Source organism: Heteronotia binoei, chromosome 3, assembly GCF_032191835.1.
Source record: "Heteronotia binoei isolate CCM8104 ecotype False Entrance Well chromosome 3, APGP_CSIRO_Hbin_v1, whole genome shotgun sequence".
In the NCBI taxonomy this organism is placed as follows: Eukaryota; Metazoa; Chordata; class Lepidosauria; order Squamata; family Gekkonidae; genus Heteronotia; species Heteronotia binoei.
The window spans coordinates 164,344,783-164,404,535 of NC_083225.1; the positions used below are offsets into that span (position 1 = coordinate 164,344,783).

At 41.1% G+C, this 59,753-nt stretch overlaps 1 protein-coding gene across 2 annotated transcripts; it reads left to right on the forward strand.

Annotated features, from left to right (window-relative positions):
- The first annotated feature begins 5,267 nt into the window (after positions 1–5,267).
- On the forward strand, positions 5,268–55,412 carry ZDHHC20 (zinc finger DHHC-type palmitoyltransferase 20). 2 transcript variants are annotated; one of them, XM_060234801.1, is made up of 13 exons: positions 5,296–5,570; positions 20,242–20,268; positions 30,177–30,271; positions 36,958–37,078; positions 37,635–37,704; positions 41,242–41,274; positions 43,752–43,872; positions 46,821–46,856; positions 49,072–49,204; positions 51,335–51,461; positions 52,979–53,068; positions 54,694–54,809; positions 55,336–55,412. In XM_060234801.1, the coding sequence occupies exons 1-13, from the start codon at positions 5,414–5,416 to the stop codon at positions 55,371–55,373; spliced, it is 1,164 nt and encodes a 387-aa protein (XP_060090784.1). In that variant the 5' UTR covers positions 5,296–5,413; the 3' UTR covers positions 55,374–55,412. The 2 variants fall into 2 exon arrangements, with proteins under 2 accessions (XP_060090786.1, XP_060090784.1); XM_060234803.1 differs by lacking the exon at positions 46,821–46,856 and having other exon boundaries at positions 5,268–5,570.
- Positions 55,413–59,753: the final 4,341 nt, after the last annotated feature.

The following is a 59,753-nucleotide window of genomic DNA, read 5'->3' on the forward strand; positions in this document are numbered from 1 at the left end:
GTAGCTTCCACTAACTGATCTGACTTTCAAACAATTGGTATTCACTTGTAAGTACTTGAAATATAACAAGCCATGAGAATCACTGCAAAAAAATCTAAGCTTGACCCAGAAAAGGACATATGTTGTTTTTTATGTGCTGGATTGAGCCAGATTGAAGATTGTATGCAAAATTCAAATTTTAATTTTATCAGCCAATTTTTTAGCTAGCTTGAGTGTTTTCCATGTGTTTGTGTGCGTCGTCCTGTTATTCCTATTTCAATAAAACCCTTTTCTGCTAAACATCTGATTGGGTTATTTCAAGAGTTCTCTAAGAGAAAAATCCCGATATACAGGGCTTTTTTTGTAGCAGGAACTCCTTTGCATATTAGGTCACACCCTCCAGATGTAGCCAATCCTCCAAGAGTTTACAGTAGGACCTGTAATAAGAACCCTGTAAGCTCCAGGAGGACTGGCTACATAAAAAGGGTGTGGCCTAATATGTAAAGGAGTTCCTGCTATTTGAGAGAGAGAAAGAATCCCAGTTACCCCCTCTCACTTTGTCTCCTTAAAGCTAATTCCCCCAACTAATTAGGAGACTGCCTATTTTGTTAACTCCACAGCACAAAATTCATGGACTTTTAATTTTAGATTAAACAGGACCAACGTTTATTTTAACCATCAGGTAAATCTGTTTAGATAAATACACCCATATATTTAATTTTATTTCCAGCCCAATTATTATGTATTATTATTTCCAGCCCAATTTCTTTTCAGCACAATAATTACTTCTTGACCACTTGATTGGGATCTAATAACACTGATTTTTGATCCAGTTGATTATGCTGTGTAAAACAGTTTCCCAAATTTTATAACTAATGTGACATAACGAAGTACAAACAAGGTGGGCTTAGCATGAGTAAACATCATTGGCTTGAAATAGCATCTTACATTTCTTATCTACTAATTCAGTGTTATGCATACAATTGTGCTACTTAATTGAACACACCATTGGCTCTAATGTCAAATCAAGAAGAGTAACAGAGCAAGTGCCTCATTCTCTTATGCAACAAATACATGAGCACTGATTGAAACTGTGGAGAATGAGGGTTTGTACAAAAATTCAATCAAATTATGAAGAGAAAAGCAAGTTAATCCAGAGCAACAAAGATGCAAACAGCATCTAGCTCTAATGCTAACATACTGGATTATCAAAACTTTCCATCAGAAATAAACATGACCTGCTCCCTATACTCCATAATAATCCCAGCTGAGCAGGATGGTAAAACTGATTGAAGTTGAATACAGCATTTGGACGTCCTTTGCGCCCAACCTGTCTACCAGTGGTGAAATTCGATGGACATTTTTCAAGTCTGGATAATGGCATGCTACCTGTTGCATGCCATGTGAAGAAGTAGGTTTGCCACTTTGGGGTGCTGTTAAGAGTCAGCTTTCACCATGGATGCTCAAACAGCACTTGTGGTATGGTACACAGCACCTCCTGACAGGAAAAAAATGATCTAGTCACAGTCATTCATGCCCTAGATCAAGGGTGTCAAACATGCAGCCTGTGGGCCGGATCAGGCCCGCAGAGGGCTCCAATCAGGCCCTTCAGCAACTGGCTGTTGTCTGCTTAATTTTCCCTTGCCTGCTTTTTTCAGTGGCCATTTTGTGTTTCTTCCCGGATAAGCCAGAGCAGCAAAGCAGCCCTCTCCCCCCTCCCTTTTCCCAAAGGGAGGAGGAGGGAGGAGCAGCCTCAGCCAATGAGGGAGCTTGGCTCTATAGCTCTGCTGGGTGATTAAGTTTGCCAGGCTCAATTAATCACCCTGTAGACCTACTGAGACAAGCCTCTTCTTCTTCTAATTAATGGCTGAGGCTCCTCCCCCTCCTCGTGTCCCAGGGAAGTAAAGAAAGAGCCAGAGCTTCCTTTGCATAGTCCCCACCATCAGGAGAGCTACAAAAAGTGCTTTTAAGACTAGCAATGTTTTAGTGAAGGTATGAGCTTTTTGCCTTGCTACAGAGAGAGAGAGAGATTTGTTGGGCTTGTTATGGGTGTAACTGGGTTCCCCTCCTCTTTTTCACTGTACTCATGCCCTCCAGTCTTTCTCAATAGAAAGCATGTGAACTATTTAGAAGACAAATATCAGCATTAGACTGAGAGTGTGCTCCACCTCAGGTTTACCCAGCAAATTGCTGGGTGACCTTGGACCAGTCACGCACCCTAAGCCTAACCAACTTTACAGGGCTGTTGTGAGGATAATATGGAGGAGGGAAGGATATAAACTGCTTTGAATCCCCACTGGGGAAAAATGCAGACTATAAATGAAGTCAATCAAAGTACATCAGGACTAGAAATAGTCCCTGTTATTAAATTTGGCTGGTACAATCTGTTATCTTTTAGGCATCAAGTATAGACATTTTTACTTCAGTTGACTTTTATTTAGTATGCTGGTCCTTTGTGCTAGAACTCCTTACTGGTGGTGAAATTTGATGAAATTGTTGATGTAAAGCAGCTGGTGATGAAACTGTCATTAGGATCTGCAGCTAAATGTAATTGGGGAGACTACAGTAATTTAAAGGAAGTAGTCAACTGACTCCTGATGCTAATGAAATTTGTTAAATGTATTTGTTACAGAATGTTGGACTTTATCAGATACAGCTGCTGAGGTTTTGCTTTATTATGTTGTTTTATATTATATTGCACTTTTGAAGATGAGATGTTTTATAAAATGAATCATCTCGTCATAGTTGTGGGAGAGATGGTATTTATATTGATAGTGGCCTTGAACATGTTTTATAGAAAGGCAGAACAGAAATCTTTTACTTAAAAATAGTCTAATAGTTAAGATGGTAGAAAGAATTTTAAAAACCATGTTTAATAAAGATGCAGGTCACCAGGACCACAACTACACTGGATCAACAATTACAGAGGCAGATAACCATTCTGTTTCTATAGCTGCTTCATAAATTTTTATAGACCTGACAATACTTTTCTTAAACATTTTATATCACTCAACATTAAAGCCATCTGGTCTTGCAGTTTTATTACTTTTCAAAGTTTATACTGCATTTTCTAAATCCTATGCCATGATTCATCAAGGTCCAAAAACATTTTTTTGAAGAAATATCTTTGCATAGGACAGATTCTTATCATCTAAGCTAAGGAATTAATAAACAGCATATAGATACTTTTTGGTGTCACACAAATCGGTTCTTTGGCATGGTATTCTGTGTCCCAGCTTTGAGTCCCACCTGAAGAAAAAAGCAGGATATAAGTAAATAAATGCATGTGTTGTGAATGGTCACTGTACTTATCTTGTATATATACCTACATTTCATAATCTTTTAGCCAGTCTTCTCAATACTTCCCCCTACATGTGACGTATATTTCTGCTGACTGAGATCACACTGCATGTATCAGAAGAAGGGGGCTCTTACCCACGAAAGCTTATCCTTCAGTAACAGTGCAACCCTCTGCACAGGATTGCATTGCAAATCTATTAGTAGTTGCTGAAAGACTCCTTTGGGGGTTTTGCTGTAATGGATGAATGCAACTATTTAACACAAATGTATAGAGTAAGTAGGTTCGCATTCTATTTATTACATTTTGTGCACAACATACGTAATGATTCATTACCCTAAGAAAAGTGACATTTGTAACCCACATAATTTCTTGTGACTGAGACACAGAGGAGTTCAGTTTCAAGAAGGTCTTTATCTCTATCCACAGTTATGATAAATATCTCGTTTTAAAAATAAGACTGTTAAAAATTCAGGGAGATTTCACTTCTCAACACCTTCAAGATGACAGGCATATGATCTTTAAGAATGAAGTGACTCACTGAAACAGTTACTGTAGACTGTAAACACTGGTTAGATCCTCAAAGTAACTCCACAGAAAACAACTCTGGTGTACCAAAGAAATAAACATTTGGTCACATTCCATTGGAATATGCAGCAAACATAAATCTGGGTTTGGGTTGTTTGTGTTTTAATATTAGAGGCACGTTTCTAATTCTCTGTACTGGAAGGTGTGTCCATTTTTATGATTGCACGAAAGTTCTCATTCTTTGAAGCATACAAGCTGAGAGTGTGCAAAGAATCACAAAGCAAGATAAACGTTTTGAGAAATACCCCCTGTCGACGTATAAATCCCTAGGTGCTTGAGCAGAGCAACCTCCCCACTCAGCTTTGCCCCACATTTCAGGGCAATGACTATGTCCACTCATCAGCATGTGAGGAAGGGGGGGGGGATCTTTTAATTTGCAAACTAATATTTTTCTAAATATTTAAGAATTCTCAAGAAACAATGTAACCGGTACGTGCAGAATATCTAAGAGCATGGTTCGCGAATAGTCAGCCACCACACACACTTCCTCGGGGTGGGGAGGAATGGTTCTTCCGCATACATTACACCCATTACCCTTTCCCTCCATCCTACCGTGCTATCAAGCAAAATACACAGAGGTGGATCTTCCCCACATTTTCTACGCTACCTGAAAACCCGCAACGGAGTGGGAACCCAAGACAATCCAGTGACCTTGTGTGGGGCACACAATGCGGAAGTCTGGTAATCCGGAGAGGTTTGGGGAGGGACGGTGGCTCAGTGGTAGAGCATCTGCTTGGGAAGCAGAAGGTCCCAGGTTCAATCCCCGGCATCTCCAAAAAAAGGGTCCAGGCAAATAGGTGTGAAAAACCTCAGCTTGAGACCCTGGAGAGCCGCTGCCAGTCTGAGAAGACAATACTGACTTTGATGGACCAAGGGTCTGATTCGGTATAAGGCAGCTTCATATGTTCATATGAGGAGGAGAAGCAGGTAGGGCAGGCCTGGAAGGGGAAGAAGCTCAGGCTGAGGAGAGGGCAGGACCGGCATGCTTAATAATGGCCGGGACAGATTTAAGGCAAACCACCGCTGAACGCCTCTTGCCTCGAAAGCCCTACGGGGGTCGCTAGAAGTCTGTGACTTGACGGCACTTTCTACCACCACACGTCGACTATCGTTTGGGGTTTCGCGTTATAAGGGGCTTCTAAATACCAAAATACCACTTGGGGGGGGGGGGGGAATAAACCTATGGGGTCTCTTAAACTTGACGTAGCGTCGACCTAAGAACAATTCCGAGCAACTCTTACTCAAGGGGGACCGACGCCTGTTTACTCTTCTCCTCAGCCCGCTTTCCTCTTCCGTCCCCGCAGCCGCCGCGGCTTCCCCCCTCAGCGAGCTCGAGCCCCGACTCTCTTAATCGAGGGCTCCCCTAGCAGCCTCCTCTTCCCGCCCTCCGGAGTGGCTGCGCAGGCCGCGCGGCAGGCCCGGCCCCCTTGGCGTGAGAGCGAGGGCGGGGGCTGGCTGGCTGGCGGAGGAGGCTTAGCCGCAGCGGCGGGCTGAGGAGGCAGCAGCAGTAGTAATAGGCGGCAGCAGCCCCAGCAAGCGGCGGCACGGATGGCTCCTGCGGGCGGTGGCGGCTCTACGGCGAGGAAGATGGCGCCGTCGCACGTCCTCAAGTGCTGCCAGAGGGTGCTCGCATGGGTGCCCGTGGCCTTCATCGCCCTGGTCGTGGCCTGGTCTTATTACGCCTACGTGGTGGAGCTGTGTGTGTGTGAGTAAGCCTCGCCTTGGGGGACTGGCATGGCAGGGACAGGGCGCTTCCCGCGGTGCCCCCTGCGTCGCCGAGGCACAGAGCAGCCGCTCCGGCAGGGGCGGGAGATTCCCCGCCAACCCCCCCCCCCGCTCCCGTTTCTTCATCTTTTCTTTGAACTGTAATGGCGATAAGAGAGCAAGAAATTCGCCTTTCCTCAGATCGCCTCTGCCGGTAACCTGGCCAACGCTTCCCGTGCCTCCTCCTTTCTAGTAGCATGGAGAATGAGCCGAGTCACCGCAAAAAATAATTTGGAGAAGACTTGTTGCCCGACTTCTGGTTCATCCTTGCCGCAGCCATGCACAGGATCACACCTGGACAATTTTGTCTTTCTGATCCTGGAGGAAAGATCCCCCCCCCCCCCAATTAGTCCGTACTTTTAGTTAGGGATGTGGATTAGAATCTTTCCCGTAGGTGAATCGAACCCCTTTTGCAAATCTGCCTTGTGGGTGCAACAGGGAGTTCAGAAGAGTGAGCCAGTGGTTGAGATCCTGCCCAAGTAACCCTCTGTAGATTCCTCCTTTTGCCTTTGTAGTGCTGACTGAGACAACTGATGTGGCTTACTGAGTCAGATGTTCCTGGGAGCCCAGATCCTGAGACTGGTCACTTTTTTCTGGTGGCTTGCTGCTTGGCCCCTTGTATGCATGGCCATGAAGAGTGAGAATTACAAGTCTCTTTTGCTCTGTAGCGTTTCCAGAGATGCAGGCGGCAGCACCAGCTCTGTAGCACTTTTGCAGCACTTCGCTGGTCACTGCTGCTTAAATGAATGAACTGAACAGCTTGCTGATGTGGTGGCCCAAGAAGAATCTGAACCCTCTTTTTTTGAAATGTTAGGGAAGTTTAGCATTTAGTCCTCAAAAACAAAAAGTATTAAAATGCAAAAATATTGACCAGCAAGCAAGAGACTGAAAAGAGAGATGAGTACAATGTGAATGTAGTCCTAAGCACATGAACTCATAACAGTTGTTTGTCCAGGATTACTTAATGCAAGTTAAAATAAATAGGATCTTGGGGTGGCTTTTTTTATTTGCAGGGGACGCCACACTTAATGCAACCCCCACACACATACACTTTTTATTGTATGACTTTGTGATTTATTTGGCCTTCCTACAATAAATTAGTAAAGTACACTTTGTTTTGACTGCTCAATAAGCCCAAGTCAATCCTGTCATTTTGTTCCAGTACAGGTGTTTTGTGGACTAGAGCCCACCGGCAGATACAACGAGTGAATCCTCACTATGCTTATGTCTTATGTAGGAGGTATGGGGAAGGAAAAGTAGTGCCGAGGGCCATGATATACAGGATGTACAGGGTGAAATATAATCTCATTTCACCCTGTACTTCCTGCTCAGTTTCTAAGGTGCTTTAAGACTGCTGTGTACTTTTGTTGCAGCAGAACAAGTCTTTTTCTTACAATTAAAACATGAAACGGTAGATTTTTAATTAATAGTGAGTCTGCCTATAGAACTGATAGCTGTCCAGATTAACCCAGAGTAATTGAGTTACCGCATTACTTTGAGTATCTACCCTAAAAATGTAGTGATTGTTTTCATCCTTCTGCTTAAAAAATGTTTGAGTTAATTTTTTTCACTGTATTGTCTTTTTAGTCCTGTAAATCATAACATTGTTTCATCAGAGTTATTTGAAGAAGGGAGTATTTTCGTTAGAATTGCTTCTCTCTTTTTTAATGAAAAGGGTTTAAGTTTATTGTTTTACAAAATAAAAACAAATTTAAAAAGTTAATAAGTATTGTTAGGCATGCAGCTCACTCCTATTCAGGCTGAAGTGGAAATAAGTCCTGTTAAACTCTATGAAGGACTGAGTTGATGGAATGTTTCAAGTGACAGCATAGCTGTATATTGTTTGAAGTGTGTTTATATATTGTTTTGATCTCTATATATTTGGCAAAGCTGGTGTTTTTCAGTGGACATAGTGTGCAGTTGTGACCTGTAAAAATAATGTTGCATACCTGCAGCAGGTGTAAATTCTCATCCTGTTTCTCATCAGGCCACCATCTCCCGGCCCTGGTATTCTGTCTGTACACAAAGGAATAATAATGAGCCACTTTTATATTATACATGAAAGAAGGGTTGTACTTCATATGCAGTAGCAAGGGGTAGTTGGGTTAAGGTTGTACCTTCTGGTCCCACCCCAACTTTCATCTGCTGATTAGCAGTTTTGCAGGATCTAGGTTAACCACCTGGGTTCTGAATGACTGTGGATTCTGCACCTGACCTCCTCACTGGCTATCCCTTGATTTGAATGAACAGGCTAGTGTGTTGTACACAAGATACAGTCATCTAAATGGAAGCCCTCTGTGATGTAGGCTAGCTTCATGGTGAATTTATGACATCATTGGTAAAGCACTTACATAGCCTCATTTAGAAATCCAAAGTGTTTTAACAGATGCATTATTTAGAGGGAAATGTGTGTTAACCAGGCTTTCAACAGAATCCAGACTTCTTGATTCTGTCCTATGAAGTAGAATGTTTGAAGGATTGACTTGGGGTTACAGTGCAGTCAATAAAAATTTACTTTACTGATTTATTGTAGGAAGGTCAAGTAAATCAGTCATGCAAATAAAAGGGGGGTGTTGCATTGAGTGTGGCAACCATTGCAAATAAAAAAGCTATCCTTTATTAAGTATTTTCCTTTGACACAACAGAAATAAAAAACAGAAAAAAGAAAAGAAAGTTAAGAAAAATATAGCATTCTGTAAAGTTTCCCCTAAGGTTGTTTCCTTCTACTTTTGTGGGTCACTTTGATCCCCACAATTTATTTAATTTTACTTCATGTATAGCTCACCTTTCTTCCTAATGAGGAGCCACAGCAACTGTCTTCTCATCTCCTCCATTTTGTCTTCACCACAACCCTGTGAGGTAGATTAGGCTGAGTGTGTGTACCTGGTCCAGGGTCACCCAGCATGCTTCCATGGGCAGAGTGGGGAGTCAAACCTGGGTCTGCCAGGTCTTAGTCTGACATACTGATCACTACATCGTGCTGGCTATACAGGCAGGTGTTCAAAAACTGTTAGCATTGCAGGTAACATAACTGAAATACACAAAGCTAGTTACTTAAAACCGTGGTTCACAGCCTTTCACATCCTACATCCCACCTTCCCTCGGTTGGAGAACTTGGGTCCCACCATGATAAAAACAAAAGACCTGCTTTTTCCAGGCATTCTGTTATACTGCTAGCCTGCTAAAAAAGTCACAGATGGATAATCTGTGACAGGAAGGATTGGTAGGAGACAGCATGCCACTCTTGCGTGTGGACACAGGGATTGAGGGGGAAAGCAAATTCTTAGTAACTGTTATGAAAACCCTACGTCCTGTAGACTCCTTTTGTGTCCCACCAGTGGTACATGTAAAACCGGTTGAAAACCACAGTCTTAGGATGGTGCTCATGATCTTCTTGATCTTATGAATGTGCATTGTCTCTCATCATATGGAGGCTCTGTGGCAAGTTTGGAACCTGCTATAACTTTTTCTGTTCTAACATAACTACGCATTAAAATTATACATTGTTAGGGTGGAGCATGTCCCTGATTTTTCTTTGCTTATTTTTCCTTTAAAAGGTTTTGAGTGGTAAATAACTTGTAGATAGGAATTTCTGAAAGATAAAACTGGTGGGTTAGTCAAGTGCCTGAAGGTCCCCTCCTGAAACCATTTACTTTCAAGGAAGACTCTTTAGCAAGGATATTAGTCAAGAGTAGGAACATGTCAATAAACTCTGCTATACCTACAAATCTGTGGGTGGAACTGAAATTTTCTGATTTTAGATAAATTACGCACACATGTTGGGAAACTGGGATAACTTTTTCTTTCCACCTCCCCTTTATCAATTCAGAATTGAATAAATGGGGATTAACCAGTGAGGCAGTATGCGGTATAGATAAGCAGTATGCATAGGTCTGCCTGGCTACCATTGTGTTTGTTAACAGTCTTGTTTACTGCAAACATGCTGATACACAGGGAAATCTGTATGGCTGGCCTGCCTTTATGAATTTTTGGCTATCTGTCCATGATGGTCTAGATATTAATGTTCTACAAAATTATTATGGTGAGATATGCAGCTCCTGGGCAGAGACTGATTTATGTGAGTTCTTTGCAGCAGGGAACAAAAAAGTATAGAGCTTCTTCCTGGAACTTGTGATGTCCAAGAATGTTAAAATGCTAGGTCCTCCTATTTTCTTAAAAGGGCAATAACTCTAATAGATTAAGGTAAAGTATATACTATTTGTGGTATGCATTTACTTTTGCATTGCATAATGGTAGATAGACTCAAAAGAGTTCTTTCATATGCCATCAGTTAACTGAACTGGACAGTAATAATTGTAGGCTTCCACCACAGTGAAATCAGGAAATTTGTCTTTTACGGTGTAATCATAACCAACTTTATACTTTTCTAGGCTCATTAAAATCAGTGCACTTAGAAGGGTGTAACTCTATTTAGGATTGCACTGTTAGACTTTCAGCCTAGTCACATTGACTTTGAAGTGCTACCAGTGAAGATAAAACCTCCTTGGCAGCTCTTTGGATGGGAGACTACCAAGAAGGAGGAGGCAATGACAAACTACCCCTGCTCATCACTTGCCTGGAAGACCCCGTAAATGAGGTCACCATGAGCTGGTTGCAAATCAACAGTATATTCTTCTTTGATTAAATTCATGTTGGATTATGGTTCGGGAGGGCTGTGGCTGTTTTTGATGGATGTCATATTTATATGGCTTCATCGCTTATAGGTGAACTTTGCACTCTGTTAATTGCCTTCAGTCCACCAGATGTAAAAAGGTGGTTGGACTCTGTTCTATCATTGGATAAACAAGTGTCCATAGTAACACAGTCAGCATTTTTTCACCTGGACCAGACCCACCAGCTGGCTCCTTATTTGTCTGGGTCAGACCTTGCCGCATTGATCCATGCAATGGTCACCTCCAGATTGGACTATTGCAGTTTACTCTACATAGGGCTACCATTGAAAATGCTTTGGAAACTGCAGGTGGCCCGGAATGCAGTTGCCAGGTTGCTGACTGGAACATCATGGTCAGTTCATATTAATCCACTTCTGCAGCAGCTGCACTTACTACCAATTAGTCTTTGGATCCAATTCAAGGTGTTGGTCTTAACCTTCAAAGCCCTCAGCAGTCTGGGACCCTCATACCTACAGGATCATCTTTCCTGTTACAACCCTCCCCCCCAACTCCATTTGGTCATTGTCTAGGGGCCTCTTGCAGTTGCCTGGTCTAGGGTGGCTCGATTAGCTGTTACCAGGGTAAAGGCCTTCTCAGTTGTGGCCCCTGCCCTGTGAAATGCACTCTCAGACGACACCTGCGCCCTGCTGGACTTGTTCAGTTTCCACAGGGCATGTAAGGCTGAATTATTTAGGTTGGTCTTTGGATGGTAACCACATGTTTTTAATAGTGGTATGGTGATAGCCACATATTTTAATATTTTAATGTTAATATTTTATATTTGTTATTTGTTTTTATCTTTTTACCTCAGTGGTTTTAATGTTGTAAGTCACCACAAGACTCTTTGGGTGTGTAGTGACTAAAAATTGTTGGAATATTTAGCAGAGTAATGAAGGCAGCCTGTGTATTCGTTTAAGAAAAAAAGTTTTACTATACAAAGAAGGAAAAAAAGGTAACATTGGAAGTAATGTAACAGACATCCTGCCTAACTAGTTCTGAGCTTCATGTTGACTATTTGGATGCTACACTTGGTTTCTCAACACTGAAGATGTGCTTAAACACACATAGGACCCCAATAAGATTTGATCAGCCAATAGACATTGTGCATCTCTCTTCATTAGGAACATTGTCATCTCTCTGGCAGGAACTCTGTGTGTTAAATCTAATTGGCCCTAAACAAAATAGCTAACATTAACAAGTTTACTCTTTCATGACTGAAGGAGGAACATGCAAACGCCAACAAAAATCTCATAAATATATAAAAATATTTATATACAGAAATTTTATAAGATCTTGGGCTGTGATCCTATACATGCATATTTGGAAATAATTTCCATTTAAATGAGCAGTTGCTTCTGAAAAAAAACATAGCTTATAAGTCTCATAGATTTCAATGGAATTTGCTGCAAAAGGAACTTAGGAATCTAATTCTGATTGTCTTTTCCTTCTTACTGGACCAACAAAGGAACTTAAGTGTTTGAGATGTAATATATTGCACTGTTACAAAACACAGTGTTATGACAAGGCAGACATGTAAGTTCAGCTGTTCTCCATGGTGATGGACAGAAGTGTAGCCAAGCAACATGGAAAGGAAGAGGATCAAAAGTAGGTGATCACACTTGAGGGAGAACCAGCAAAAGAGGCAAATATCAGAGCAAAGCAGAAGCAGTTGGGATGGGAAGCAAGTGGATGCACAGGAAGTTAGTCAACAGCAGTGTAACCTGTCTGCAGTGTTTCTTCTGGCCAGCTGCTTTGGCTGTGGGACTGGGTCTCCTGGCATGTTTTTTAGTAACTTAAAAGCCACTTCTGAGCCCCAGCCCCTGAATTAGATTAGTCATTTGCACTGGTGGAAGGAAAAGTTTAACTTTTTCATTCATGCTATTTTCCTGCACTAAATAATTTCTTAGTCTTTTTCCATGTGGGGCAAAGCAACTTGCAGGAAAGGTTGTTAGATTGGCAAAAGGGCATGAGGGGAAAGGGTTAATTCCTGTTTGTTTTATAGATTAAGAACCTAGAATTTAAATGAATCCAGAGTAGAGGACTCAGTATTAAAATAGCTCAATATAGAACAAAAATATGTCAATCATACAAAATATATGCATTTATTACAGAATAGTTTAAAAACAATTAAAGACCCAAATATAGCCTCAGTTCAGGTTAAAATCATACAGTAATCTCAAACATAGACCTTATGTGATGCTGACCAAACATGTTTTGGCCTAGTGGCCTTCAGTGGTCAATCATAGTTATTACACATTAGGTCCTGTCATTGCAATAATATGACAGTAATTAGTCAATATGGGACCAAGTTGGGATTGTGTGCTAATCAATATCCATGTCTCAAGACAGAGATGTATTTAAGAGGCCTCATTTGAAATCACTTTCAGGCCTAGTCGGGAACATGTATCTTGGGTGGTAATTCAATTGTTTACCTTCCTGTCCTTGTCCAAAGTAAATCAGTTCTAAGTGCAGCTTGGAGTCAAAATGACATACGGTAGTAGTGTCAAGTGCTTACATTTGGTAAGGGTCGTATAAGGTCTGTGTTTGAGATTACAGTACGATTTCAATCTGAATTGAAGCTATATTTGGTCTGTAACTTTGTAATAAATACATGTATTTTTATAATCAATATATTTATGTCCTATATTCAGCTATTTTAATACTAGACCCTCTAATTTGGATTCATGTAACCTTCTAGGTTCTTAATTCATGCTTTTGTGTTTTCTCTCCCCAATTTTTTTTTTGTCTTTTTTAGTCTGTTTCTTTTATGGCCCTGTACCTGCTTTTAAAATAAGATTAATGACTTGGGAGAGCTGATCACAGGTCTTTTGTGCCATCTGGAGACTGACTGCCAGCATTTTCAGCTGGAAATCAAAGTATTTTAATATAACATTACAGTAATGATACACCTGAGTTCTGGGGGATAAGCAAATGACACTGAAATGACTGCAATTCCATTCTTTGTGTATGAAACTCATAGAATATTAATGACTCCAAGAAAAAAGAGTCTTAAGAAGACTGCTGAAAGATTGGAGAAGCTAATACAGAGAAGCGCCTTTAAACAGAGTCTGGTGTGTATTGTCTAGGAATTTTCCAGGATATGTGTTAATATTAATAGCTAGATTTGAGTTCTGTAGCACCGTAGAGACCAACAAGATTTTCAGGTATGAGCTTTTGAGAGTCAAAACTCCCTTGGTCAGATACAGTGTTAGTAGAATAGTTAAAAGAATAGGAAACATCTGGGGGGTTGTGCTAGACAGAATACTCTGCCCCATATCACCTTTAGTGTCTGCTTCATTATCTTTCCATGGTCTGGTGTTTTCCTGCTGTTTCTTCTTTTTTTGTTAAGCAGTGTATAATATGTTATATTCAGTAGGCTATACCATGCATTGAACCATTGGGGAGATTTGTTCCTGCAATATGTTCCAGAAATTTTGTCATATAAAATAGCAAGTGTGCTAAAATGACTGGTTGTGTGATTCATTTTATCTTGATATCACAGATTATTCCAGTATAACATGTAAACCTGTTGAGGATCATTGCATAATTCAAGGAAGAGTTTCAAGGCATGATGAAAATGGGGGCAGGCAAAGAAAGAAATAATCTATTGGTATTGTGGATAGAAACTATTTTGAGCCTGCTTCAGCGGGGAGAGCGGGATATAAATAAAATTTATTATTATTATTAAATATATTACATGAAAGAACATCCTGTGATCAAGGGAGAAGAAGCTTGAAATCACCACTTCTAGGTAATTTGGAATATTCTTTTATCATTCCTAGAAATGAACTGTCAGGCAATCTCTTAGATTTCCAAAAGGCACTTCTCTACACCTGTCAGATTACTCAGTATTGGACATTAGTGTTTGGAGTCCAGATGACTCAGGGTGTGTAAAAAGATGCCAAGATTTTCAGAACAAACCTGTTGGCTTAAGTTCAAGTTGGACTGGAAGTGATAAAAAGATACTGGGTACAATTCCTTGGAGAACATGTCATGCACGTTCCTCCTGCAATTAACAAGAACTGTGTGAGGACACCAGTATTTGTGCTCAAGATCTCCCAAATAGATTAGGGAGAGAATGCTGCGACCCTGCCTTGTAAAAAGATGTTCAGTGCATAAATTATAAATGTACATGTATTATGCATAGTTATAGAAAATCATTACTGAGAACAAGACACATAATATTGCTAAATGTGGGGTTGGCAGTCTACCCCTTACCCACACCCAAAGTATTCCAGTGTCAGGTATCACCGTGCCTATTTTGTGTCCCAAACAGTGCACTCTGATTTGTGGCATGAGTAGTTTTAATAGTGTCTTTTGGGACTGCTATTAATTTTTAATACTGTAAAACGTTCCAGTCAAATAGCATGAGATATCTAACAAGCAATGCAGCAGGACTGAGGTTACAAAAATAGTATCAAACATAGTATGTCTAACAAATCAGAACGTGGAATTATAGAAGTAGAAAACAATGAAGTAAGAACAGGATGGCACATACAATAGACAGATAATACATACCATAAGCAGTGACATAGACAACAGTCCTAGGACGGTATGCAAAATGTTCTTCTCTGCCACTCTTCATATTTATGCCTGTGATCTAAGGTCAAGTCAACCTTGGCAGGAGGAAAGTGTTCTACATCATTGAGGCAGCTGTTGCTCCTGGTAGGTGCCAGTCTAGCAAATGATGATACCCTGTCCCATTGATCAATCTAAGTTCAAGTGGTACTCCTATCTTTGTGTTTGAGAGCTCTTTAACTAGTTTAGTGTAGCACTTGCTGAAAGTGTCAAACTATGGTCTGGGAAACCAGGTTCAAATCCCCACTTTGCCATGGAAGCTTGCTAAGTGATGCACTCTCAGCAATAACCTACCTCACAAGATTGTTATGAAGATAAGGAGAACAATGTAAGCTGTTTTTGGCTCCCATTGGGGAGAAGAGGTGTGTAAATGAAGTAAATAAATACATAATTGATTATGGTGTTTACCATCCATAAAGACTGACAGTTGAAGCCCTGCACTGTAGTTTACAGGGCAGAAGATTGCAAATGGGAGGCAAGTATGATACCTGTAATGCCTTTACCATCCTTTATTTAATGGATGGTTATGCAACATCACCTAAATATAATTTATCCAAATCTGAATTGCTTTCTTTTATTTCATAATCCATCAGAGTTGTTCTTTTTGTAGTCTGGTGCTAGAATATTATAATGCTCATCCATTGGGCTATTTATAAAAATGTCCTTTGAAGTAGGACATTTCCATCTTTGCATGTAGCATCCATAAATTCAACTTGCACTAATTCTTCAGAGCCTTGTGATCAATGTAAGATTCATTCTTTATACAACCCTCCATGAATTGAAGCATTGTTTAGTCTTTCTGGGCAAGAGAAGAGCCTCCTAATTAACTATATCTGAAAACAGTGCTAGAGACATTCTGGTTCAGTTGCAGTTGGGTTTTTATTCTTAGAAGACAATGTTTTCGTGTTTCAGGTGGGTAGCTGTGTTGGTCTGAAGCAATAGAAGAAAGTTTGACTTCGCTGGCACTTTTAAGATCAACAAAGTTAATTCTGGGTATAAGCTTTTATGCGCAGGCACAGTTCTTCAGTTTTGGCTGAATCTCCTGTCCCTTACATTTTTTGTGCATCTTCACATTGGCGGTCATAACCTATGCCTAAGAGATAGTAGATTTGCAAAGTGTATTCAGTGTCAGTGATGAACAATAGGATATGTTCCTGGCCAGTACAAGTATTAAATCGCACTGGAATAAACTCTTCTGCCATGCAACAGATGGCCCTTATGCATTTTTTATTGAATCAGCTGTGCCTGCTTTGATTTGTTCTAGATGGAACCTGCGAAAACCCTATTTATCTTAAGTTTAGTAACTCTCAGTACATTTGTCTGTTATTATAAAGGTCTACAAAGAGGCCCATGAATTTCCCCAGCCCCCATCCTGAAAATCCTGTGTCAAACAATAATTGTGTGCCCACAAGTCACAACCAATTCAGCCCCAGGACCATGTGTCAAACAATAATTGTGTGCCCACAAGTCACAACCAATTCAGCCCCAGGACCATGTGTCAAACAATAATTGTGTGCCCACAAGTCACAACCAATTCAGCCCCAGGACCATGTGTCAAACAATAATTGTGTGCCCACAAGTCACAACCAATTCAGCCCCAGGACCATGGGGTTTTCAAAGCAAGAGATGTTCAAAGGCAGTTTGCCATAGCAACCACAGTTTTGCTTGGCAGTTTCCTACCCAAGAACTAACCATTGATGACCTTGCTTAGCTTCCAAGCTCTGATGAACTCAGGCTACTCAGGGTTATTCAGGCTGCTACCTGTGTCAAAGGATCCTTTGACACTGGGTAGTAAGCAAAGAGTGGGAACTGGGCAAAGTTGCCATCACTTGTTCTTGCATGAGTGTTAAAAAACCTCAAGGCTTGAGTTTTGCTGCAATTCACTCAAGAAGTGGGGGTCTAGCACACTGTTGGTAAAAGACTGATGATCTCTGTGCTTGTTGTGATATCAGTCATGGGAGAATTCACTGTCGCTTCCATTTTGCAGAGGAAATAACAGTTCAGTGTTAAGCAGACAGTTACACCCACCTAAGTCTATTGAAATCAGTGGGTGGAACTTTGCTTACAAAATGCACTGCAAGGCTATGAGCTGTTCTTCAGCAAATCCTACTTGATCTGTAGCTATTTTGATTATTCCTTTGTTGATCTCAGACCAGTGCTAATAGATGGTAGTGGCTTCATGGCTAAGATTAACGGGTTGATGCTAAGCACCCTTTTATATCTAAAGAGGTATCTGGAGTGTACTTGCAGATGGCTTATGGTATTAATCTCTCACACAACTTTTTGATTTTACATTGTGTGTACTAAATTGATAACTATGTGTTACACCTAGTCGCGACTCTTATGAACTCCCAAACATGAGATTAAAGGTTTTTTTTAGCTTGTTGAATCTGCTGTTGGATATACGTAATCCTGCTGTGCTAAATAAAAATAGTCCAAGCCCATGACAGTGGCAGTAACTGAAATCTTTTTTTTAACTCTACTTTGTCCACTTGGTTGTTGTTTTTGGAAAACTCTTATCCAGTAATCTGTTCTATAGTCTGGCATGACCCAGAGAGCCAGAACAAAAGTTCATCAGCACCAAGACTAGTAAATCACACAGTAAAGAGCTTTAACTTTAATAGCTGGTGAACAGGTCTCCACAGAGTCACTCACTAGGAAAAGTGCCCAGCTGTGCACAGATCTCCTTTCTCAAAAATTTCACAGAGGATGCAGAAGAGAGGGTGGTTCTCTCATGTCATGCTAAACTGTAGAACACCAGAAGTGCTTCTGTCCAAAACTCAGCACAATAATAAAAGACCATCTTCCAAGTCTCCTGACATGTTCAAGGGAAGGGAAGAGTTGAAGGCAGCCACAGATATCATCTGGTTACTGAGTCCTGCAAGTCAGTTAAAGCCACATGATACAACAAAAGAACACACTTTCATTTTTGATCTGAAATATGGTAATAGATTTGATGATGGACATGAAATAAACTCTCTTTCCACCCACCCAACATTCCAACACTTGTGGCAACCTGCGGTACCCAGAAGAATAGTCACATGGTCTTAAAGGGATTTGCTTCTTTTGCAAACAACACTAGCTGCATAATAATTTTATTTATTTGCTTATTGTGTTTATATCTCACCCTTCTATACAAGTACTCCAGGAGGTATGTGATAGTTCCTATACAAAATCTCTGCCGATGGTCGGGATTTCTGTTAGGATAGCAGAATTTTTTTTTCCTCTCCCCTCCTCCCCATACTGCAGTCCCAAAATACCCTCCAGTGTTGCTCTTGGGAGTCTGAGGATCCCCTCAGGAACACTGGGAGGGAGTTGAAAGTCTACCATGGGAGGAGTAGTTTTCTCTGGATCCAGCCCAGTATTTAAAATAATAAGTCTAGAAAAATATAAATATAATAGCCTAAATTTACATTCTAAAGCCTCAGCTACTCAAAGAAAGCTGTGTTCTGTTTTATGCCAGTTTTAGTTCAGTTTTACATTTGACCAACAACACTTTCTTACCCACTAGATAATCTCTGCCACAGACCACGCTTCCTCTTGCACTAGCATTTCTGTTTGCGCAAGATCAGTAGTTTTCAGAAAGCCATTGTACAAATAGAAATGCTAGCACAACAGGGAGAGGCTATCTAGAATGCACAGAACTTCTTCATAGGATCCAAGCTCTGAATTTTTGCAAACATTATGTTGTTACAGGACTGGCAATACAAATCCTGTGCAGATCTGATTTGAATGGATTTAGAAGGGTGTAACAGCATAGGATTACGCTATAAAATACCTGCTATGTTGTGAGTTCTTAATCATAGCCTGCAGTGATTTTGTCCTGGTCCTCTTATCTCATGGTGTTTGGTGTTAGACTCTACTTGCAGATGGTGGTTTTCCTACCCAAGAACATAAGAGAAGCCCAGTTGGATCAAGCCAATGGCCCATCCAGTCCAACACTGTCAAAGGGTGGCAAAAAAATTAGGTGCCATCAGGAGGTCCGCCAGTGGGACCAGAACGCTAGAAGCCCTCCCACTGTTGCTCCCCCCCAAATACAGAGCATCACTTGTCGCAGACAGAGAGCTCCATCTATACCTTGTGGCTAATAGCCACTGATGGACCTCTGCTCTACAGGTTTATCCAGTCCCCTCTTGAAGCAATCTATGTGTGTAGCTGCCACCACCTGTGGCAGTGAATTCCATGCATTAATCACTGCCCTGTACTCTGTGAGGGTCAGGAAGAGGTGAACTCCAGCAGGAAAAGGCAATTAGCAAAAAAAAAGCCCCCTCCCAGTAAGAGCAGGGTTCTCTTACACTTGAAACCGGCTAAGATCCTAGCTGTTGAATTGCATTTCAGAATGTTTTCCCTTCTGCAAGGACAAATGAGACATTTGTCATAATTCACTTATGTATTGAACTGAGCATAGGGCCTTTTTCAGGAACACAGGTGATGGTTGGTACATTAACCTTTGTATTCCAGCGCAGATAAACCACACACTCTGCTTCACACTTGCTGTTTGCTTTTACTGAGCCGCACACATCCTGTGCAACAAATAATTTATCATTGGCTTAAAATCTGGCACACAGCAAAAGACAATTGTTTAACTTGGGAAAGCGGTTGAAGAAAAGATACGGAAGCACTTGTCATGCAAACTAAATTTAGCCACAGAGAAAAAAAGGCAGATTACGGTTAAGATTTTTTTTTTAATTTGAAGGTTAAAATACATTGAGGTCTTGTCCTCCTTCACAAATGATATTAAAACCAGAGAAAATGGCTTGTGCAAGGACTCAAAGTGAATTGAGGTCTTGTTCTCCTTCACAAATTATATTAAAACTGGAGAAAATGGCTTGTGCAAGGACTCAAAGTGAATGAGAGTCATCCCCAGTTTGAATCTGTTGATCACAATACTGGTTATTTTGTGTGTTCATTTTAAAGTGCTGTTTTCCTCTTGTAAATGCAGTCAATGGAGGCTGCTTTTTCAAGGAGGAGATGAGCTCTTCAACCCCTTCCTTTCCTTCCATTTTCTTGATGGAGGAAAATTATTGCTCAAGTTATTTGTGCCCTTGGTGCCGGGGGTGGGGACAAACATCCCAAGTTTTCCTCTAGTGGGGAAAAGGCAACATGGGGATGGGTTTTTTCTCAGTAACAAAGAAAAGGTTCTCCCCACACTGTTCTCTTTCACAAAGGTTCTCCATTTTTATATCCTTCTATAAGCTAGACCAGTGCATGCTAGCTTCTATTGTGATACTCTTTGACTGTTTCTGCATGTGTCACCTCAGTTTCCTTACTACATTTTCATTGTTGTTCACGTTTTATAAATGTTCATTTTGCTAAACACTGCAGGTGTATTTACTGTGGTTTTCTGTTTTTCCCCCCTAGTTACAATTACCTCTACTGGAGAAAAAGGTAGGAATCTCTCCCTGTATATATAAAATATAGTCTAAAAACTGTATTTGTTTTTTTTCTACCTGTCTAGGGAGCATACCTGAATCTTAAACTCATGTTGCTAAATTATTTGTACAACATTACGTTCTGGAATTCCATTAAGATAGATTTTTCAAAATATAACTATGCAAAACTTCCCCCATTCCAACATCTCTTCCTGTGCATATATTTAATTTCCTGCTGATCTCTCCCTTTGCTCCCCCCTGCCTGTTTTTAAAGATTGCAAAGAGTCATTCCTCATTCTGTCTACCTATTACAATCCTATAAATATTGGAATGTGAGAATTAAGTTGCACAGCTGTGATATATTTTAAAGGGTGCACTACAGGATCAGTTAAAAGGATCAGTTTAGCTTGCTAGACATGCATTTGAGAAACTGATAAATGAAATATATCCCATGGGAGTTGAATGGGTATACCTTTGGCCCTTGGTAAGTTGGCAGCGTTTGAGTTTTCATAATTGCTGCTATTATATGTGAGAAATGGGGACATGATCTGTTGGTTTTTCCAGCAGAGGGTTTCTACTGGAAACTGCCCTCCTTCCCCAATATGTTGTTGCCCTTTTATGAGAAATCAGGGAGAAATGATTCAATTTAGAAAATTGCTACCAGGGTCCTCATAAGGTGGCTATTGAAATGTACCCATTTTCATTGAAGGTCTGTGACTGATCACTGGTGTGAGTAGCAGAAGTTCTGCCTAATTTGTATGCCTTTCTCTTTAAAATGTCAGCCTTTCTCTAATTGTTGTTGCATGAGTTCCAGGCTGCTTCAAACACATTTCTCTACATAACTTAATAGGTTGAATCCAGCAATCCTGTCAGCAGGAGGTGCTGCTGGGTACAGATCTTCCCTCCTCCCCCACCACAGTCCTTTCCAACTTCTGTGAAGGTTTGTTCCTGTTGTAGAGACCTGCATGAAGTAATAGCTGTGCACATTGGGAGGCTGCTGTGGAGAGGAGGAAGGGAGTGTAATTGCCTCTTCTGTCAGTGAAGTTGCCTCTTTGGCTGATGGAAAAGGAGGCAGGAAGCATCCCCCTCCTCACTCCAGTTCACCAGTCCCTATGGATATTACCTCAGGCAGGTCCTGTGACTTCAGGTATAAACTTTCCCAGGGCCAGAAGCAGGTGCTGAAGTGGAGGAAGAAACTGGGGAAGATCTGTGGTATTTGTGCTGTATCCAGCCTTATACCTGTTCTTTGTGTGTCTAATTTGTTACCATTTCCCTAAAAATCCTGGGAACGTCAGTTTAATGAGAATGCTAAGAATGGCCTCACTGACAATGAGAGCCCTAATCCCCCATTCAGATTTACACATTCTAGGGTAATACATATTGTATACTAACTCTGTGGTGTATATATGGCCCCCAAGTGTTCTAAATACTTCTTCTTTAGTAGTGCCTTTATTATACTAGTTGGGAACATTGCCAGAGTGTATTTCTTAGTAAGAAGTTGTGCACAGTATACTGTTTTCATCATACCACAGTTCTAATTTTGCCACTTGCAGTTGTTTTCCATCCTTCAATGTGATTTCTGTTGTTTTGGTCATCTTCATTGTTTTTCTTTTCCTGTTCAGTGCTTTGGTATTGCTAATACCTAGACTGTTTGGTTTCTTCTTCTTAGTTCCTTTATGTTTCCTTGTCTGCATTTTTGGCATAATGCTTCCCATAGAACAGTCTGCCCCACATCCTGTATATTAAGTCATTTAAAAATCAAGTGACAGAGGAGCACAGGATTAGGATTCTGTAAGAGAGGATCTCGTGTTCCCCAATAAGTATATTATACAGGATCCTAGGAGTACAGTTTCAAAATTCCTTTCCATGGAAGGAGCGGCTTAAAGCAGGATATTGCTAAAGAAAAGCATATTAACAGTACTACCAAAACAACTGAACATGGGACTCGCATACTTGAAGGACTGTCTCTTACCCTGTTGGGTCCACATGCCAATAAAGATATGTCCAACAGGCACATGATGACCGCCCTATTACATCTGCCTGTCATTGACTGCAGCCTAAACTTTCTTGGTCGTAGCACCTACTCTAAGGAACGGGTTTCCACAGGAGATAGATGAGGCAGCCTTTCTACTAGCTTTCTGTCAGGACCAATGTTCCCTCTAAGCTGCAGTCTTGTGAGCAAAAATTCTACTTCACGAGCTACTGGCATTAAAGTTGTGAGCTACTGTATAAATTAGTGTGTTCTGGGGTCATTCTTCCTGAGCTAAGACAAAAATGTGTGAGCTGAAGGCTTAAAATCTGTGAGCTAGCTCATGCTAACTCAGTTTAGAGGGAACACTGGTCAGAACTGCAAGTTGTTCTTGATTTGGTGGATTTTCTGTTTGAGACTGTTTTCAGGGGCCAATGAAGCGTCCTTTATCCTGTTGGACTTTTGTTAACCTGACAGTCTGCTTTTTAACAGGCATTTTATATGCTGTATTAAATACGATTAATTTTGATTGGATTAAATAGTGGGGCATAGATTTTAAATAAATAAATCTCAGTGCTGGATTCAGAAATTTCAAATTGTTGAATTTAGATAATATATAATTGGCTCAACAGCAGTTAATCTCTGATTTTTATTATTGGAGACTTTACTTCTTTCAGACCTTGGCATTAAGAACACATGATTGACGATGAACTCTGAATTTAAGTTGAACGCTAAACTCAACTTTGATCACTCCCCCCCCCCCCATTTTTTGAAAAGGGAAATTCTGGGGGTGAGTGCAGCAAGACACAGCCCTACAAGATTCCCTTTCCTTAAGGGAAATGATCTGGATAATCCCTTTCCTGTGGTTGTGTGCGGACTCTTATCTGGGAGAACCGGGTTTGATTCCCCACTCCTCCACTTGCACCTGCTGGAATGGCCTTGGGTCAGCCATAGCTCTGGCAGAGGTTGTCCTTGAAAGGGCAGCTGCTGTGAGAGCCCTCTCAGCCCCACCCACCTCACAGGGTGTCTGTTGTGGGGGAGGAAGATAAAGGAGATTGTGAGCTGCTCTGAGACTCTTGAGTGGAGGGCAGAATATAAATCCAATGTCGTCGTCGTCTTCTTTGTCTTCCTTCCATTGAGCTCCTCAGCAGGTCTCAGTCACAGGGGAGAGGGGTGCAACCACACCCTAGTCCCTCTTTCCTGTGGGCTCTCCAGTTGTCTCTGGGCCATGACCATGCTGTTCCTCCCTGCCTGTCACTTTCCCGCCTTTTAAAGTCCCTCCTCCAGGGTGGAGCCTCCCCAGACTTACCAGTCCTCCCTCCTCGGGGCCAAACTGGTGTAAATGGCACTTCCCTCATTCCCTGGGACATGAATGTCCTGACCCCACCTCCCTCCACCACCACCCTCTGATCTCACCGTGTTGGGGCATCCCAGTGTTTCCCACTGCTCTGGCAGGGTCTCCCTTCGTCAGTCCTGCCTGTGGTAAAAGCATGGAAGGGGAAGCCGCCCCCCTCCCCCGAAAGAAATTTCTTATAAATTAGCATTTGTAGTTTTGTCACTGGATGATCCAGTGTGCACAAGTAGCTTCTAGAGCAGATGGAGTTCCTGCAGTGCTTCTATAAGCTTAATAGTATATCTTCTTAAACATTCTTCCTTTTCAGCTTGGAAAAGTAGGACAACAGTTTCTTTTTCATATGAGAAGGCAACAGAAAAAAAAACATTAAACATTAATGTAAGAAAAAGCGCCTCTTGACAGCACGCAATCATTTCTCTTCTCCCTCCACTTCACTTCAGTTGGTAATTATCTCTTAAGATTTGATGTGCATTTCTGACAGCTCTTGAATCTTGAGAGAATAACAATCCCATTTCATTAGCTTCTTAATTAGCTTAAATCACATACACGTGTCTTCAGAAAACCAGGTTGAACTAGACTAATGGAGGAACAGCAAGACAGCTAACTGAGACCAAAAACAAGTAAATTAGGTTGCAAATTAGGTTGCGTAGGGAGCTCTTCACCAAGGCACACTGCCTAAGGCATGACCAATCAATCCACTACACTGATGCAAGTCTCCCAGGCCTGCACAAGCTTTTTGACCTGAGATCTCTGCACAACAGTGCTTTAGTCACTTAAGCTGTCCTGTTCTAAGTAGGAATGATTATGGCTGTTGCAACTGGCCACAACAGTAGCAGAACCTCTGAAGCATGGGGGTTCCAGATTTTCTAGATGTCAGCCACCTAGGATGCTCCAGAAATGTGTTTGTTGGGTGTGTGTGTTTCATCAGTGCAGGGGCAAACCATGCTCTTAGCTTCTATGGAATTTAGCCCCTTTTACATTGATGTGTATTTGCTAGGAAGAAAAATGCATAACGATGATGGCTTAACAATGCAATCCTAAACAGAATTACACCTTCCAAACCCATTGATTTTGCTGTTTAGGATTGCTTCATTCCTTTGTTTAGGGTTGCAGTTTAAAAGGCATCGGTGCAATCTTCATCTAATTATGGCTTGATAGTGCCAGTTTTAATAATAATTTAAAGGCTAATTAATAAACCAGATGCACAATAATGTTACTGTATTCTGCTTAGCACAGGTGTTTAAATATAAATTGTTGTTGCTGCATTCAAATGGAGAATGTCTTCAAGTTGGTGGAAGTCTGTGGCCTTTTCCTTTGTTATTAAATATATCCATGCCTTTTATGATTATTATTTGGGAACACATGACTTCTTCATACAGATAGTCCCTATCTGCTGAAGTTATTTTCTTAAACATAATTTAGCTATGGCTATTAATCAGAGATCATCTATAAGCATGTTCCTTAACATAAACTATGCAAACAGAGTAGATTCCACGTCTCAGCATTACTGTGCCATTTATACCACAACCCATTTCATTGTTTATTGAATGTGCCATCTTGTTGATTGTATTGACTCTGTGTAATCCACCTTGGGTCCCAGTGAGAAAGGTGGACTATAATTAGCTTACATACGAAAATAAATTAATACTATAGAACCCATTTCTCCTTTTGCCAAATATAATTAGCAAAGTAGGTTGCTTCCATCAGCAAGCAACAACTTCATGCCTGAGAAATAGTTTTTATGGAGGAGTTATTTTAACTTGGAAACCTCCTGGTCATCTCTTCTGCAATCATTAGACACTAGTTTCTCCCTTGGGCACACTGTCTTTTCAGTGTAGTATGGCCCTCTCTTGTTTAGCTGGTGCAGATATACCGAGGATCCGTGTGCAGTGAGTCTCATCCCTTTTCTAAATTCATAGTAAGGTTATGAAAGTGCCTGTTAGCATGTGCTTTCCTTCTCTGCTGGCAGTAAACAGAAGCCTTTCATATCTGTAAGAGATGAAATACCTGAAATGGTAGCAATATTTGTCTCTTTGAATGGAAGCCTGGGAGACAAATTGACACTCCGTCTGGCTCATGCTTCCCTTTTTTTTAATCTTTTCATATAGACAGTAATGCAAACAGATTGAAGAGAGATCTCAAAGGAAAACATGTGACAAAAAAGGTGGGAACGTGCAAGAAAACAGAAGGAAGTGGGCATATTAGGTTTGAAGCAGATCACAAATGCAACTGTGCAGTCTTCAGCAATCACAAAGGGACCATAAAGGAAGGGGAGAACAGGCTTAGCAGATCACTAAGAACTGCAGTTGTAGCAGAAAAGATTGAACTGGAGTGTCATAAACAGTGTCCATATGAAAGAGCTATTAGTTTAGGCATATTTGTGGATGCTGTAAAATGTGTTAAAGATATTAGAACCTTTAACAACAGGATGGGTTGATTTTTAAATACTCCAGCTTTCCCATTTGCATGCACGCTAGGTTTTCCTTTTAAAAAGTGAATAGTAATGTTGATTTTTAGAAAGCCCCATGGTAAAGTTGCAATACTGCAGTCCTAAGCTTCTCGCAACCTGAGTTTGATCCCGGCGGAAGTTGAGTTCAGGTAGCTGGCTTGAGGTTGTCTCAGCCTTCCATCCTTCCGAAGTCAGTAAAATGTGTACTCAGCTTGCTGGAAGGAAAGTGTAGATGACTGGGGAAGGCAATGGCGAACCACCCCATAAAAAAGTCTGCTGTGAAAATGTTGTGAAAGCAATGTCACCCCAGAGTTGGAAATGACTGGTGCTTGCACAGGGGACTACCTTTACCTTTAATGTTGATTTGCTGCTGAACAAAGCCATTATACCATACAGAAACGTCATAGAATCAGAGCTGGAAAGACCTCCAGGGTCATCTAGTCCAACCCCCTGCACAATGCAGGAACTTTACAAATACCTTTGCCCAACTCATACATCCCCAGTGATCCTTGCTCCATGCCCAGAAGATGGCAAAAACCTCCAGAAAACCTTGCCAAACTGGGCTGGAGAAAAATTGCTGACCAACCCCAAAGTGTCAATCAGTATTTCCCTGGGCGTGTAAGAAAAGGCCATGAGAACTAAGCACTGATGCAACCTTTCCCACCCTCCCTCTCATGATCTGCCTAACTCACAGCATCAGCATTGCTGTCAGATGGCCATCTAGCCTCTGTTTAAAAACCTCCCAGGAAGGAGAGCCCACCACCTCCTGAGGAAGCCTGTTCCACTGAGGAACCGCTCTAACTGTCAGGAAGTTCTTCCTAATGTATAGCTGGAAACTCTTTTGATTTCAACCCGTTGGTTCTAGTCTGCCCTTCTGGAGCAACAGAAAACAATTCTGCATCATCCTTTATATGACTGCCCTTCAAGTACTTGAAGATGGTGATCATATTACCTCTCATTCGTCTTCTTTCCAGACTAAACATACTGAGCTGCTTCAACCTTTCCTCATAGGACTTGGTCTCCAGACCCTTCATGATATTCCTTGCCCTCCTCTCAACATGTTCCAGTTTGTCTATAACCTTCCTAAATTGTGGTGACCACAACTGAACACAATACTCCAAGTGATGTCTAACCAGAGCAGAGTAAAGCAATTCCATTACTTCACATGAGCTGGACACTATACTTATGTTGTTACAGCCCAAAATTGAATTTGCCTTTTTAGCCACCACATCGCATTGCTGACTCATGTTCAGCATATGATCCAATAAGACCCCCTAGATCAGGAGTGTCAAACATGTGGCCCCAAGGGCCATATCAGGCCCCCGGAAGGTTCCTATCAGATCCCCAATCAACTAACTGTTATCTGCTTCCTTCTCCCTCTCTCTTGCTCCCTTCTGCATAACAGCTTGCTTTGCCAGGCTTGCACAGGAGCTACAGAGCAAAGCCTCTATTTTCTCCATTGGCTGAGGCTCCTCCCTTGGGGGGGAGGAATAGCTTGTTTTGCCAGGCTCTCTCAATCACACAGCAGAGCTACTGAGCCAAGCTGCTCTTCCTTCTGTTAGCTGAGGCTCCTTCCCCTCCTGGTGCCCTGGAGAAGGAGGGAAAGAACCAGAGCTTCCTTTGCCCAGTTACCTGGATCACTTAGGAGAGATACAGTGAAAGCACCTTTAAGACTAACAAGTGCTAATCATGCTTTAAGTTTTTTTAAAAAAATCTTGTGTTTGTCTGTGTCCTTTGTAAAGTTTATATCTCTGCTACATAATCTTAAATAGGAACACACATGGCTCGGCCCATCAAGGTCTCATTTATGTCAGATCTGGCCCTCATAACAAATGAGTTTGACACCCTTGCCCTAGATCCTTTTCACATGTACTATTGCCAAGACAAGTCTCCCCCATCCTATAATTATGCATTTGATTTTTCCTACCTAAATGCAGAACTGTTAAAATCCTTGTTAAAATTCATTTTATTTGTCTTAGCCCAGTTTTCCAGCCTCTCAAGATCCTGTAGCCTGTTTCTGTCTTCTCCCAATTTAGTATCATCTGCAAATTTAATAAGCATTCCCTCTATTCCTTCATCCAAATCATTTATAAAGATGTTGAACAAAACAGATCCCAGGACAGATCCTCGAGGAACTCCACTTGTCACTCCCTTCCAAGAGGATGAAAGTGTGTGTGTAAATTTTTACCGGGGTTAGAAAATGTTACACAGTACAATTTCATATTAAATCCTGATAAAACAAGCCAAATCAGATCACACTCTGTTTTTAGCATCAGATAATGCTCCAGTTCCAACTTTCCTGGAAAACTCACATCACTGCTTATGCCTGATATCAAGCTGCATTATGGTAGAAGTTATCTACCTACCTATCCACACACACATACCACAGATAAACAATATTTTATTTCAAAATATAACCTCTGTACATGTGAACCAAACAACCTAAATTTTATGAAAGCAAGGATTAGTAGCTGTGCAGAGAAAAGCCCCTCCCTCATGGGATAGAACATACATTAGGCTGATATTCATTACTTGAGAAATGAGCAAATTACAAAGCACAGGGGGCATGTATTAAGTATATCTGATCATCTAGGTGGGCTCAGTGGATTATTCTGATGCAAAAAAGAATAGTAATTATTGGAGCCAAAACTGGGTCCCAGTAGTTATGATGTCATATCAGTTCCCTATACCCTTTAACAAGCCCTTTTCATTTATTGTTTACATAAGAGAGTATACCTTAACTCAGTGGCCCAATTCAGCTATCCTACCAAACCATAGCATTTATTGACTAATGGAGCTCAGACCTAGTGTGAGATTCCAAACAGTTTGGCCTCTTTGAGTTTTAGAGGTTCTTCACTACCTTCTGCATTCTGCCTGCTCAGTGTTCCCTTCTCAAGGTGCAGTCACTTCTGAAGGCAGAATATTGGGTTGGACTCAGCCAGTTTGGTGTAGCGGCTAAGTACGCGGACTCTTACCTGGGAGAACCAGGTTTGATTCCCCACTCCTTCACTTGCAGCTGCTGGAATGGCCTTGGGTCAGTCATTGAAAGGGCAGCTGCTATAAGAGCTCTCTCAGCCTCATCTACCTCACAGGGCGTCTGTTGGGGGGGGGGCAAGGGGGAAGGTAAAGGAGATTGTGACCACTCTGAGACTCTGAGATTCAGAGTATAGTATAGGGCGGGATATAAATCCAATTTCTTATTGTCATCTTCTAAATTGGCAGTTTCTGTTGATTCCCCTCTTCCTGCCTCAGACTCTGGCCATGCAATTCCTCGAGGGAGGGGCATGTCTCCCCAAAACAGAGTTTTGTGGAGATCAGTGGGCTGTGGTGGGAAGTAGGAAAGTTCAAGTGTGCTGTTGGAAAATGCAGTCTGGATCCATTAACCAATAACCCCATAGTTTGTTAATTCAGACATCATGCCGTACTACAGCTAGCAGAAACCAGCATTTGCAAACCTACTTAAAATAATGACTCATTGTCCTGTTAAGTCAGCTACCTACAAACCATGATGTGTCAATTTGTAAACCTCATCACGCTGTCATTAATTGTAACAGTTGGCTTGGTGTGATGTCTGAATGAAGCCAGTGTGTTTGATATAGGTTGCCAATTCTGGGTTGGAAATTTTCTAGGAATTTGGGGCAGAGTTTAGGAAGAGAGGTCTGCAGGGGTATGATGCCATAGAGTCCACCCTCAGAAGCTGGCAGCATTTCCTCCAGGAGAATTGATCTCTGTAGTCTAGCGATCACTTTGTGAAAGAACTCCAGGCCCCATCTGGAAACCAGCAACCCTAGTTTGATACTGTATCATGGGTTCATTCATAAGTGATTATAAGTATAGGTTTTGCTTGGATTAAGTTTTGATGGAATTTAGAGTGTTTTTAAATAATCTGCTTATGCCTGATTTTTTTTTTAAAACTGACTTCAAATGTAAATAATATTTTTAATCTGCCTTTCCTAAAACCCTTCCAGTTCTGATTACCTAGCCCTTCAGAAGTAGCCATAGTAGCATAATTGTGGTAATCGAGTTCATTGATACATTAAAGCACACTTAGTTGTGTTTTGCATCCTAAACCATTGCATTTTTGGTTTATCGTTTTTGCTCTTTTTTAGCTGTACTCACTGAAACCTTATTTGTATTTTATTTTTATTGCAGTTGTCTACCTTGTGATTTTTCATCTGTCGTTTGTCATGTTTGTGTGGTCCTATTGGAAGACAATTTTTACATCTCCCGCCTCCCCTTCCAATGAGGTAAATGTCAGCACTGGCAAAATTACACCACTTTTGCTATTGAACCACTTTTGCTACTGATGCTTGCTTTAAAAGTACAATATCACTTATTTTGTTCCCCTTCCGTAATTAATATACAGTTTGTGTTGAGTTATCAGATTATTTTCTATAGCTACCACATTATTTTCGCTTACTATGATTTCATTAATTTGAATGTAAATTGTTCAGATAGTCCATAAGAGAAGCCATGTTGGATCAGGCCAATGGCCCATCCAGTCCAACACTCTGGGCGTTTTCGCACTGACCTTCAAGTGGCGCGACCACCCTCTTCACACCGGAGGATCTACCCGGATTTCGCACAAGAAGCGCCGGCACACCCAAAAGAGCCGGCTACTTCCGTCGCGAAACCCGCTCAAACGGAAACCGCCAAGAAGCAGGAAAACGTTTGAGCGGGTTTCGCGACGGAAGTCGCCGGCTCTTTTGGGTGCGCCGGCGCTTCTTGTGCGAAATCCGGGCAGATCCTCCGGTGTGAAGAGGGTGGTCGCGCCACTTGAAGGTCAGTGCGAAAACGCCCTCTATGTCACACAGTGGTAAAAAAAAAAAACAGGTGCCATCAGGTCTATCGGTGGGGCCAGTGACACTAGAAGCCACCACACTGTTGCCCCTCCCAAGCACCAAGTCCTGGTGAAGTAATCTGATAATACAACATTCAGGTATAACATTTTGAAATGCAGTCCTGTTATTTAAATTTATAATCCTGTTATCTGACTCAGCACATACTTGTTTCTGTAAACCTCTGTAGCTTAACAATTTTGCATTACAATTAGAGTTTAGTCTCGTTTAGGAGCTGCTCTTGTTGTAAGCAGACTGCCCAAAACAGTCTGCCCAAAACACCAAACAACAAAGGCCATAATTTTGTTACAATTCATACTGAGAGCATCTGACTACATGTACGTCATCCTTTTAAAAAGCCAATTTGCAAGGATAGCCAAGTGAACTTCTTAGAGTTCTATCTTTGTCTTTCTGTTCTTGGATTCCACAGGCAGCTGCATCTATCTTATAATATCTAGTATACCATAAAATGAGTATTTTAAAAGATCCAAGGAAACTGGTATAACCAGTGTGGTATGTGTGCTTAGAGTTTTGGACAAGACCTGAGTAGATAGGGGTACAAATCCCCACTCACTATGAAACTTACTGGGTAACCTTGGGCCAGACATTTTCTCATAGCTTAACCTACCTCACAGGATTGTTGTGACCATAAAATGGAAGGGGGGGATCCTGTTTGACTCCCTGCATTCCTTGGAATAAAGGTAGGATAAACATGTACTAAAGTAAATACAGGCAACCTACATGTTCAGAGTTAACACAGTGTCACCTCAGTTTTGTGCTGAGCAGGGCGGGGCCATATTAACCCAACATGCTAAATACTCAACATGCAGAACAGAGCCAGGATCATATTGTCTGGAACTAATACTGCAAACCCTAGACTATAATTTATTAAAAGCATTTGTATGCCATCCACACACAAATATGAGAAGTGAGGTCTGTGAGGGAATGCCATGTGAAACAGATAAATTTTGCTGGTAGAAGACAGTGATAGAGAAGGATAGACAAATCTCCCTTTCCTGAAAAAATTAAAAACGAGGCTTTTGTGAGAGAGGCGACTCTAACATGTATAGCTGTAGCATAATGTTTTTGAAAAATACTGCTGTCTTTTTAAGGAGTCAAAACAATTCTTCTTCATACATTCTTCCACACAGTAGAGCAGGGCTACTCTTTCTGTCACTGTGAAAAGTTAGGCTGTAGCTAGGGTGGCCAGACCGTCCCGGTCACCCGGGAAAGTCCCGGTTCTGGCCCCCAATTCCCGGCTCCCGGGCTGGCTATACCAGGACCATTGGAGGTCCCGGTTTAGCCAGCCAGAGAGCCGGTGGGCCGCGCGTGCAGGCGGGGAAGGCGGTGAGGGAGGGAGGGAGCGTCCCTGTGCGTGCGCAGGGCGATTGTGGCGGGCTCTGCGCATGCGCAGGGACGCTCCCTTTCTCACTCGCCGCCTTCCCCGCCCGCGCGCGGGCCTCCACTGCAGGCGGAGGCCGGGGAGGCGGCGGAGAGGCCGGCGCTGGTCGCTGGAGGGCCTCCAGTGACCAGCGCCGGCCTCTCCGCCGCCTCCCCAGCCTCCGCCACCGGGCCCCGCGCGTGGGCCTCCACTGCAGGCGGAGGCCGGGGAGGCGGCGGAGAGGCCGGCGCTGGTCGCTGGAGGGCCTCCAGCGACCAGCGCCGGTCTCTCCACCGCCTCCCCGGCCTCTCCGCCGCCGCCGGGCCCCGCCTTGGAAGCAGGTAAGCAGGGCAGGCAGGGAGGGAGGGGGCCGAAAGCGGGGGGGGCGGCTGGCGGGAGGGGGCGGCCTGCCTTCCTTCCTTCCTTCCCTCCCTCCCTCCCTCCCTCCCTCCTTCCTTCTCTCCCTCCTCCCTTCCTTCCCTCCCTCCCTCCTTTCTTCCTTCCCTCCCTCCCTCCTTCCTTCCTCCCTCCTTCCTTTCTTCCTTCCTTCCCTCCTTTCTTCCTTCCTTCCCTCCCTCCCTCCTTCCTTTCTTCCTTCCTTCCCTCCCTCCCTCCTCCCTTCCTTCCCTCCCTCCCTCCTCCCTCCCTCCTTTCTTCCTTCCTTCCCTCCTTCCCTCCCTCCCTCCTCCCTTCCTTCCCTCCCTCCCTCCCTCCTCCCTTCCTTCCCTCCCTCCCTCCCTCGTTCCTCCCTCCTTCCTTTCTTCCTTCCTTCCTTCCCTCCCTCCTCCCTTCCTTCCCTCCCTCCCTCCCTTCCTCCTTCCTTCCTTCCTTCCCTCCCTCCCTCCCTCCCTCCCTCCCTCCCTTCCTTCCTTCCTTCCTTCCTTCCTTCCTTCCTTCCTTCCTTCCTTCCTTCCTTCCTTCCTTCCTTCCCTCCCTCCTTCCTTCCCTCCCTCCTTCCCTCCTTCCTTCCTTCCTTCCTTCCTTCCTTCCTTCCTTCCTTCCATCCATGGCTCTCAAATATCCGATGTTCATGTCTTGCGGCTCTCAAACATCTGACCTTTATTATGTGTTGCTCTTTTGTTAAGCAACTCTGGCCACCCCTGGAGTAGACAATACTGACTTTGGTGGACCCAAGCACTGATTCAGTGTAAGGGAGCTTTGTGTTTGTGTCTTCTGGTGCAATTTTGTTCTCAAATCCTGTATTTACTTCATCAGTATATGGGATAAGGCACTTTCTCAACTGTGCTGCATAATGCAGCCTATTTATTTTGTCCTGTTTGCTCTGTTGGCTCTATCTGCGCCACCTTCATCACTTTCGGGGTGCGGATCCCCCAGTGGGGTGGTCTCCCGACTCCCTCCGCCAGCTGTTTCTGATAGCCCTGCGCCCCCTCTTTCATTTGATATGTGTCCCGTGCAGGTGCCACCCTCCCGCCGGGAGATGCCGCAAAATGAGCCCCCTTGAGGCTTATGGCGGCAGGGCTCGGGGGAAGCGAGCTAGACTGCTGTTCTTTTGAGGGGTTATAGAGTGTTTTGAGCCCGTCCCTGTGGCATCGGTCCCATCGTTGTGGGGCCCAGGGGGCCGGCGCAGCGGCCCGCTGAAGCAGCCTGTCGGTCACTTCCGGGTTCCTGTCCTGCATCTCGACCTGTGTTATTAGTGACAGGCTACTTCCATGTCTTTCCCCTTTTATTTGCCATGGTGTGATGGGGCCAGATGCCATGATCTTAGTTTTTTTGATGTTGATTTTCAAGCCTACTTTTGTGCTCTCCTCTTTCACCCTCAACAAGAGGTTCTTTAGGTCCTCCTCACTTTCTGCCATTAGAGTAGTGTCATCTGCATATCTGAGGTTGTTGATGTTTTCCCCAGCAATCTTAATTCCGGCTTGTGCTTCATCCAGACCAGCATTCCTCATGATGTACTCGGCATATAAATTAAGCAAGCAGGGTGACCATATACATTGTCGAACTCCTTTTCCTATTCTAAACCAATCAGTTGTTCCATATCCCGTTCTGACAGTTGCTTCTTGACCCTTATACAGATTTCTCAGGAGACACGTGAGGTGGGCTGGTGCTCTCATCTCTTTAAGGACTTGCCACAGTTTGTTGTGATCCACACAATCAAAGGGTTTAGCATAGTCAATGAAGCAGAAATAGACATTTTTCTGATACTCCCGTGCTCTCTTCATAATCCAGCGAATGTTGGCAATTTGGTCTCTAGTTGCTCTACCTCTCCGAAACCCAGCTTGAACTTCTGGTAGTTTCCGATCGACGTACTGCTGAAGCCTAGCTTCACCTTAAAGCACCTTAAAGACTAACAATTTTTTATTCTGGCATGAGCTTTTCTCCCTGCTTTGATAATCCTTTTTGTTACAACTTTGTATTAGAACAAATTTGTCCGCAAGTTGGCTATCACGTAGCAAAGGGAATGTAGTAGAATATATTTTCAGTTTATTGAAAATGCAGTCCTTGTATATTGTGGCATCCTGTTACCAAAGTATCATAGCATTTTTAAAAATTCCAGCAGGTTGCTTTGTATTGCAGCATCACATTTTGTAATAATGACAGACAGTTGGTATTGCATGAAGGGACAAAAAACTCCTGTTTTCTCCAATTTAATTAGGAACCATTCTAGAGGTTGCCTGAAATAGTTTTTCCTGGTTTGTAAGTTTGTGTTTCTTTGACCATAATATAGAGATAATGTTGAGCAGAACACTCTTATGTTCCCTTCTCTACTCAGAGGTAGACAAAAGCAGTATATTGAAGCATTAACCATTTTATTTAATCAGTATCTTCTGGTTGTCAGTTAATATTTTCTGTGGTCAAGCTTTTTCTTCTTGTGGATGACTTTATTTGCTTTTGAGCTTACAAACAAGTTGATAGAAAATGCTTGCCCTGGAGTAGAAGCCAGAATATTCACATGATGTTCTTTTTACTTGGGGCTGATATGGCCAGTAAAGTAAATTATATTACTACAATAAAGTAGTTACAGATCAAGCATTCGCAATTATAGCAGCTCCTTGTGTCTTCCTGGGCATGTTTTGTTGTCTTATGTGAACTAGACTGATGGGAGTAGCTGCCCTTACTTTCTTTTAATAATCATCCCTTAACCTTTGCCTCTAATAGTCTACATAATGAAAATTAGAAGGTGTCTCTCTTTTTTTTTTCTGTCATGAAGATAAATCACAATGAAAACTTCACCTGCTACTTCTTTTTGTGCCAAACTGCTGTTAAAGGCACATGAGCAAATAATTTTTTAAAAAAGCAATGAGCTGCTAATAAGACTGGTTCTGAAGACCACTGTACCCTTGTTATGAGGCAAATACAAACATTGCATACTGTGCTGATGTTCCACACATCATTATAGATGGTGGTGTACGAAGACACATGTAAATGGTGTTTAAATGTATGAATATGCCTAATGACCTTTGATATATTAAACCACACCTAGGTTGACCATAAATGAGAAAGTGGAATACTTTTATTTAGAGACAGAGATTTTGAAAGGAAGCTTTGACTAACCTCCCCGTCTTTCAGAGCAGCAACACATGTTATGTATAATTGCTGCATGAACATCTGTGATACACTGTTGTTTCCCTGTGGATGGTGTACACATATGACATTCAAAAACAGTTGTTTATCAGTTACTGGGTAACGATAACTGTGAATAATCTCACTTAGCTGCTAAAATAATAGGTAATTTGGAATGAAGTTTGTTCAGTCTCTCTTTCCTCCGCCCCCGCACACATCCTTTTAATGGCAAATGGAGAGTTACCGTTTCTGCTGCAAAGAGCCTGGGGTGGGAGAGATTTGGTTGGAAGACGCACGCTCTAGGGATTCTTTCAGCTGTGCTGACTGCAGAACAGATTCTGAGGAATGACAGTTGGCCTCAGTGGACATGTCTCCTGCTTTAAGATAAAATATCCAGTTGCCTGTTAAACTCCCAACCCAGGTCAGCTAAAGGCCTGTGCCTATGCTATGCTCTGTGCTGCATGCATTTTCTAGCAGTGCATGCACAGAACCCTATATTTGCCAATGCTGAGAGGTGGTTCCAACTCTTAGTCTTTTTCTGCAAGAGGTCTTTAACATTGGTTGTGGCACTTTCCTTCCCCACCGCCCCGTTCCCTTTCTGGTTCTCAGTGGATCCAAACGAGCCATCACACATTACAGCTAGGAGTGCTTGTTACAGCAGTTAAAGTGACAACCATAAAGCAGTGACAAACCAGCACTGCAAATTGGCTCCTAGAAGACAGGTTTCAATTAGAATTGTTTGCCTCTCTTTTTCTCTCTCTCTCTCATGTATCTCTCATGTCGTCCTGGAAACTAGATAGGAGGAAGCAGTGAAAGAACAAGCTGTATGGGGCAGAATCAGATGTTTGTATGCCACTCCAAAGAAATGAGTAGAGGAAACATCAGTAATGCTGAAGCCCTACCTATAGTCTCTAGCTAACTAACTCCACTCCTCCTCTTCCAAAAACTGCTTTGCTGTATGTAAATAGCTGGCCAGGAGAGGGGGGAGTAACAGTAACATATCAGGAAAAAAAGCTTATGGTAGTTCTAATGGTCTTTAAAAATATTTTAAAAGTAATGTGTAAGTTATTGCTATGTTTTGGGTGTCTTCTGCACATTTCAGCTATGTGCTGTTCAATGTACTTTATGATTATGCATCGCTTAAGCTGGTTTTTAACATCTAAAATAATTATTTTGCCTTTTTCTTCAGTTCTGTTTATCCAAATCAGATAAAGAGCAATATGAAAAGGAAGAAAGACCAGAATCCCAACAGGAAATTCTGAAAAGAGCTGCTAAAGACCTTCCCATTTATACCACAACAGCATCAAGAGGTCAGCCTGTAAACAGTCCCATCATTGCCAAATCTTTTTATGACCACAGTGACTCATGTTCTTCTCTCTGGTTTTAGCCAGTCTCTTTACAAACAGCCCATAGATAAATTCTCTAAAATAAAAACCAACTACAATTTGGTATGGACATTAACTGCATTGTCAAGTTGCAGCTGCGCTTTATCTGTAGCAGCACCATGTATGCACACATAGTGTTGCGTATTCCTATTGTAGCTGTTCATCTGATGTTAGTTCAATATTATATTAATGTTTAGTATGTCAGATATGTATCTTGCATTCCTGTTTACTTCTCACCTTAATAACATGTGTTAACTGTTAACCATCTTCACAGTCTGCCATGGATGTGATGAACCAATCTATTCTCAGAGCTCTTTATTTCACAGTTTACCTGTTGTTATTCTATTTATTTAATTAAGCATTAAGATTCCTCAATCCTTTTAATGATTGATGATATGATGAAACCTATTATGCAAAGCAGAGCATCTCTGAACTTACAAGCACATATTTAATACCTTGATTTTTGAAATGTTTAATGCAGCCATAAGATACTGTGATAGATGCCAACTAATCAAGCCTGATCGATGTCACCACTGCTCAGCCTGTGACCTGTAAGTACCTCCTAGCTCTAGAGCAGAAGATACTTGTGGTGATTGAATGCTTCTGAGGGTATTCAGTAGCAAGTACATCTTCAAATTCAAAACGTCAAGTGTTACATTAATTTTTCCTAATACAAGGTTGTTATCTAGTTGTTACACAAATATAGTTGTACAGTTTGTTTCACAGGCATTACACATGAGAGATCACTATTTATAGCTGAATGACTTACTGTGCAATTCTAAACCAAGTTATATCCTCCTAAGCTCATTGACTTCATCAGGTTTATAAATCTGTTTAGGATTGCACTGTTAGCTTCCACAACCTATTTTATTTTCAGAAACCAGATTAATAACAGGAATGTGTGAAACCATGAGCTATTCTACTTGTTACAAAATTGGAGTCAATTGCACCTTTAAGACCAGCTTAGTTTTATTCAGAACGTAAGCTTTCGTGTGCATGCACACTTCTTCAGACGAGGAATGAGGTACAGTAAGCAGAGCCACATATAGCTGGTGTGGTTTGGAATGCCAAGTGGTACAAAGTTAAAAACCAATAGCAGAATAGTAAAATTAACAAATTCAGAAAATCTTTGATCTGGGTTGAATTAGCGTGGGAAACCATAAAACCGTAACATGTCAGAATGTGAGAATGCCTGTTAATTATTCCATTGCTAATAAACCTGGGTCAAAAAGAAGGCATTTCTTTCCCAGAAGTTTTTCCTGTCCAACTAATTTACCTTTTAACATGTAACATAAATATATACATCATTCTAGTTTGCTATTAGGAAAAAATACATTAAAATATAGTAGAAGATGGGTTTAATATATGTAATGAGATAAACAGCCAATATCCCTAGTTTGAGTATGTCAGTACAAAAGCATTATTCTGATACACTATCCTAAAAGAGAAATACATTGGAATACTGTGGTTATATCGCCCTACTTGGTGAAAGTGGGTCTAGCATATGTAATGAGATTTAAAAAAAAAAAACAATATCTCTGTTCAGTCCTGGGGAGGTGTTTGTTCCAAGTTTCATAACAGTTTGTAATTCAGCAATTCCCCTCTCCATTCTGTTCTTGAAGTTCTTTGTACCACTTGGCATTCCAAACCACACCAGCTATATGTTACTCTGCTTACTGTACCTCATTCCTCATCTGAAGAAGTGTGCATGCACACGGAAGCTTATGTTCTGAATAAAACTAAGTCGGTCTTACAGGTGCAATTGACTCCTATTTTGTTCAACTACTTCAGACCAACACAGCTGCCTGTTTGGATCTATCTACTTGTTACAGTTTAATACTGAGCATTTATATTCTTCTTTCACTGTTCATCACACACATTCACTTATAATCCCAAGACTGGCCAGCATTATGATTGGAGTTGCAGGAAGGAAGGGTTGTCTGAAGTAAGATTTGAACTGAGGACTTCTTGAGCCAGAGTGCTTTCTCTTAAACACTATACAGACGAAAAGGAGGGAGATGTTGGGAAGGGGAAACCTATGTAAACAGTTTCGAGTCTTTTACCTCATTCCAGCACTGATAGCATTTGAATAAGCTTTACTTCACTGAGACCCACCTACTGTAAATTTTCTATAATAAAGTAATGATTATACATTAGAATACACTCTAGCTAATGATTATACATTAGAACAAAGTATAGGATGAGAGTATAAATAATAAAGATCAAATTATGAGGTACACAGTATCTTGGAACCCTGACCTGGATAGCCCAGGCTAGCCCAATCCCATCAGATCTTGGAAGCTAACCAAGGTCAGCCAGTATTTGGATGGGAGAATCCCAAGGAATACCAGGGTCATAACACAGAAATAGGCAATGGCAAACAACCTCTGAATGTCTCTTGCCTTGAAAACCTTACGGGGTCACCATAATTAGCTATAACGACAGCACTATCCACCACCATCAGTAGCTTGGATTTCCCCCCATATCTTATGGTAATCATAAAGCAAAAATGAGACAGAGGTTTGGCTAGGGGCCAGACTGCAAGTGATATGAGAGATGCATGAGTACATAAGAACATAAGAGAAGCCATGTTGGATCAGGCCAGTGGCCCATCCAATCCAACGCTCGGTGTCACACAGTGGCCAAAAAAGAAAGGAGGTTCACAAGTGGGGCTAGAAGCCCTTCCACTTTGCCCCCACCCAAGTACCAAGAATACAGAGCATCACTGCCCCAGACAGTTCCAATAAGATGCTGTGGCTAATAGCCACTGATGGACCTCTGCTCCATATTTTTATCCAAACCCCTCTTGAAGCTGGCTATGCTTGTAGCCGCCACCACCTCCTGTGGCAGTGAATTCCACATGTTAATCACCCTTTGGGTGAAGAAGTACTTCCTTTTATCCGTTCTAACCCTACTGCTCAGCAATTTCATTGAATGCCCACAAGTTCTTGTCTTGTGAGAAAGAGAGAAAAGTACTACTTTCTCTTACTTTCTCCATCCCATGCATAATCTTGCAAACCTCTATCATGTCACCCCTTGGTTGACGTTTCTCCAAGCTAAAGAGTCCCAAGCATTTTAACCTTTCTTCATAGGGAAAGTGTTCCAAACCTTTAATCATTCTAGTTGGCCTTTTCTGGACTTTTTCCAATGCTATAATATCCATTTTGAGGTGGGGCGACCAGAATTGTACACAGTATTCCAAATGAGAACGCACCATTGATTTATACAGGGGAATTATGATACTGGCTGATTTGTTTTCAATTCCCTTCCTAATAATTCCCAGCATGGCGTTGGCCTTTTTTATTGCAATCGCACACTGTCTTGACATTTTCAGTGAGTTATCTACCATGACCCCAAGATCTCTCTCTTGGTCAGTCTCTGCCAGTTCACACCCCATCAGCTTGTATTTGTAGCTGGGATTTTTGGCCCCAATGTGCATTACTTTGCACTTGATGCAAAGTACATGAGTAAAATTCAGATGTAGAACAGAAGTAGAATACCAGCTGGGAGGGGACAAAGTTTTATACAGAAACAACACAAGGGAGTGGGGGGATGGTTAAGCGCTTCCTTCCCTGCCTCTACTTTACATATATATTGGCAGTTCCCCACAACTGCATTTCAGTAAAAACAATAACACAGGGAGAGAGTCTGTGCAGTGCAATGATTAGAGTACTGGACTAGGACCAGGGAGACCTGGGTTCAAATCCCCACTTCTCATGAATATTAACGGGTGACCATGGACTAGTTGTTGTCTCACCACCTATCCACTTCATAGAGGAGTTGTGGGAGGATAAAATGAAGTAGGGGGAGAATATTGTACATTGACCTGAGCTGCTTGGAGGAAGGGCAGGAAATCATAGATGTAGATTGGCTCCAAGGGCATCCAGTGGGATTTGAACTTTGGTGTTTTGGCTTATAGCCCGGTTCTCCAGATCAGAGTCTGCCACTTTTAACTAATACAGCATGCTGGCGGAATGCTGATATGTCATTATAGGCTTCAAAAGATTGAGATTTCATGTTAGGAAATGCACACAGGTGCTCTTTTAGCTTCATTCAATTGATTGGAAATGTCTTCCTTTTTTCCTTAGGTGTGTATTGAAAATGGATCATCACTGTCCTTGGTATGCTCTTCTTTTTTTCTGTTACGCGCTGATATATAAAGAAATAACTAAAAGCGTTGTTCTAGGAACATTGAATGGACTTGAGTAGAAATTTCAGAAGATCTGCTTAGGATTGTTCTCTAAATCACTTTGAGTTGGATTCAACAGATATTTTCCCCACTGGTGAAAAGAGGAGGGGGGTCCCTTTCGACCACCAAAATGGTTATGCTGGGGATCATGGGATTAGCATCGACTAAATGCCATGTGAGGTGTAATAATAATAAGAATTGGGCAACTGGGTAGGATTGACTGTAAAAGCAGTCTGGATCCCACCCTTTGTCTTGGCTGTGTCAGACAATGGAACTTCAAATCAACCAGACTCCATTCGATACAAAGTTTAAGGCTTTATTTGAGAGTTCATAGTTTCTGAGCGTGGAAAGATTGGAACTGATACATTTTTGCCAGTGAGGAGTTACTTTAAGGAATTGTACATCAAAGGTTTCTAAACAAAACTACATTCCCAAGCATTCTTAGTCTAAAGTGATACTTTTCACACTTTTCTCTTTTCTCTTTGCGGTCCTTGATCTCACAGGGATGGCCAAACCGCCATCCCCGGAGGCATTTTATCTTCAAAGGGGAATTGCCTTTGTTAGTTCCAGGGACAGGAACTCACACCAGTGTTAGGAATAATTAGGAGTCATTTCTTCTGGGGAAAGGCCAGCCAAGAGCCACCAGGGGCATTCAGACAGATTCATTGGGCCTTCCTTGCCTTACCCACATCCAATATCACATGATTTGCCAACTTCATTTGGGCTCCCAGGACAACCAACTCCCCCACCTGAAATTTGTCCCTATACTGCTCCCATGGTTCTGAATATGCATCCTATATTCATGTTGGGTTTATTGTGTTGACAGAATTATAGCACAGATTACTCAAGTTCTGTACATGTACATTTTATTAGAAAAGAGCAAGAGTATAGTAGCACCTTAAAGACTTAATAAAATTTGTGACAGGGTATAAGCTTTCATGGGTCACTGCTAACTTCTTCAAATACCTGAAGGAGTGAGCAGTGACTCATGAAAGCTCCTAAAAAGGTAAAGGTAGTCCCCTGTGCAAGCACCAGTCATTTCCGACTCTGGGATGACGTTGCTTTCACAACGTTTTCACGGCAGACTTTTTACGGGGTGGTTTGCCCTTGCCTTCTCCGGTCATCTACACTTCCCCCCCCCAAGCTGGGTACTCATTTTACCGACCTCGGAAGGATGGAAGACTGAGTCAACCTCGAGCCAGCTACCTGAACCAGCTTCCACCGGGATCCAACTCAGGTCATGAGCAGAGAGGCCAGACTGCAGTACTGCAGCTTTACCACTGCGCCACGGGGCTCTTTATGAAAGCTCCTACCCTGCCACAAATAATGTTAGTCTTTAAGGTGCTATTGGTCTCTTGTTTTTTTCTACTGTTACAGACAAACACAGCTAACAGCTAACCATCTTGATACATATTGCAATTTTTTTTTTCAAAACACCATTTTTATTGCAGTTTAAATCAGATTATACAGCACAGTATTATTTAAAAGATTATCATGCATAAATGGTAATCAAAATAATAATATCAAATACAAGTAAATAGTACTGTATAGCAAAATATTATAAAATACACAGTACAGATTATATAGCTCTTAATGTCGAAGTAGTAAAAGGCTCAAATAAGTACAGTTACAAATTATATAGGTAAATTAGGTTTGTTGTTTCAAAATCAGTGGTATTTACCATAAACACAAATCGTCAACCAATCTAGAAATCTCATTTTGGGAAGTTAGGTACTCCAGAATAGGTAGCGAAATAGCTGAAAAGTTGGAATGTGAGGGAGGATGTTCTAACTGAAAAATATTATCAGTTATCTTAGCCATCATATAATAATTCCATAATTTATTATGCCAGAGGGATATACTTAGTGGAGTTTTAGATTAGTTGTTATTTATTTTGCTTTTTACAGATTATACTTTGTAAACACAAATCCAGTTCCTGCTGTGTTAAAATTAATAGAAATTTTCACATTGATTTGGATGTGCAGGATGACACTCTAGGAACTATTAGTAATAATGATATTTTTGACAGTTTTTTTTAAATAAGAATGTCCTTCAAAATTCTTAAAGCTTGAAATAAAAGTGGGTGTAGAGCCAAGAAAAGAGAACTGGAATGTGAAAGAGAATCCATAAATGGAAACTTTTATGCAAATATACATATTATCCGCATGTTTGTATTGTCAGTCATGCTGGAAATGCTTATTGGTAAGGGGACAGTTTTATGTCTTGATTTTCAATGTCATGCATAATAAGAGAGACCTAATTTGTCCAATCTAAAAAAGAATGTTTTGGTTGATGCTTTTAAGTTACTTGCAGAAAATGTTTTTGCTGGTAGGTTAAATATCATCTAAAAAACCTGACTATGCCTAGAAGAAAATCACATTTCTCAGTGATATTTCTTTTGTTTTCTAGGGTGAATAACTGCGTGGGATTTTCTAACTACAAGTTTTTCCTCTTGTTTTTATTTTACTCCCTCCTGTACTGTCTGTTTGTTGCTGCTACAGTTCTGCAGTATTTCATAAAGTTTTGGACAGTAAGTCTTTTAATAGATCATCGCAATGTTTGTCTATCTAATACAGCATCTAGATTTTTCATTCATTTGCACATCAACTGATGCTATTTACGCTAGTTGTAAGCAGTAAAAATGTCTAATAAAATATTATATTATTATTTTTAATAATATATGCTTATCACTGAAGGTGACTGACACCCTTGGAGATATTACCTCTTACAGACCTCATCTCATATATTGCCCCTCTATGCCTGTTTTGAAAAACCACATTGCATTTGAATGTTTAAATCTGAAAAATTTCAGTATTGTCTTCATCTTATTTCAAAACAGTCTCTGTTGTCATGATCTTTGCTTGCTGTTATTGAGCCAGAAAATTCATTTAGGTTATAGAAAATCAGTGATTGGAAAGAATATTTGACAAGGTAGTCTGTAGCCTGTGAAAGTTAATTCCATAGCGAGCCAGATAATCTCTTAAATGCTGGATGCTACAAGCCTTTGTTGTCATGCTTCTGGGGGGAAAGCTAGCTAACCATCCATACGAGAGAAATTCCTTTTATTAATGTGATGATTTTAAAAAAGATAATGGGATATCTAGTTTCAAGCCACAGTTAGATATCTAGCTTCAAGCCACAGGTGCTCAGTTAGAAAAGGAATTATCTTTGACCAAATTTGGGTAAGTAAATTTGATTTCTTAAGATTTCGTGTAAACTGAAAAGTTCTTATTTATCTTCCTGTGAGGTTGGTTAGGCAAAGAAAGAGTCAATTTCTTGCTGAAGGCTATTGAAAGCTGAACCAGAATATAAACCAGAATGATACATTTGCCAAAACCAGCATTCTAGCCTCTCCATTACTCTTGTGTACTGCATTAAAAAGTGTTTAGAGGATATATTTTTTCTGAATGTTCCTTTCTTTGGGGATATTATTTTATTGAATAGAAGGAAGTGTTGCCTCTGTTTCAGGTGGGTGACATAACTTCCTTGCAGTAGTCTTCTGTGCTTCCCAAGGTTTAAACATTATTTGGGGTCACCTGCGAGGGGCAGAAACTTCCTGTGTTTCCAAAAGTGATCCATATGAAGTGTGATAACCTATCACAGGACTTTTGCATGTATGCATCAGATATGCCATAGCATGGATTGTACTCCAGTTTCAAGCATGAACTGTCTGGAAGATGTCATGAATGCATCACTAGATCAAATTCCTTCTTATACAAAGAAATGAACCAAGCTGAGGTCATGCTTGTAAAAACATCTTTCCCATTTTAATTGTTCCTGCATTTAATCTTAGCCAATAAGAAAATTCCTTCAAAGGTTTGAGTACTGCTGTTTTCCTAAAAAGCATGGTTAAGCCTCCAGGCCAGTTTGTCACAAAATGTTACAATTTTGTGTGTACTGTTTAAAAATGGGAAAGGGGGTTTGCCTGTTTTCTTTTTATTTCTGTAGGCATGTGGAGACATACTGGTTCTCCTGTACTGGAGCTATCTTTCCCACTGGCGTCAGCAGACTCTAATTCTTCAGTTTAAGCTGAATACTGGTGGTCTGTCTCTTACAGCTATCAAGAAAACTTTTTTACAAACTGAAACTCTGTATACCTGAGGAGGTGTTTCTGAAAGTAGTTCTGGAAGATCACTAAACTGGCTGGCCTCCCTGTGAATGATGAAAATGATATGCCATGAAGCTGTTAGGTTTAAATGATAGTGAGCTATTTACTCGTCAGTTTTGTTTCCCCCATCACAGTGCAGCTGAGCTGTTCCCCTTCAAAGAGGGGGAGCAATATCGAAGGGTTAAATGACCACCAGCTGACCATTTAAGCCTAACAACCTTCCCCAAACATTGTTTCCTGAGCTCTGAACCGACCCAAAGTTCATGCCAGATTTTGGCTCATGAGCCGGTTCATGCTCATCCCTAATGAAAACCGCACAATGGGCTCCCCAGGTATGCAGAACTATGTAAATTATCCTCCATTCCATATCATTAAAAACTGGCCCCTGTGAGGGACTGAAAGTGTTCTAGGAGAGATAGACTGCTGAGAGCAACCATCAGCTAAAGGGATAAAAGACATGAGGCTGTTCCAAGACCTTGAGAATTTAGAGATTTTGTATGGCAAAATCTTGATCTGAGGTGGTTTGCCATTGCCTTCCTCTTGTTAGCAACGTTATACTTCATCTGTGGTCTCCTAACCAAGTACTAACCAGGGTTGATGCTGCTTAGCTTCTCAGAACTGATGAGATCAAGCTGCCGTGGGCTATCCAGTCCAGGGCAGGAGGTGACTACCTAGGCTTAATTCCCTCTGTTTATCAGATACGTGTTTAAGAATGCCTTTGCAAAAAGAAAAAAAGGTGCTGAAATAGTATGATTCTTGAAAGTTAAGCATTTTTGAAAATGATATTGTATCAATCGTTAAAATCCACATATAGCTACTCTGTAAAGCGTGAGGTGATGTGACTGGAATTTTGTGGCATCTCAAGATCCAGTGAGCAATTTGGGTTAATATTTTTTCACCTAAAGTTCAGCATTCAGCAAAAACTAGCTGCAGTATAGCATCACTCACCCAGACATTCTCTTCTGTGCCATCACAAGACTCTAATTTATAGCTGGGTAACAAATTCTAAATACATCTAGCATCATTATAGACCTTTGGAGGCTTCTTACTTTTGCATTCAACAGACCGTTGGTTTTAACAGTTCTTCAGATATGGTATATTAGAGAGAGCAGTCTCTTCATTTTAATGGCATGTCCTCAGTGCCATTAAAATTAATGATCCTTTACTTTGACTTCATTGTGCAAGCACAAGATCACCTTTATACATTCATTGAGTGAATGCAGAATAAACCTACGGCATTGGAATGCTGCATGTTTTCTTACCTTGTGCACACACAAGCCTTTGATTTTTCTAACAACATGTTTACTGTTTCTGAACATCAGCATTGAAGGGGTATAGCTGTTTAATAAATTGTCTTTATTTGCACAAAGCTTTGCCGCAGGAAATCTGCTGAGAATTGTCCAAAGGTAAAAATATAGCATTGATGCAATTTGAGCTGAAATCTGTTCTGGGGTGCTTTATTTTGTACATTCATTTCCCAAAGTGAGTCACAAGGTGATCATACTAAAAGGAAATTTATAATCTTTCATCTGTAATATATGGGAAAATAATGTCTTTATTTATTTGATGGATATTGTTGGGAGGCTAGGGAAGAAGCCAGTGGTGATAAACATGCCATCTGAGTTAAGAAAAAATGAAACAGATATTAATGAAGCCAGTGAGGTATAGTGGTCAGAGTGTTAGACTAGGATCGGGTTTGAATATCTGCACTTAATGTGGAAGCTTGCTGGGTGACTTTAGCCAGTCACACACTCTCAACCTGCCTCACAGGGTTGTTGTGAAGATGAAATGGAGGAGGGAAGAACGTTGTAAGACACCTTGGGTCCCCATGGGGAGAAAAGTAGGGTGGGATATAAATGAAATAAATCTCAGAATGAAAAAGTGATTTACTTTTTGGTTTGAAAAATCATCTTTTAGAAAGGGTTGGTTTGTTAATTAACTGCATTAAAAATCTCATTTTCCTAAATATAAGTGAAATCTGTTCATATACTTTTCTCTCTCCAAATAATGTATATGCACAATAGAAGAACACATTAAAAAGAGAATTGTGTGATGAGTCCCCTATCATTTTTTGCTCCTCTTAAAGTCTTATAGTATGCCCCCAAAAAAGGTAAAGGTAGTCCCCTGTGCAAGCACCAGTTGTTTCCGACTCTAGGGTGATGTTGCTTTCGCAACATTTTCACGGCAGACTTTTTTTTATGGGGTGGTTTGCCATTGCCTTCCCCAGTCATCTACACTTTCCCCCCAGCAAGCTGGTTACTTATTTTACCAACCTCGGAAGGATGGAAGGCTGAGTCAACCTTGAGCCAGCTACCTGAACTCAGCTTCCGCCGGGATCAAACTCAGGTCGTGAGCAGAGCTTAGGACTGCAGTACTGCAGCTTTACCACTGTGCACCACAGGGCTCTTATAGTATGCCAATGCAATACCAAAACAGCTGGTGGAAAATTCCAGCGTAGGAGTTTTAGAAATATTCTCTGCAAGCTGGATATAAAAGAATTTGTGATAAAGTACAAGATCACCTTTATACGTTCATTGAGTGGGTTCTTCTTCCTTGGAGGTTTTTAAACAGGCTAGATGGCCATCTGACAGCAATGAAGATCCTGTGAATTTAGGGGGAAGTGTTTGTGAGTTTCCTGCATTGTGCAGGGGGTTGGACTAGATGACCCTAGAGGTTCCTTCCGACTCTATGATTCTATTATTCTTTTGCCCATCTGGAGCTCAGTTTTCCTGTGTAGGAAATGACTACAAAGGAGAGGGAGGAATTGGGCTTTAACAGCATACTTTGGTGGTGTCATCTCTGTGTCCAACTCTCTTTCCCCAGCAATCAGTCTTGGGATGAAGGACAAGTGAGCCCTTCCTTTGCCACTATGGTTAATTTGTGAGAGTCGGGTTTGATTCAGTTTCCTCTGTATTCATTTCCCCTTCTAATGATTTATTTATAATGGTCAGGAGAGAAAGAAAAGCTAATGAATAAAGAGTGCTCTGTTCCCCATTTCTTCTTCTACCCCTTCCCAGTTCCTTGGGGTTTCCCTGTTTTTAGCAATGAATTTTCATTTTGGATCGCACCAGCAAACCGCTAGCTTGTCATTCTGTCTGTTAACACTGGCCATTCAGGCTGTTCTTGGAAACAGAGTGCTTGTCCTTGGCCTGTGACAGTGAAAATTATACAGTGAAAGTGAAGGTTGCCCTTATTAGAAAAGCGTGTAGCCACAGCTGGAGCTGTTCTCCATGACTTTATCTGATTTTCTATTAATACTATTTATGCTAATGACCTCTATAGTGCACTGTACAAATTAATGACAAGATATGCGTCTGACATTCATGTCATTTTGAATTTTAGAAAGAAGGTTATTTTTTTTTTCTTTCTATTTCCTTTAACAAAGGATATGATTTCTTTTTATATTTATGCTTTCACAGGAAACATTAATCTCTGTAACTAACAATGTTGGTTATATGCAATTAAAATAAGAAATTTCTAAGCTCTAAATATACAGCAATTCAAACATAATGATTTTTGGTTTCAGTCAGAGGAGGAAGCTTTATAGGGTTTAGTAGCTGAACAGAAGGTTGATTTCAAAAAAGAGAGAAATTAATTATTTTTTCTTCTTCTCCTTCCCAGAATGAATTGCTGGACACACGGGCAAAATTCCATGTCCTCTTCCTTTTCTTTGTGGCTGCTATGTTTTTCATCAGCATACTGTCACTTTTTAGCTACCACTGCTGGCTGGTTGGCAAAAACAGATCAACAATAGGTCAGTAAATACTGGGAAGCAGGCTGTGATCAGCTAGTTTTTATCTACTGGATTGTGCATAAAGTTATATGCAGTACAAGGATCCAGGTGGGCAGCCATTGCCTGAAGAAGTGTTCATGCATACCAAAGCTTACATTCTGAATAAAGCTTTGTTGGTCTTAAAGGTGCTACTGGACTCTTGCTTTGCTCTATGCAGTATAAGGTTGCTCCTACAATAGTACCTCACCATGTACAATGTGTTTTCTGTGTGTTTTCTCTCTCTCTCACCCCCCTCACTGACCAGAATGTGTTCCCAAGCTGCCACACTAATATCTAGAGTTTTAAAGGTTTTTAAATAAGAAAACAAGCTGTCTCTTCCTGTGTCAAAGCTACACTGCCTCACCAGAACCAGGCTCCCACACAGCTTTCGTTGTGATTGTATGGTTTTGAAGGTAGTTTGATGCTAGCAACACTGTGGGAGCTAAAGGGGAACATGCTCTGAAATCGTTGTCTATGTGCCCCCTTAATTGAAGCCCAGATTGTTCAGCCATGGTTTGTTTCTAAGTCTGTACAGATTTTTTAAAAATGTTGAGGAATCATCTGGTCTTGGAGCCAGGAGAAGGCTTTCTGATAATAGAGGGCATTGTTTGAGATTGTCTTATGCGTGGCCTGTTCCTTTAGAAATCGTCACTGAAAACAGTACATTGAGAATAAATGCTTATAAATACAGCATGGTTACATGATTACTGGGATAATTAATAACTATTGATAGATCAAGCTGGGCAGCTGTGTTGGTCTGAAACAAACAGAACAGAGTCCAATGGCAGCCTTAAGACCAACAAAGTTTTATTATTACACTTTGAATGAAACTTTGTTGGTCTTAAAGGTGCCATTGGATCAATGGCAGAACAAATATTTATTCTAATGCATAGAATAAATTGTAATATACATGAGGGGGTCTACTGGTTCAAAGTTGTGTACAGCTGTTGAGGCAGCCCAGGACAAAGGCCATAACCCAGAAAGCAACCCTTAGGGCCATAATTGCCAACAAGTTGCCCATGGGCACTGTGGTGCCTACCAGTGGGTTGCCTGGTGCCAGTTTGCTTCTTTATGCAAGAACAGAAAGCCACAGCTCCTATTCTTCCACCTCTTTGTAGCAAGGGGTGATTTGAACCCAGGAGGCATCACCTTTTGTGTCTTCAGGGAGCACTGAAATAGCTGCCTGTATTGTAGGACCATGCTTGGTTTGTAGCCTCCCAACATTTTTGTGATTACCCAATGGCTGCCATTTTCTGGTGGCACCCACTCTCCACCCTCAGAATTCCAAAATGCTCACATGTTCAGCAGGCTTGGGAGGCCCCTATGTAAGGTATACAAAAGGAATTAAGAGAAGATGGGGAATGGGGGAGAGATAATGGCCTATCCTTGCCATTGGTTTGTGTGGGAAGCAGCAGGTAAGGAATTTCACAGATTGGTGTTGAAACTCTCCCCCAAACGGCTTTTCATAGTACTGCAGGTTGGGGTACCCATTAAAAGGGCAACACTCAAAGATCTTGTGCACACGGAGCTTGCTGTGAAAACTTCTGGATGGTAACCAAGGAAAATGACTGCTTTGGTGCGTTTTTAGTGGTGGTAGCTGGAAATACTTATAGGATTTGGAAGGAAAGTCCTACTTCTCTTTTTATTACAGGCTGAAGTAATGTAGTAACATTTGGATGGCCTGTTGTTCAGACACCACCGTAATAACTGTATCCTACCATCCCTCCTCCAGATAGAGCCTCCTTTACCACCAGAAGTCCCCATACTTAGTAAAGTTGTAAAAATAATTGTTTGTATCCAACATCTTTTGAATTTTAGTAAATCTGATATTGTGAATGTGTCTCTCATGCCAGTGTTTCAGATATTATCTGGCAGGTTTTGTCACTCACAAAGTCTTGAAATAGGTAATGCAGCATAGATTTATTTGTTGATGAAAGTCATAGTTTGACATACTTTTTAAACCTGTTGACTTCATTGGACTTAGAAGGATGTTAGTCTCTACAGGATGGCATTGCTAATCTACTGCAGAAGAGGTCTGCCTTTCTCTTTCCCCATCCCTTTTATAACACTTCCTTAACTTGTTTTTCCTTTCTGTGTGTTTGTGTGGTACAGAAGCTTTCCGGGCACCCATGTTTCGAAATGGACCGGATAAAGATGGCTTCTCTCTTGGATGCAGTAAAAACCTGAGAGAAGTTTTTGGAGATGAAAAAAAATATTGGTTGTTGCCTGTTTTTACAAGGTATTCTTATTTAAATTCTGTTTTCTCAGCTTCAAAAAATGTTGAAAGAGTAAAATCTTAGTTTTGCAACTAAGTCTAAACAGAGTTAGGAGAGGAAATATAACAATTTAGCAAAATTTCACCGAACATTTACTATTTTAGAAATCTTCTGATTTTAAATTCTCCAAACACTAATTTTGCTTGGTGCTAAGTGAAACATGTCCCCATGTACATAGAGCAACATGTATACATGGCTGTTTTCTTAAAATATTGTTTCTACACATAGTGGAGAAGAGAATATGTAGGTTATATTTTAGGACTGTTGCTATCTTTCAGGCATTCGTAGACATATTTACATGCAGACCCCACTCTCTGTTGTATCCTGATTTTACTTAGAATTATTCTTGTGAACATATGAACCTGCCTTAAACTGAGACAGTCTTGGTTGCTGTTATCTCTTCTGCCTGGGAATGGCTCTCCTAGATCTCAGGTAGAGATATTTCACACCACCTACTGCCTGATCTGTTTACCTGGATGTGCTGGGGATTGAACCTGGGATCTTCTGCCACTGAGCTATGGTATCAGCTTGCTTGTATTCTTCAGAGGGCACTCATAACATTCACACAATACACAAGTCTAGATTGTTGCATCATTGTAGCAAAATTTCAAGAAGTATTCTCAATGGCAGATCACTCCTCTGGAGTTTAAGGCTGTAGTCCTGTGCACACTTTGTGTGGATTGATATAGTGAGACTTTGCTTTAAAACACTGCTTTAAAAATGCATAATAGCTGCCCTGCTGGATCTGACTAGTGAACCATCTAGTCCAGCATCCAGTTTCACACTTTGTCCAGCCAGAGTTACTCAGATGTTTACCACACAACAAACTATACTAGGTAAAATCAGCTGTTCACTTAATCAGGTATAATTTCTTTGCAAGAGCATTAACTGAATGGCAGTAGCTAAAAAATAAAACCACCCATGCTTTAGAAATGTTAAGAGAAATCACAAGGACTGTGAAGCTAAACAGTCTGCATTCAGTTAATTGATAAAATTGCAAATACCTGCAATCCAGACATTCTTAAAATTTGAAGCACAGCATTGCCCATCTCCAAGCTTACTGCTCATTATAACATCCATTAATTTTATGTGTGTGCATCAAAATCTTTTAGGATGAGTTTTTCATGTCCAAGGGTAAACAATGACTGTGTTGCCAAAGAAAAATATTGTGTATAGCTTCTAGAATGTCTGTCATAATGGTGTGCAAATTAGATGTTGTTAAAATGTGCCACTTCTTTTATCTTTGCAATGCACCCTTTGGTGTTGCAAAGATTTACTGTTTAATACAACCCAGCATTCTCCTTTTATCTAATACCTACATGGCGATATGCTATCTATATGATCTATCCAGTTGAATATGTTAGTCCTTGTCTTTTCTCAAAGCATTTGGGTCTTTTTAAAACCTAGTGTATTAATTAGAGTTTTAATAATCAGTATATTAATTATATATTAACTGCTTCATGTTTATTTTATCTTGCAGCTTAGGAGATGGCAGTAACTTCCCAACACGCTTAGTGAATATGGATCCAGAGCAGCTTACCGTCTCAAGCCAAAATGAGTCTGCCAAAAGGTATTTTCATTAGGTTTTCATTTGTCTCAGTCCACCATTTCAGGGATGCAGAGAAAACACATTTTGTCCACTCTGAGCTTTGTAGAATAAGCTGGCCACAATAGTCAAATTCCGTTAAACTCCTTTTTTTCCTCAATCCTGTAGCCTGCTTCTTGTTTCTACTCCTCCTTTCCCTGCTGCTACTTCTGAGATGTGGTCTTGTTGTTCAGTTGCACAGTTGAGTCCACCTCTTTGCGACCCCATGGACAAAGTCATGCCAGGCCCTCCTGTCTTCCACCATTCTCCAAAGTCTGCTCAAATTCATGTTTGTTACATCAGTAACACAGTCCAGCCATCTCATCTTTTGCTGTCCCCTTCTTCTTTTGTCTTCTGTCTTTCCTAGCATCAGGATCTTCTCTAGGGAGTTCTCCCTTCTGATTTGGTGGCCAAAGTATTTGAGCTTCAGCTTCATCATCTGACCTTCCAGGGAACAGTCTGGGTTGATTTCCCTTAGGTCTTAGAATCATAGCGTTGGAAGGGACCTCTAGGGTCATCTAGTCCAACCCCCTGCACAATGCAGAAAACCCACAAACAGCTCCCCCTAAATTCACATGATTTTCATTGCTGTCAGATCACCATCTAGCCTCTGTTTAAAAACCTCCAAGGAAGGAGAACCCACCACCTCCCGAGGAAGCCTGTTCCACTGAGGAATCGCTCTAATGGTCAGGAAGTTCTTCCTAGTGTTGAGCCGCAAACTCTTTTGATTTAATTTCAACCCATTGGTTCTGGTCCTACCTTCCCGTGCCACAGAAAACAATTCCACACCATCCTCTATATGACACCCTTCAAGTACTTGAAGATGGTGATCATATCACCTCTCAGCCGCCTCCTCTCCAGGCTAAACATCCCCAGCTCCTTCAACCTTTCCTCATAAGACTTGGTCTCCAGACCCCTCACCATCTTCGTCGCCCTCCTCTGGACCTGTTCCAGCTTGCCTATATCCTTCTTAAAATGTGGTGCCCAAAACTGAACACAGTACTCCAGATGAGGTCTTACCAGAGCAGAGTAAAGCAATACCATCACATCACGTGATCTGGACACTATTCTTCTGTTGATACAGCCCAAAATTACATTTGCCTTTTTAGCCACCTCATCACACTGTTGACTCATGTTCAGCTTATGATCCACTAAGACCCCTAGATCCTTTTTGCACATACTACTGCTATGACAAGTCTCCCCCATTCTATAACCATGCATTGGATTTTTCCTACCTTTATTTTTGTAGTTAGAGTATTTCTACAAGTGTCCAGATGTTTGATCAGATTTACAGCAGAAGTTCAATTAAGCACACCTTATGTATATAAAATGGCTTTATTTCCCACCCACCCCTCCTTAACCCTCCAAACCAAATGGGCCATTTTTTCAGTTCCCTATTCTGGCTACTTAATTTCTTGCACATCGCTTTTGTTTCTCTCCAGGAACTCAACAGTTGACTTGTGTTCCCATGAGAGAGACTAGGAATTTGATCAATAATACTTGATATGCAGTTGTCTTCCAAATTCTAGGTTGTTTATTTAAAGAAAGGTTTGAAGGGCAAGCCATTAGTGTGGTAGAAACTAACTTTTGACAGCACTTCTGTTTTCCAGCTCTGGTCCCAGCCAGCCATTTCCCACTAGGCCACTCAGCGAATCCCAGAATCGATTGCTAGCCAATGAAAATCAGTGGCCAGAAGGCAGCTCAGAAGAAGAAAATGTTAAATCAGGTATTGAATGTTAATAGATTAAAATATTTTTTCATAAAACAAAGATTCCAACAAACTGGATTTCACAGAACTTGCAAGAACAAACAGAAACACAAGAGTAATGGCTAGGGATAGGCATGAAGCGGAAAACCAACTTGAACTGGGATGTTTGTTCATGAACTGAACCCCACAAATCCCATTGAAAGAGACTATGGTTTTCAGAAAGCCAAAAAAAACAGCTATGCGTCAGAAAGCAGCTTGGTGCCAAACTGAAAAAATATCTACTTGTTCTTATAGTAGATCTGCACAAACAGAACTGCATTATGTAAAACTTATCTTCCAATATCATACTTATCAAACTTATCTTCCAATATCATACATCCAACTCAGGGTTTTGATTTTATTTTTAATTCTTGTAAAGATCTAGTTTTAGACAGAGGCTGTGGAATCTTATACAAAGTAACGTAAGCAAAAGAATTCAAGTGTTTTCACTCATTTATCATGTAACTTGTGCCTTACACTGTCATCCTTTTGTATTTTGTTGTAGATGTTAAAAAGCATATTATAGTTACATTGGAAAGCTGATCCTGGTTTCCATATCCAACCCTCATAAGAGGGGAAAATGGTAAGATATATGAAATATATCTACTTGGAAATAATTTCTACTTGAAAATAATTAATTGTGGCCTAACAAATAAATAAAATAGTCTAGAGTGAAAAAAATTATAAAGGGTGACTGATAGAGTTGGGCAAGAATATTTCAGTCCAGAGATTGCCCTCTGTCCATTATTCTTCTTAGACTGGCTGAAATGCCGTTCAGACTAATTTCTAGTTTGTACTTTGGCTTAGATGAATAAACCTTGGGTTTCTAATCCCTCTTCCCCTCACACATCACATTCCCTTCCTTCCTGTAACTCCATAAATTTGTCGTTACATCTGAACCAGCAAACACAAGTTTCCAAGTAACCTCAAACCAGAATTGCAAACCAGGGTTGCAGCAGCCAAGTACAGTTTAAGTTCTGAAAAGGGAAAGAATTCATACATGGGACTAGGAGGAAAATAAATGAATGTGCAGGTTACCTGAGGCTCATCCATATAACACCAGACCAAAGGTTAGCGATGCACATGAACCAAGCTGCTGTTTGTTTTCTCCACATGGACTGAGATATGGAGCTTCTTTTTACTGCTAGAGCTCTACCTGAAGTACCTCTGTGCATAATGCTTCTTCTTTAACGTGGGAGTAGCCACTGTCAGCCTCCATGCAGCTGGGATTAGGAAAAAGTTTCCAGGTTGCCTTGAGGCAATCGTATTCATTCTTCAGAAATCGGGTATTATCGACAGAGGTGTCACATAAGCAGATTTAAGGCTGTAGACTGCACAACAAGGAACATTCAAGAAGACAAAACTGAACTGTTCTTAGATGACAATCACAGAGCATAAACAGCTGCAATCTGGAGAGACATTAGTTTCTGATGCAATTTCTAGCTTGCCAGACAGGGGCTTCATGGATGGAAAGAAGTTGGTGGTGCAGGAGAATGTGTCCTTGAGTATTTTCTGCAATCCTTCCTTTTACATTGGCAGAAGGTCATAGAATGGCATTTGCCTAGATCAGCATGCAATGTAGGTAGCTTGGACTTGTCTGCTTTCCCATCTCTATATTCATCCAATATTACATTTAAGCTAATTTTAACTTTTCTTCCAAATAGGCTACTACAATACATATGTGCTTGGATATTACTTAATTTTGTATGGAAGACACTGATATATCAATAGAACAGTGCAAGCATGTTAACAGGATATGAAAAATGAAATCCTTGTACGGTGTACAATGGATGCTCATAAGCACTACTACAGAGCGGGAAGTTTGACTGATGCCTTAAGATTCTTGATGTGCATTTCGCAACACGGACAAGCCGCTACCAAAGGGCCAAATCCTGAAATGCCCTGAAAGGGTGCGCAAGACTCAACATGCAGAAACTATGCATTCCAGCTGCATTGCAATGGAGGGGACTAATTCTGCAAAAATCATGTGGAAGACGGTGCTGTGCCAGTGTTATGCAGAAGATATTTTCATAGCAGTTCTCTAGAAGGGGTGGGGGGGAAGGGAAGTGTGTCTGGTATACCATCATGGAATTTGGCCATTAAACCTGCACTGTACAAGTATGTGTGATTCAAATACCACCTGGTGGACTAGTGACATGGTGCAGTTCTACTTTCTTCATCACCATTATCTACTCAGAGGAACTGGTAAGTGTCACTGAGAAGCCTGCCGAAGATCCTGGCTTTTTAGTCCACTCTAATATTAAGGTTCTCTTGTTCAGACTTCCTTTTTTGCAATATAGTACAGAATCAAGCAAGCAAGGTTAATCAGTTGCTTGTTTTCAGAATTTAGGCCCACTGTCAGTCTGGAGAATTAGTTTTATTTTCATTTGTTGTTGTTTTAAAAAGCCAATATTTTAATTTCTTCACTGTTTGATCTAAAAGCCATGTAATTAACTAACCCCGTGTAGGCATGTTTACCTGAATGCTTTTACTAGGTCTTCCTGGCCAATAGGTAGCATGTACTTAGATTTCTTTCAGGCCAAGTCCAGAGACCATACACTTATTTCCTTGAAAGGAATCATGTTTATACAACCTGATGTAGAGATTGATTCCACAAGGATCTTTCCCAGTATTATTCAAACATGGTAGGGAAGGAGATACGGAAGCGAAAAGGATTATCTCACACTAGAATGAAGCCACTTTGTTTCCTAGGGTTCTAAGGCCACCTGCCTTTCCAAAAATCTTATTGATTCTAGATTCTGAACTTGGGGACAAATCCTTATCTGAGCAAGTATTGTAACATAATGGGAATGTAATCATGATGATCAGTTCGCTAAGGGTACTGAGATATTAGAAGCATGACCCCCAGGGATGGGGGGAGATAACATTGTTAGATATTTATCTAGATATCCTGAGTACTCTATTACACCTCATGAATTAATTTTAAATGCACAAAATTCCATTCTAAATGTAACAAGATAATTTATTTAATCTCTGTGAATCCAACAACCAAAAAGCCAAGCCAAATAGAAAAGTCACACAGATTTAGCAGAAGGAGCAGTGTTGGGAACTTTGATCTTGCATATCACCATTCTATGATTTTTTTTCTCCCAGTGAAGGTGCTTCTTGGTTAATCACAAGAGAACATAGGAGTGAAAAGGGCAACAATCCATTAAAGTAAGGTAGCTTAGTTCAAAAGTATTGTGTGAATTGTGTCTGGAGAGCTACGGGAAACTAGTGGAGATCCTGAAGTGTGAGTGTGAAATGCTCGCAACAAGCTATCTGTTTGCATTTCACTCACAAGCTACCTTCAGATGTCACAACAAGCTGCAGATTAACTGTGATCAGTCACATCCAGAGTTTATTGCTTTATTCATATGTATTGTTCCAGCCTCTACTGTATGGAGTTTGACCAAACTCATACAAGCAGGATTTGTGTGGAGTAAACAAATTCCAGCTCAACAGGATTCCTGCAATTTTGATGTCTCAAGTGAACTGGAGCTTGATTAGTCTGGGAAGTCAAGCTCCCATGTGTTAGAGGAGGTAAGAAAAGTGAAAGGTACACACAAACACAGAAACAAACCTGTTAGTGTCCAGTTGGAGATTAGCCTGAAATATCACAGCTACCTTATAGTTGTCTGAGCCAACTCTATACATTTAGAGTATGCGAGTAAGCAGATTTCAAGTTTGGAATATGCAAGTCATTAGATTCCTGTCTACCTTTCACCAGGCAAAATGAGAGGGGGGGGGGAATCTTGTGTACGTTATTTCTACCTGAAAAATCATAGTACTAGTGATAGATTTAGGCATGTATCAAGGCCTCTGTCTTATGAGACATCCCTTTTCTGCCTCCCTTCCCTCTGCCCCTTTCAGAGTTGCTAGCTGTGTAGGCTAGTTTTAGCTTCCTTTTTTCCCAATATTTTGCTGTTTCTGCTTCAGATAAAACTGGAAAAGAAACAAGTTGACTTTCTTTTATGATTTAATTGTAACATTTGTACTAATACCAAAATGAAAACAGGAGTATAAAGATAAGTTTCAGCTTACTGTTCCTGTTGGACCCTCATAGACTCCAATGAGCTGCAGCACCTCAGCCATGTCAAAAATGAAGCAACGTAAATTACTGGGCTGCTGAGAGTGCATCTCCAAGTGTATTGTAACAGGAAGAAAGACAACATGGACCTCTGCAGTAAGCTATGTCTTCCTTCACTACCCTAACTGCTTTCCATCGCCATCCTTAAGCAATCTTGTCTGCAGCTCAGCAGCCTTGAAACCTAACTTCCTGATCATGTAAGAATGATCCTTCCAATTGATTTTTTGTCTTGCATTATCAAAAGCCAACACGGTAAGAGCAATTGTTTTGCAGCAAAATCTGCAAATATAAGTAGTGGTGATGTGCAAACAAAGCCTTTATGCAAACAGAGCCTTGGTGAGCCAGCTTTGTTAGATGCTTGAAACAGACTTTCCTAAAAAAAACTGTGCCCCAAGACTACTTCTTGGGGTTTTTTGCACCAGACTAGCTGTCCCTCTGAATCTGCAAAGAAACTGGCTGCTCAGCAGCTCCCCTACCCCCCCTAGGGTTTTCCAGCTGGATCCACCCTGACGTTTTCATTTTTCTTTCAAACTGGCATAACCATACACTGAAAATTACTGCCCCTCCCCAAACCTCATAAAAATCAGTATGCTGTGATACTCAGTCCTCATAAGTCAATATGATTTAGTCATATTGAAAATGGCACTAAATTGGCTTGCATATATGGCAATTCTTGAATGACTTCTAGTTCATAATCAACATTCAGTTCAGCACGTGGTTTAGCTTGCAACAAGTTACTTACACCTCTGAAGCTTTAGTAAGAAGTTGTAAGGTTTGAGGGTAACTGCATATCATTCAGAATGGGAGTATGAAATACGGAATGGCATTCCAGT

Coding starts and splice junctions, on each gene's coding strand:
- ZDHHC20 (XM_060234801.1), top strand. CDS start 5,414: ATGGCTCCTGCGGGCGGTGGCGGCTCTACGGCGAGGAAGATGGCGCCG. Junction 20,269..30,176: donor TACCTCTACTGGAGAAAAAG/GTAGGAATCTCT, acceptor TTTTTATTGCAG/TTGTCTACCTTGTGATTTTT. Junction 43,873..46,820: donor ATTTCATAAAGTTTTGGACA/GTAAGTCTTTTA, acceptor ATTTGCACAAAG/CTTTGCCGCAGGAAATCTGC.